We start from the raw sequence: 71068 nt of genomic DNA, 5'->3' as shown, positions 1-71068 counted from the left end.
GAAAAGAAATTGAACCAAAATGAGATGCAAATCACCAAAATGAGATGCAAATCATTTTTTTATTCGCATATAAATATTAAAAATAAAGTTTATATTGATATATTTGTCGAAACTAAACCAACAAAATAATAAAATTTAATTAGATAATAAATAATTTCATTTTATTTTTGCAATATTATATATTTCATATGAAAATAATTAGCCTTTATATTTCTTTTTCGTTTTTGATAATTATTAGTTTTTATATTTATAAGTTTTACTATAACTAAAATATATATATATATATATATACCGCAAAATGATGTAAAAACATAATTCCACCATCAGAGTAATAAAAAATATTATTCCTCAGCATATGCTCATTTCTTTAACTTTGAAAAAAAATTAAAACAGACATATATAAGTTTACTTATGTCTCAAGTTTAATATTCATACTCACGTATTTTACCATCAAATTAATCTTTCTTACTTTTTTTTTTTTTTGCAAAAAACAGGGTACAATGATTAATGGATTGATTTTCTCAAATTTCAATGAAAATATATTTTCGCAAGTTATTGGAAACCAATAAGTGGTATACAATATACAACCCTCTTTTCACATGCATAGACTCCATATATTCAAATGTCAACCCCAAATTTCAGCTGAATTTACAAAAAAAATACCATAGTTTCAGAGCTATCTCGGGTGCTAAAGATGCCACACCTAACATTTAAATTCAAGGGATTTGACGAACTCGTCAATATCATGAATGCAAAAGAAGTTCTGCGTAAATAAATAATTTTTCCAACTGAAAATAGAAGTCATATTTATATTTATAACACCAATGAAATGTGTACAGGTGTGATCGGTATACCAAATAAAGTCATGCCATTAAGCAATTTCGCCAGACTAGATAAAACAGAAGGTCAAATGAGACAAGTTATGCTTCTCAACATGAGGTAAATTTAAATAAAAAAATTCCACATATAAACATGCATATCTTAAAATTTGTAACATATAAAATATTTTGTTTAGAATGGAAACTATTTCTGTCACTACGTGGGACGACTTGGCAATATACGAAGGGCAATTGATGAAGCGCATTGAGTCTGAACATCCTATTGTTGAATTTTCCAATCTGACTATGCAAATCTTTCTCAGTATGTTATAAAACAAACATTCTTTCTTCATTTTCTAAATGTATTTTTTATAACAAAAATGACTAATATGTGGTGTAAATTGAAAAAATGAAACAGATGCACAACATTTACAAACTACGCCTACAACTGCAATGATTCTTAACCCACTATGTTATATCGCCAAAGAAATACAAACATGGTACGTATTTCTGAATTTCTAACTCTTCGTATTTGTGAGTTATACATTTCATTGTATAAATTGTATGAACTTACTTATTTATTCACAAAAATTATTCTAGCATGACAACTTTCTTTTTAAATATATAAAATGATGTTAGAAACTAGATAAAAACAGTGGACATTTTGTTATTTATAATATATGAATGCTTAAAGACTATTATTTATAATAAATTTGTAGGTTGGATGCAGACCAAAAACAAGATAAATTAAAAGAACTTTGGGTTACGAAGACACTCACAGACGCCAAACAAGTGACATTAGATGATGTAACAAAAAAAACGAGCTATGTTGACGGAGGTACTGCATTTACTGTTTATGAATCTTAATAGTTTTAATTACTAAAATGATACAAAACAAAAACCAGATAATTTGCCCATGCTAAATATTAAAAGTTTTAACAACTAACATTCAAACTAAACCAAGATTCGAAATGCTTCTTATTTTTACATAGAACAACTACTATTTGATACGGAGCAAGATAAAGGAAATCGAAAACAAAGCTACTCCATGGTATGAAGCATGTGATCATTGTTTCCAAGATGCTACAAAAACAAACAACAAAGTAAGTTGTGCCAATTGCATCAACTATCCAATTAAGATCATTCCAAGGTAATAAAAAATACCAATACCCAACCCAAGTTTTAGATCACGGTAAAAAAAAAGAGATGATCACTTCTTTACTTTTTTATGTTGCAGGTATAGAATAACAATCACAATTGAAGATGAGAATGAGACGGTAAAAATAACATTATTTGGAAAAGTTGCATCATCTTTTGTTGGATGTTCTATTAAAGATTTCATTCAAATTCATGACCAGGTATAAGAAAAATAAACAAATGATTTTATATCTACATAAATAGAATATTTAGATTTTCAATCTAACAATAAAAATTTTCAATGCAAAATTTACCAAATAACTCATATAAAGATTTGCTAATTAAGTCAACCAAGCTCCACACATTCTTATTCAAGTTGGATAATTCAGTAGAAATACGTGATAACCGATGGGGTGTTAAAGATTGTGGCAAAAGCTATTGAGATACATGACAATTATCCAACAACAAATGTCAATATCAAGAAATGGAGATCTCGGAAGATTATCAAGCAAACTAAACAAAGCAATGTACCGCCAAAGGTAGAAAAGTCAAATGAATTAAGCATCAACAAAAAATAAAGATACATGAAGATGAAGATGAAATAAAGATTCGAGATGACGAACTAATTGCCGCCTACAAAAAAAGAGCTAAGAAGATAAAAATCGATGGGTACAAAAAGATTTCAGGGGTTTTTAAATCAAAGACAAGAAAATGTGATGATTTTATTTGTTATCAAATAACTATTTATTAATCTATTAATAGTTATTCTTATTGCAAAAATAATTCCAACATATTTAAATAAGATTATCATATACAAATTATCTCTATTTCTCTACGTGCAACGCACGTGCATTTCTCTAGTAATAAAAAATAGATGGGATGTTCATCGTAATTATAATTATAAAGTTTAAATCTTGTACCTCATGAAAACCCTTCTGAAATTTTTGCATAAATGGCTTTGTATGTTTGATCAATCGGATTATGTTATGATAAAAAATTTGTCGTTTTATAAAAAACTATAATTGACGAAGATCATAACTAAGATTTTTAGAGATGAGTCGAACTTCAAAAGTTGGATATCGGATTGTGCTGTGGTCAAAAGTTTGTCGTTTTATCAAAAATTATAATTGACGAACATTGTAACTAAGATTTTTAGAGATGAGTCGAAATTCAAAAGTTGAATCTTATTTTAATTAACTTTAGTTTTTTTAAACTAAACCCATGGAATAGAGAAAATTATATCCAATGAAGTAAAACGATGCACTAATCAAACTTCATAAGTTCCACCGATGAACTGTCCACAAGTAATTAGATTAATATAATGCATCAGTTGTTTTAGGGTGAGTATTATATCGATTAAATTAGATTAATCATCAACCAAATTAATTCACAAATTCGGTTTTAATTAAGAAAATATGTTTTAATTTTAGAAATTAAGTATCGGTCCAATATGTTCGGTTTTTGTTTTTTATAGAAAAGAATTCGGTTAACCGAATTATTAAATAATTAAATTTTGAATTTTTTTTATTAGACTTTACATATGATTTATAATATTTGTTGGTACAATGAAATTGGATTAAATTTGTGGGAATTGAAATTACAAATATCATTTTAGGTTATTGATAAAATGAGATTTCAAATTAGATTAGGATTTGATGAGATTTTATAGGATTTCATTTAATTTAGTGAAATCTTTACAAAATCGGTTGGATTTCTTGAGATTTGATTTTTAAAAACAATCATATTATTTTCACTACTAAATTTATATTACTTTTCTATTTTTTTTTTTACCGAATACCATTTATCCAAAATTTTATATATATATATATATATATATATATATATATATATATTGAGAAAATCAAATAAAATAATTTTATATTAAAAAAATTATATAAATTGTTTTTTTATTTAAAAAACTTTATTCTTTTTATACTAAAAACTTAATCGATCAAAATTTATTAACTTTTTTTTAAATTTCATATTCATAAACTTTATATTTTTTCATTTCTTAAAAAAACTATCTAATTATGTTAAAAACAACTTTTTGTTCTTGATAAAAAAATATATGAGTATTTATATAAATATTGTTGATAACAAAAGGAATTTTAAAAAAAAGCAATACAATTTTTTTAATATAAAAATTTTATTTTAAATTTCAAATAAAATTCAAAAGTAATTTTAAATCTTTTCCAAACACCACAATGGAATTCCAATTCCATGGATTTCAAATCCAAATCCAAAACATTTTTTTATATTCACACACATTGTTAATGTTTTACATTTAATATTGTACATAATTTTTGTTATTTTTAATTTTTTTAGGCATACCATGTTTTATTATGTTAAAAATTTCATATTTCAATTATTAATTTTGTATATAAATTTGTTTTTATTTTGTTAAAAAAATGTGCTAAATTCGATTACCGACCGAAATAACGGATTATAATTCAGTTCGTGATCCATCACGAGTCTCAACTATACTCATATATCACTGATGATCATGACCGTAAGTTGATTAAACATTAGTAGTAGCTAGTTGCTGTATACTTAAAAGAGAGGAAACAGGGAAAAAAGGAGGTGACCAGTAAGTCACATATATACACGGATGGTTCCAGGAGTCAACAGCCAAGCTTTTCTTCATTCATTCAAGCACGGAAAACAAGAGGCACAAGTGAGGGAAAAGAAAGGAAGTTTTCAGAGATGAGAGAACCAAAAGATAGATTGTTAGATGAAATCTCATTTGTAAATTCTCCCGTTGGCACATCTTTGTAAACTGACTTGTTCTTTGAATAAAAGGATTGCTGCTCTCTCGTGGATTTAAGCCACTTTGGCTGAACCATGTAAATGACCTGTGTTATTTCTTTGATTTCTGATTATCTTGTTTCTCGATTAGTTAGTGTGAGTGCCATCAAATTGATTGATTAATTCTTCTGAGAAAGGACAAATAGAATCTGCCATAGAACAATCTTGAGTCTCAATACAATCTTGATTCACAGACCTGAGAAAAAGAGATATCACACGTTGAATTCGTAACAGTTTGGTTAATTCGGCTTTAGCTAGAAATTCAGTTCGGTTCGGTTAGCCTAAAAAAATAGGTTAAATCAGTTTTGGTTAATTCGGTTCCGTCTTAGTGGTGCTTCATTTTCATGTCTTGATTCTACAATAATATAGATAGATCACAATTAAAGGAACTGGGGGCATTCTTGAAATGTTATAACGAGCCCGAGATCACTTTGACTGTAAATGGTGTTGGAAAACACCTAAAACTATTCTAAATCAAATATAGTAGTCTTCAACTTCACCAAGGCACCAAATCTTTTTCAGGAAACAGCTGTTAGAACTTCAAGCACTAAAAGATTTAAATGAAGAGATGAGATCAGATAAAGCGTTTAGTGATTGGCCCGAAAAACCGTCTGTTTTGGAGGAAAGATCCATTTTCTTCTTTAAACACACAAGTCTTTCTCTTATATCTTGGCCTTCTCTGTCGAGCATTATTTTTCTGATAGCTGATTCAATCTCATCTCTTTTGAACCCGCATTCCAATTTGATCCCAAGTCTCCAGACGTCGTTAATGTATCAGGAATTCACCATCTGATCTCCTAGGAAAGACGAGCAAATCATGGGAACACCTTCACAAATGCTCTCAAGCACAGAGTTCCATCCGCTGTGAGTCCAAAATCAACCGACGGCAGGATGGGATAGCACTTCTTGCTGAGGTGCCCATTTAACAATATATCCCCTTTTACCAGTAACCTCCAAGAATTCATTTGGCAACAATTCGAGCCACTCCGAGCATTGAACAAGCCCAGGCCTGACCACCAACAAGAATGGCTGCATACTATTGGATAGACCCCAAGCCACTTCTTTTACATTATTTTCATCCATTGCTGCAAGACTCCCGAAGCTAACATAAAGAACAGAATTTGGTTTTTGGGTATCAAGCCAGGAAATACAGCTTCTATCTTGTGCCAACAAACTGCTTGAGGCTGCTGAAAAGAATCTGTGAAACGGTCCGAGTAAAAACGTCGGTGTGCGAATTTGCTCATAAAGATTGGCGAGATTTGGCTCTTCAAGATCTTGGAAGGTGTTGAAAATGAGGCCCGATGCTGTCTTTGTTCCTTCTAACATATTACTTACGATCTTCAGCGTATCATTCAGGTTCTCGATTCGAATTGCTTGGATGTCTTTCACTTTAAGTGGTGGTAGCTCAAGAACTGGATCCTCCCTTCTGTAATCTGATCAAGAGAGGATCAATCTTTTCTCAGACAATCTTCATAGTTTTCAAATAAAGTTAATCAAGCCGAAATACTTCAAAATATACCCGTCATTCTAAAGTACCCCTTGTCTCGAAGAACATGAAGAGTTGCCATGGCTAAAAAGGAGCAAACACTGCTTGTCCTGAGCGTAATCCTGGGTATGCCAAGATCCTCCGCAACAGCTTGCGAGGAATACATCATAGCATCCGTAATTATACATGCAGTATCGTCATGGGTTGACAATAGCTTCCCCAAGCAATCGCGAGTGGGCCTGATACAGTCGGTGTTTAGGAGACGGACAAGACGCAGAGGGTCATCTTTGTCCACCTGATCCTCCGATAATCCACCGGGGATAAGGTGAACGAAAAGTCAAGTGAGGGTACTTGGATGGATCCGGGGAGTTGTATTGATGGTATAGTATGGAGATTGTGAAGCCTCTGGAGTGGAGAATGTTGGCCAGCTGAAGCATCGGGTTCATGTGGCCTTGAAATGGTAGCGGGAAGAGGATCGCTCTGTGTGCCTTTGTGTGTCGTGAGATGGGTTTGCCGGGATTATCCTTCATGGAATCACGATCCGATCTTCGAGCTTTTTTTCACTGAACAAACATTGTTCTGTTACATGGAACAGACAAAGTAGGCAGATGGAATCGTGAATGGTTGTAGAAAGTCAACATAGGAGGATACCTTGGAACCGACAGTAGTCAAGTAAGACCAACAGGAGTAAGGGCTATATTCAAAATAAATATATTTAAGAATCTTCGAGTCGAGAAGATATAAGTTGCGAAAATAATATACAACATAATTCTCTATCTATTTATTAATATTAATATTTAAAATAGATTTATTGTGAAACGATCGCACAAATCTTTATTTGTGAGATAAGTCAACACTGTCGATATTCATAATAAAAAGTTATACTCTTAGCATAAAAAATAATATTTTTTCATGGATAATCCAAATAAGAGATCTGTCTCATGCAAATTTTTGTCTCGTATTTCAGAAATCTGGATCGACAATAAGAATGAAATATGGGCCCGCCCCAAAACCAGGCTGGTTCTGCTCCTGGAAGCTATTTCTCTTAGCAGCTCTCCCGACTAGAAAAGTCTGTTTCAACTCATCGGGCACTTTATGACAACAAGTTGGCCTATACGAAATGGATTGTACAATATGGGCCTAACATAACACGGTTCGGGTTGCTTTCTATATGGGCTTCTTTTGTTTAATAATATTTGGGCTTCCTCGGATTTGCAGTAGTGTAGATAGTTACAGTCGATGAAGAACGCTTCTGCTCGACGAATTGCCTGAGAGAACTTCCATCGAATCGGAGTACTTTGTAGCCCATATCCTTATTGCCTGAATGATTCAGCCATTATCCCATCCCGCATTGTTCAGTGTCCCACACCTCATGATCGGTCCGCATTGCTGTTGCTGTGGCTCCGGACGACGAGTGCGACATACCAAACTTGCTCAGGTATCTATCTATCTGTGTAACTGATATAATTACTTCTCACATTAGGGCTGTGTTAACTTGAGTAAGATCATGTTGCCTCGTCTCATACACATATTTCACGGTGTTACCAGCCTATCTAATAGATCCCTGCTGCGTATGGAATTCAAAACTTTGTACTGTTAAAAGTCAGAACTTCTGAAGGTACTTCAATAATTTATTTTGTGAAATGAAAGATGGCTGGCTCAATCTTGTTTTACTTAATTTCATGTAAAATTTTAAAATTGAATGGCCTAGATGAGCATCTGTTATTTTCAACATATTGTAAATAAGCTGGAACAGATTTTTGCTCGACAAATGAATTTTGTCTCAATCTTCCAGAGAGTAACTTAGCATTCTCGCTTTTTCTTGCCGACAAGCTTTTTGAACTATATTTAAAATCCTCTATTTCAGGGATTATAATTATAATTTAATTTAGTAAGAATTTCCTTATCATAGGTTTTCTGTAAGGGATTTCAATAAATTCAAATTTGTTTCCTAATCACTTATGTAGAAGGTCAAATTTCTGAGTAAAATACAACAAATCATCTTTGTTCCTTTTGGTTGTTCGAAACATGGTGAAATTCATAACCTTAAACTGTGAGTTTTTATGGTTATGGTTTTTTAGCTTACTCTTCCTCTCCAAGGAATTTGACTTTGTTATGTATTTTGTACAGATTCGATACCATTTCTGGTTGAGTTATTTTTTTGCCTTGCCATTGAACATGTATGTGTATTCTGATTTACTTGAGTGGCGGATATAATTGGAATCTTCACTCAGTCTACTGGTATTTAGTATTATGAGAGACGTGGACTGGTGGAATTCTTTGTCCTTCTGCCGTAGAAGAAAATGTTGAAAAGATTGCAGCCTATTCGGCAGTGTACCAGTATCCATACCAACCTTAAAAATAATGTTGCAATCCCTTACTTCAAAAATGAACAGTCATTCAATGATCACATTAGCTCCTTGTGCAAGGAAAAGCTTTTCAAAGATGCCCTTCGAGGCTTTGACATTCTAGAACAAAATGAAAATTACATCATATATCCAAGTACCTATGCACATTTGATCTCTGCATGCGCATCTCTAAGGTCCCTGGAATATGGAAAAAGAATTCATGACCACATCTTGAAGTTCAACTTGCAACCTGATGTAATCCTAGGGAACCATATTCTCAACATGTATGGAAAATGTGGGTCTATGAAGAATGCTAGGAAGGTCTTTGATAATATGCAGGACCGGAATGTCGTGACTTGGACAGCACTTATTACTGGATACTCACTGAATGGTCCAGATATTGAAGCCATAAATTTATATATCCTCATGCAGCAGTTAGGTCATATGCCAGATCATTTCACATTCGGCAGTGTGCTCAAAGCATGTTCAAATGTGAATGATGCTGATTTTGCAGGGCAGCTGCATGCACAGGTAGTTAAATCTGAATTTGGTTCCCACCTTATCACTCAAAATGCTCTCATCACAATGTATGCCAAGTTTGGTCAGATAAATGTTGCACGTGATGTCTTCTCTCGTATCAAATCAAAGGATTTGATTTCATGGAGTTCAATGATAGCCGGGTTTTCAAAATTTGGTTGTGAGTGGGACGCCCTTAGCTGTTTTAAGGATATGCTTATTTGGGGTACTTACCATCCAAACGAATATATTTTTGGCAGTGTTTTTAGTGCTTGTGGCTTTCTTGGACAACCTGACTATGGAAGACAGGTACATGGTATAAGCATAAAATATGGTTTTGCAGGAGATTCTTTCACAGGTTGTTCTTTGACAAATATGTATGCAAAATGTGGTTTCCTGAGTTCAGCAAAAACTGCATTCGATCTTATAGAAGTTCATGATACAGTGTCCTGGAATGCAATGATAGCGGGTTTTGCTAACGGTGGTGATGCGAATGAAGCTATGTTGATTTTTTCTGAGATGAGGCATTTGGGGTTGAAACCAGATGATATCACGGTTCGTTCTTTGTTATGTGCTTTCACAGATACATTTGCACTGTCTCAGGGGATACAGGTGCACTCCTCCATTATAAAGATGGGACTAGATCTCGAGATTTCAGTCTGCAACACGCTGCTTACAATGTATGCTAATTGCTCAAGTTGTGATGATTCGTATAAAATGTTTGAGGAGATTCGAAGCAATGCAGACCTTGTTTCTTGGAACGCTATTATTACAATGTGTATGCATCACAGACAGGTTGAAGAAGTTATATCATTGTTTAAAATGATGTTACTGTTATATGGGAAGTGTGACCATATCACGTTAGCAAATGTAATAGGGGCTTGCAGAAAAGCTGCCTTTTTGGAGATGGGAGGTCAGGTTCACTGCTATGCCGTGAAGTGTGGGATTTATTTTGATAATTTGGTTATGAATACATTGATTGATTTGTATATGAAGTGTGGATCTGTTGAAAGAGGTAGAAAGCTCTTTGATTGCATGGAAAATATTGATGTTGTATCCTGGAGTAGTTTGATTGTTGGGTATGCTCAATTTGGCTATAGTGAAGAATCTCTGAAACTTTTTAAGGAAATGAAGAAGCTAGGTGTAAAGCCAAATGAAGTGACGTTGGTAGGAGTTTTAACGGCTTGTAGTCATGTTGGACTGGTGGAAGAAGGGCTGCAATTGTTCAAATCTATGGAGAAGGAACATGGTGTAGTCCCCACAAGAGAGCATTATTCATGCGTCGTTGACTTGCTTGCTAGAGGTGGTCGCATCCATGATGCAGAAGATTTGATCAATAAAATGCCATTTAAACCAGATATTGTAACATGGAAAACTCTACTCGCTGCCTGTAAAACTCGTAATAATCTTGAGGTTGGAAAACGGGTTACTGAGAATATATTGAAGATTGATCCTTCCAATTCTGCTGCTCATGTGTTACTCTGCAGCTTGTATGCTTCCTCTGGTGATTGGGAAGACTTTGCCACTTCTAGAAGTTTAATGAAAGAAAAGGGTGTGAAGAAAATTCCTGGTCAAAGCTGGATTGAAGTCAAGGACAGATTGCATGCTTTTTTAGCAAATGATGGAATTCATCCAGAGAGGGAAAAAATATATTCAATTTTAGATGAGTTGTGGTCACACATTCTCAATGATGGTTATATTCAAACATGGGAATATCGTTTGCTATTAGGATATGCCCGGTAAATCATACATCAGCATTAAGGGAAAGGCTCTCCATTATTGCACAGTTAAATTTTGGGTACTATTCTGTTACTTATTTTGTTTTTTGTAGTTTTGATCATAGTTTGATATAAAATGATGGTTGTGCTTTTGATTCATGCTTGTATGGGTAAAACTTTCTAGAGTTCGATAGAAAATAAAACCAGTTCTACCTCTAAGTACAATCAAAATAACATTGAAAGACTGATCAAAATTTAAAGGTAACTAATAATCCGAGATATGCCATCAATAAAAAATAAGGATAATGTTGTTGCTCTATGAAACTTCATCTACTAATTGGAAGAGCTATTTTGTTAAATGTACAGTTAATTCCATGTGGCTGTTGTTAGGCTTGTGTAGTTATTCCATTTGATTCATGCCTGTTTGAGGTATTGCATCTTCGTATATAAATTTTTAGGTTTAGGGACACCTATGAATCAAATTTCGTTTGCTCTCTGTTATAAATGATCTTTATTTCCATGTTAAGGTTCTAATTTAATCCATTTACATGTGTATTGATTTATATGTTTTTGCTGCTCTTTATAGGGTTCCTTGGGACTTCTATATTTCTGCTGGAGACCACATATTTCAAAATTTAATGGTGGGTGGAACATGCGGAGTGGCCGTAGGGATGTAATCGAGTCGAGTCGAGCCGAACTTTTGAATGTTTGAGCTTGGTTCGTTTATAATCGAGCCGAGCTCGAGCTTTATTTAACGAATATATACATGGCTCACGAGCTTATTCAAGCCTTTATCGAGCCTAAACAAGCTTAATAAATATGAATTATACATTTAAATTTTCATTAAATTAATTAAAAAGTAAATTATATATTTAAAGAAAAATATATTATTCTTATTAAAATTTGTAAATTTATTATAATAAATAAATTTAATAGCTTTTTCTATATATTTCATAAATAATATGCAAAATCAATAAATCAAATATCAAAACTATTATTTTTTCATCTAAAAGATTACTCATGAACTTACCAATGAACATGTTCACGAGCTAAAGAGCCGAATACTGTAAAGCTTGAGTTTGGTTTGTTTATCTTAACGAGCCTAATTAAACGAGCTTTTATCGAATCGAGCTTCGAATAGCTCACAAACGGTTTGATTGTTTACATCTCTGGGAGTGGGATATGTATTCATCGGTTTTAGAAATTATTAGCATATTATAACTATGATTGGTTCAAGCTAACATTTAGAACCCCTTTGAGTAGGTAAAACATGGGATCTCAGCATTTTATGCCTACATGAATGCTGGGACACTTGATATGGTGGATTTGAGACACCTGAGAAGCGAGCCACCGATGCATTTGGTAGACATACAGTTGTATGCTTGTAGATGAATCAAATAATCTTTGGGTTTGCGAGCCTCGATATGAGAATGAAATGGTACGTTGTGTTTATTGTCATTTTTATTCGATATGAGAATGAAATGGTACGTTGTGTTTATTGTCATTTTTATTGTTCGTATTATACATAATTTCTTCGAAGTTCGTATAAAACAATGAGTTGATGTTTGATCTGATGAAAAAGTTCTCCAGTGCAGCAGTCTATTTTGAAGCAGAAATCTTGGATTCAAACATATGTTCAATAGCTCAGAATTTTCTGCTTATTCAACCTCTCTACTCAAGCAAGGATCAAGACGTGATTTCCTTTAGAATTATGGATCAATGATGATAATGAGGTTTGAAGAGCAATAAAGGAAATCATCTGTGTATCTGAGTCGTGATTGAAAGTTTCACGAGAGTTAAGAGTTATAACCTAAAGTTTGGGATATGTATACTGGGAGTTTTTTGTTTGTTCGTTCCTTTCTATATTTACTCGATTTTGAGCCTCTATATCAATGCATTACCATGTATATGTGTTTATGATGAATCTTTTATTTTCAATTTCCTCTCGAATGTTAGGTCATTGCATTTAATTTGGGGAAGTTATGTGATTATCTACGGAACATTCATGGTATATAAAGTAACTAACTTTTGGTATGGTTCATATACTAACTAACTTTTGATATCTTAGTGAAACGTTTTTATAGTTTCAAAAATATATTAACTTCTCAATTTCATACCAAAAAACACTTTTGGTATGGTGTTTTCTCTTATTCACACGACACGAATTTCCGTAGTTACGAGTACTTTGTACTTTTTGGAGATGATTGATATGTCACATCCTCTCAAACGAAGCATTTGAGCTAGCTGCATCTGCATAATGGCTTGTTATCTAGTAAATATAGCAGACACTGAATCACACAATAGAAGACTAGTAGCATTTTACAAAGATAATAATTCCAACCCAGATAGTGTAATCTCCTCAGGAAACAACAGTTACAAATCTAAAGACCAGCAGATCTAAACGAAGAGATCAAATCAGATAAAGCATTTAGATATTGGCTTGAAAAACCATCTGTTTTCAAGGAAACATCTATTTTCTCCTTCAAACACAAGAGTCTCTCTCTTATTTCCTGGCCTTCTGTGTCAAGCATTATTTTTCGGATTGCTGATTCTATCTCCTCTCTTTTCAACTCATTTTCCAATTTGATCCCAAGTTTCCAGGCGTCATTTACGTATCGAGAATTCACTGTCTGATCTCCGAAAAAGGACGAGCAAATCATCGGAACACCTTCACATATACTCTCAAGAACAGAGTTCCATCCACTGTGAGTCCAAAATCCACCAACGGCAGGATGAGATAGCACTTCTTGCTGAGGTGCCCATTTAACAATGTATCCTCTTTGACTAGTAACCTCCATGAATTCATTAGGCAACCATTCGAGCCATTCCGAACCTTGGACTAATCCAGGCCTGACCACCCACAAGAATGGCTGCTTGCTATTTGCCAGACCCCAGGTCACTTCTCTTGCACTATTTTCATCCATTGCTGCTAGACTCCCGAAGCTAACATAAAGAACAGAATGTGGTTTTTGGGTATCCAGCCAGGAAATGGAGCCTCTGTCCTGTGTCAACAAACTGCTTGACGCTGCTGAAAAGAATTTGTGAAACGGGCCTATTAAAAACGTGGGCATGCGAAAATGGTCATGGAGATTGGCGAGATTTGGCTCTTCAAGATCTTGGAAGGTGTTGAAAATGAGGCCCGATGCCATCTTTGTTCCTTCTACCATATTGCGTATGATCTTCAAGGTATGATTCGGGTCCGGTCCTTGAACTGATGGGATGTCTTTTACTCTAAGTGGTGGTAGCTCAGGAACTGGATCCTCCCTTCTGGAATCTGATCAACAAAGGGTCAATCTCTTCTCGGACAATATTCATAGTCTCAAATACAGTTAAAATAAGCCCAAGAAATTTATAAAACATACCCAGATTATTATTAGAGTAGTATCCTTTTTCCTGAAGAAGAGGAAGAGTGGCAAAGGCTAAAAAGGAACAAATACTACTGGTCCTGAACACAATCCTTGGTATCCCAAGATTCTCCACCACATCTTTCGAGCAATACATCATAGCATCGGTAATTATACAGGCAATATCATCATGGGTTGATAATAACTTCCGCAAGCACTCGCGAGCGGGCCCGATGCAGTCGGTGTTGAGGAGATGGAAGACATGCAGAATATCATGTATGGATGCTTGATCTTCAGATAATCCGTCGGGGATAAGGTGAAACGTGAAGTGAGGATACTTTGATGGATCCGGAGAGTGGAACTGAGTGTGTATGATGGAGATTGTGAAGCCTCTGGAGTGGAGTATGTTGGCTAGCTGAATCATCGGGTTTATGTGGCCTTGAAATGGTAGCGGGAAGAGGATTATTCTGCATACTTTGCTTGGATTCTCCATGGATACACAGTCCTCGAGCTGTTTTACAAGGAAGACAGTAGACAACGGAGTAATGTCAGAAAAAATAATTTGTAATCATCGCTGGAAGAATGTCATTTCGGTCATTCATGTTCGTAAATTTGGTCCCCATTCGTCGCCAATATTATAATATTTCTTCGAACTTTGATTTTTTGTTATTTCTCCACGATAGTGATGTACGCAATAGTATTACTATATAAAAATGAGCTTTAATTGTCAGAAGATTAAAAAATATAAGATTAATATTAAAATTTATCCATACAAATTGATCAAAATGCAAAAGATAAACATAAAAAAAACAAAAAAGATTGATTGTGTGTGTTATTTGCTGACAGATATTTATGGCCTTATATATATATAATATTAGAGTACATGTGCGTATAGTTATACGTAGCTATCGAATGAGAATGTACTATGTATGACTCTAAATTTTATCAGAGTAGATCTTTTGTGAGACGATCTCACGAATCTTTATTTGTGAGACGTGTAAATCTTACCGATATTCACAATTAAAAATAATATTATTAGTATAAAAAGTAATACTTTTTCATGGATGACTCAAATAAAATATCCGTCTCACAAAATATGACCCGTAAAATCGTCTCACACAAGTTTTTGTCATTTTACAGATGAATATAGAAGCATAATTTATTTCACACCTAGTTCAATAGCAAATATTATTCTACAATTTATTTACCATTTTAAACAATCATGATTCGTTCAATCATTTTTTGTTTGGTTTTCACTTTTTTTTTCATCTTTTATGTTGCTGTTCAAGTATTCAGTTCAATTATGCAATTCTTTCATCATTATCTTGTGTGCAGAAGTTTCTTTGTCATCTCACAATTTGATTTTGATTCTTCTTTTGATGCCAAAACCTATTTTTTATTATGTCAGTATATTATATTTTTTGTCTTGTAACTTAAACATGTTCTATTTTGGTTTTATTAACACGTGAATTTACATGTTTAGTCTCATAATTTTCATGTTTGTTTTTGTTTTTGTTTTTGTTTTTTTTTTTCATTTTTGGTATTCTTTTTTACTGAAGTCCGTTGTGTCTGTCGAAAATTACTATTGTGGTGGACTTTGACATTGACACTAATTTTTAGAAGAAAACTTGCATATGTATTGTGTTTTTTGGAATATTATGAGATCTTCTAAAAATTTATTTCAGCATCCGCGGTCATCACATAGGCAATTTATGGTCAAAACATGCTGGACTCGGTATCTAGAAAGAAACAAAACTGGAAAAAAAAAACACAAATTATATGATTAAAAATATAAATTCATTTTTGATAGGACCAAAATTGAAAAAATATAAATTACAAAACCAAAAATATAATTATTTTTTCTTGCATGTGGCCTCTTTATTTTGTCTATTTTAGATAATAATTAACGCTGCAAGTCTTCTTCTTTGTTATTTACTCTTGTTTTTTTAAGAATCATTCGGTTTTTCCATTGATTCCTGACAACATATCATTGTTTTTTTGATAAAACAACTGAGAAGATGCAACAATCTCCTCAAACAATGCCATTCTAGTTGTTTGGTTCTAATTTAAAATTATAATTATAAGCATGTACTTTTAATGAAAGATATTTTTAAATCTGTTTAAATATTTGCTGAAAGATTTTTTTATTAAAAAAATAGAAGGAAACATGGTTATTTTTGTAATATCTTAATATTTTGCTCCTCACAGTTCATGGATTAATGCAACTCAGTCCATCGGTTGTCTTGAATCTTGATAACAACTTCAAAGCAGTTATCGTGTGCTTGGTACTATGGAGACATTTTATTTTCTCGAAGTCGTTTGACCGTTTTTTTCAGCTTTTCTCCTAAGCATGACATTTTTGTCGAGCTTCAAGCTTAAGTACACTTAAACGGAGCTTAAGCGAGTTTTTTAAACACTAAATCTTGATAACAACCTCAAAGCAGTTATCGTGTGCTTGGTACTATGGAGACATTTTATTCTCAATATCTTTAATATTTGCTATTGCATAATAATACTTGCATAGACAGAACTATAAATAGAGTTGTCCATGGGTAGCACAAAGCATATAGAGAAATGGACATGCCAATTAGGGATGTGAATTTTCGACTAGATAAATATTTGATTCGTATTCGAATTTATAGAACTCGAACATGTTCGAACTTTTTTCGAGCCGGACTCGAGCCAAAATTATTTAGTTTGCGAGCCGCTCGCGGACTTTAATATTTTATTGATATAATACAATTATATATTAAATATATATACATTTCGAGTTTTCGAACTTTCATTGTTGAACATTACTATCTGAACAATAGTTTGAATAGCTCGAGAATATGTTCGAAGATTTCGAGCTGAACTCAAACTTTATTTCGAAGTGAACTCGGCCAAAAAATTTAAAATTTTCGAGCTTCGAATCGAGCTCGAACTCGAATATTCTTAAAATTCGAGCCAAATTCTAACAACTGATGCATGTGCAGCCACATCTACCGTTGCAAAGCTAAAGACAAAAATTTTCTGGAATGACAAATCTTAGATACAATAGAATGGCATATCAACAACTTAAAGCATTTTCAACTTGGAGACGGAGACGACGAAGAGTAAGCGACAAATATTTTCTCGAATGAAAAACCTGATATACAATAGAATAATAAACCAATAACATAAGCATTTTCAACTTGGAGATGGAGACCAAAAAGATGAACAATAATTGACAAATGTTCCGATCTATATAATAAATGTGAATTAAGTTACGTTTAGAGATGAAAGAAGAGCAAAGAGTTGTAGTCAAACTCCTGAAAAATTACTTTTAACACCCCCAACCCAAAAGGCATAACATGAGATAATTTGGTTAATAAATTATTAAAGTTCAGACTTTTTAGATGGAAAAAATAAATTATTAGTAATTCAATTTTTTATTATTTAGTGTAAAAACAGGGATATTTAATTAGTCATTCAAATTTTATTATTTAGTGTAAAAAATAGATATTTAAGTAAATTTATATAAAAACAGGGTTTTTTTTTAAAATAAATAGAAATAAAATAGTGTGTAAAAAACATGGAAATTTTCAGATTTTTTAAATCGAAATATTAAATTACTAGTAATTCAAATTTTTAGTATCTAGTGTAAAAACATGGATATTTAATTAGTAATTCAAATTAACTCATATAATAATAATAATAATAATAATATAATACAATTTTAGTGTAAAGACATGGATATTTAATTAGCAACTAGTTACTCTGCACACGCGATACATGTGTATACAGTCTTTTTTATCATTATCGATGGAATAAAGTAAAATTTGTCAAATTGTAGAGTGATTAAATTCATATTTGAATTGTTGAAATAAAAGTGTGTGTTGAAATCTAAACATAAAGCAAAAAACAAAAGTGTAATATTAGTATCATATAAGGCTATGTTTGGTAGCCATGATAAAGGAATGATTATTAAATAATCATTCCTTATCTCATGTTTGGTTCATTTTTAATTTAGCATGGAGGCCCTTGATTATGATTAAAAGCTCTCACTATTTATGTTATTTGTGTGATTAAATATCCCTCCTCAAAGGTGTGATAATGTATAATTCTTGAATAATGATAATGATAAATTAATATAATATTTAAATTTTTATTATATTTTTTATAAATTAATTTCGTATATTTTTATTACTAATCATTTACTTATCACATCACACGTACCAAACAGAGCATAAGGGTTGGAAGAAAAAGTTGGTGTCCTTCCTAAGTGGTTACTATCATGATCTCAACTTTAATAAAATAGAATAGATTCAAATTTTTAGTATTTAGTGTAAAAACGATATTGAAGTAAATTCATTGTAAAAAAATTCAAAATATTATTGTTTAGTGAAAACAATAATATTTAATAGATAATTCAAATTTTTAGTATATGGTGTAAACAAGAGATATTTAAGCAAATTCATGTAAAAACATGATTATTTGAATTTGTTCAGATTCAGACTTTAGATTATATATATATATATATATAGAGTTTTCTTAACCTGAGCAACTAATTTGAGCGCCTATGTGAGCGTCTGTCGTACGTGGGTTGTGAAGTGGGCGATCATCTCCACGTTTGAAATTATAATTTTTTTTTAAACGGGTCATATTTTACACTTTGAAATAGGCTCCAGCTGCCATTTTATTATTATTTTATAAACAAGTTGGCTTCTCAAATAATTTATACATATATTAATTACCGATATTTAATATTTTCCCAAACAGCAGTTGGCTTCTCTCATTTCTTGCGAGAGGAGACCTTCGAAGGTGCGGCAGTAGAAGAGGCCCGATCTGAAGAGACGAAGAAGGGAGCATCAGGAGACAGTTCCATGTAGACGATCCATTCAACGACGTTCCACTGTGCACTCGCGGCAGTGGGCGGCGATGATATAAGTAGTCGGAGGGTTTGGTGAGTCGGGGCTCCTTCGGCGCTGGGTGGCGTCAGTCGGAGCTGGGTGACGTCGGACAAATTAAGCACCCTCCGTCACATCCAGAAATGTGCGGCAGTCAGGGCTCCTTCGACGTTGGGTGGCGTCGGAGATGGGCGGTGTAGCTCAACCTTGATTTCCCCTTGTTGGTTTGGTGAGCGTACGAAGGTGAAGAGAAATAGGGGCTCAAACTTGATTTCCCCCCTGTTGGGTCGCTCAAATTCGTTGCTCAGGTTAAGAAAACTCTATATATTATATACGAATTTGTTACCCGCCTACGTGGCGGTGCATGATTGATCAGCCTTTTTTAAAAAAAACAAAACAAAAATTTTGTGTGGTTGTGGGCGTGCCACGTAGGCAGGCACCCATATATATATAACAGAAGTTCGCGGTTCGCACACAAGATTCTCACTCCCACTGCACGATCAGAAATAAGCCAAAGACGAGAATTCCATGGGTTCTCAAGCAGATAATGTAAAATTTTCTGAATGTTACTGATTGGGTTACTTATTTCTTCTTTCCTCTTTTCTTTTTACCTTTCTTGTTTTGCGTTTACTTGGCATGATTATGTAGCAAAATTCTTGATTATGATGGTTTACTGGGGTTATTATAATTCACTGGTTCCGATTCTATTTGTTGTGATTTCTTGGATCGATTGTAAAGATTGTATTTCTACGTGATTAGATTGGTTTCCTAGTTTTGTAGTAGTTACATAGAGGGTCCGTATGATTTCAAGACTCCATTTGATGATTAATTCGTTGTTTCTCCGGTGATTTAATCTTTACTTTCACCCATGTTTATGTATATGTAAGATTCTCGACATTTTCATTATGATGGGCTAATCTCTCAAATGCATTATGGTGATTGACTTCACTTTCTTTGAAATTTTTTCCTGGTTATGTACAATTTGGGAGTTGATTTCTACCATTGGTTCTTTGTTAACAGAATTATTGATGTAACACTGGGAGAATTTCCAAATATGATTTCTGCAACATATTCTTGTTTGAGATTGTACAATGTGTTATAAGTGGTCGTTGACATCAGTCTTGCCTAGTGCTTTGCGTGCAAAAGTACTGATAATTTATGGAATCTTATAGTTATAGTTGTGAGTTTACCTTTTGAAATCAACTGTTATGTAGAAATTAATATTCACAAAAACGAGGATGAAATTCGAAGAAGACATGATTATCTTGAGCAAATTTGCTTACACTAAGCAAATTTTTGGTTATATGTGGAACTCGAAGAAGATTATTCAAAAGAAACGTGCATGATGAGGCAGGGAATGAAAAATTAGATTGGCCAATGTGGGAGATAGACAAACCTGCACCATTGCCCATGTGAATCTTACCACCCCCTGAGTATTCAGAACCAACGGAGAGGTTTGCAAGGTCATTAGTGACGTGATGAGAGGCACCAGAATCGGGGAACCACCACTCCTCATTTGATGGTTCTGATTTTGTAGTAGTGAGAGCTGCTGCAGGGTAGGATCTATTGGAGCCATTGGATGGGTTGCGGGGAGGCGCGAATGAGTGCTGAGGGGTTGTATAATCTCGATCGAATCGATAGTAGCAGACTTCAGCAACGTGTCCTGTATAACCACAGATTTGGCAAACTGGTTTGTTGTTATTATTATGCCAGTGTCTTCGACCCCCTCGAGAAAATCTTCCACGACCACGACCCCTGTTGGACATTGGATGGGAGTGATAGTCTGGTTTGCGCTCCGGAGTGGCAGTAAGAGTGTTAACTACAGGTGGAGTGACACCATTAAAGGTGTGAGCCTCGATCCTTCCTTCATGAGTCATGAGGAGAGCACCAACTTCCGAGAAACTTAACATATCAGATTTGGAGGTTACGTGAACAACCACAGAATCATATTCCACCCCCACACCACCGAGAATATATAGGATCTGGTCTTCATCTGAAATCGGATGACCACAGGCAGCAAGAGTATCCATGTAGCTCTTCATTTTACCAATGTAATCCTTCATGCTTAGACCCCCTTTCTTAAGCGTCTGAAGTTGAAGCTTATATTGCATAACTCGAGCTTTGGACCGAGTGGCAAAGATGGTGGCAACTCTGTTCCACAACTGGACGGAAGATGCACAGCCGATCATTTGAGCTTGGACGCCCTCACTCATGGACGCCAAAAGAAAAGAGAAAAGAAGTTGGTCTTGTCGGCACCAAACAATGAAATCAGGATTAATAGCTTCACTGGATGTGATGCGAGGAGGTACTGAAGGAGGATCTGAGATGTAACTCTCGAGTCCAAGCCCCCTGATACCTGCCAGAATTTGGAGATTCCACAAGAGGTAATTCTCATCGGTGAGTTTCACAGCGGTGATTTGATTAGCAGGATTGATGAGTAGGAAATTAGGATTAGTTGCAGGAGAATTATCAGCCGAGGTGGTGAAACCAGAATTAGAAGAGGCGTCGGCCATTTTCTCCTAGCTCTGATACCAGAATAGAGAAATCAAGAGGAGATGAATCAATATTTGGATTCCATTCTCATTTATTTACAAGGCTAATCGTATATACTTATACTCAATACAACAAATAATATATTGACACCTAGATTATCTTGTTGTAACTGACAAAACAAAAAATATTCTTCTGTTAACTATAAAACAAATTCGCAGATGTGATATGGGCTTTTGATTGGGCCTGTTCTTCATTCTCTTTAACTCACGTACACTTAATCTTTCATTTTGTTTCAGAAAACATGTGCCATTTGCTTGGAGTCTATGGAATCGGGGCAAGGCCAGACCTTCTTTACAGCTGAGGGTGCTCTTTCCTTCCATTTTAGCTGCGTAAGCAACAGTGTTACATATGGCAATTACCTTTGTCATGTTTGTCGAGCTAAATGGAATGATCTTCCTTTGGCTGTTCCAAACTCTAACACGAACGTTGATAGCATTTTCGCTCCAAATCCGGTCGCTCGTGTTATGCATGAACCAAAACTAATTCTATTTTCTGATGATGAACTGCCACCTTTGGTCACCGCTGATCCTGTGTCTTCTGCTCCACCTGCTGACCCACAAAATATCAGTATCAAGACCATTCCGGAGCGGGTCGCTGTAGCTTCTTCGGAATCTGTTTCAGAATTTTCTGTTCTTGTTCAAATAATAGCACCACCGGAGGAAGACTTAGGTAACACTCCCATCGATCTTGTTGCTGTGCTAGATGTTAGTGGCAGCATGCATGGATCAAAATTGGCACTCCTGAAAAGTGCTGTTGTCTTTGTGATCGATAGGTTGGGTCCTTCTGACCGACTTTCGATCGTGTCATTTTCAACTCGTGCTCAGAGAGTTTTATCCTTGCGCAGAATGACAGAGGATGGGCGCGAAAATGCTAAACAGTGTGTGAATTCACTTTTGGCAAGTGGCTGCACCAATATTTTAGAAGCTTTGGAGATGGGAGTTCAGGTTCTTGAAGAAAGGCGGTACAAGGATCCGGTCGGTAGCATCATATTCTTTTCAGATGGAATGGATACTTGTTACCGTGCCACACATTTTCCACGTCCAGGACAGCCTCCACCATATCTGCATCTATTGCCTGCTTCTATCTATCCCGAAAACCACCGAGGAATGGGAGATCATGACCAACAACCACCATTTCCAGTTTATACATTCGGCTTTGGTGAAGATCATGACCCTCTTTCACTAAAAGCCATATCTGATGTATCAGTTGGCCATTTTTCTATGGTCAACTCTTATGAAGCGGTGGAAGATAATGTTGGTCTCTGTATTGGTTTTCTGCATTATGTTTTAGCTCAGGAGCTTTGTTTAATACTGAGGTCTGCATCACATGGAGTCCAAATTCTATCAATATCTTCAGAAAGATATGCAAGTAGTAAAATCTCTAACAAAGGATCACAAGCTTTAATAAATTTTGGGGATTTTATTTGGGAGGAGGAACAAGATTTTATCGTTAATTTAACGGTCCCTGTATTTTGTAGCGTTGGAGATGCCGAAAATGATTTGATTACTACGTCCCTTTTGGATATTACATGTTCTTACATATCAGTAGTGTCAAACGACATGGTACAAATTGATGGTGACCGAGTCACCATACGGAGACCGATATTTCCAACCCCTCTGGAGACGACAGTAAGTTTGAAAGTTGATGAGAAAAGGAACCGTGTCTTGGCAGAACAAGGCTTCATTGAGGCTCAAGAAATGGCAGAAACAGGTGATTTAACAGGCGCACGTGCTCTTCTATTGAATCGAAGGTCGACCCTTCTTGCTTCTGCTTCTGGGCAAGCAGGTAAGTGTCGGTGGCTCGAAGCCAGAATGGAAGAGATGGGGAAAAGAATGGAAAGTAGGGAGTTGTACGAACGTGATGGCAGACCCTATGCTCTTTCAAATATGCGACGGCATGCCTATCAAAGGGCCATAGCCAGAGGCAGCAGCGTGCACGGAGCAGTGGAATCAGAGGGTTTTCTCTGTGGTTGTGCTGCACCACAAGGTCATGGTGAGCAAATCTCTTCAACTTAGCAAGAAAGGGAGCAGCCCTCCAAGTAAAGAATGAGTCATATCCGTGTTTTGCTCAGTTTTCTCTCCCAAGTTGTGTGCTTGGTAATTGCAGTTTTGATGCAATGTACAGGTTCGGCAATAACTAATTTTGTTCTGTTTTCTTAGATGCTTTTCTTGAAACTGGAAGATGATAGTTTTTAATTCATAGGATTTGTGAAAATAGTACTTCAAAACCTGATGAGTTGCTTGCCTTTGAGAGATTTAGTTTACATAAAAGCTGGTATGACTTGTGAATATAGCCTATCATTTCTTATGTGATATTTTTGTTTACATAATGTGAGTGTTTCTTGGTATCTCATACATCTTCATGTAAGTTGCAAGAACTCTATGGTCATTGGTAAGTGAGTTTTGAGCTTGTGAATTGTATGGCTATCCTTTTGGAGCTTTCGAGATGAATAAGATGTTTGTGTCGTATGGCTGGCTCGAAACCATTGAGGACAGAAAAGTGATGTTGAAGTTCATCGGTTAAGAAGTTTTAACCGAGAGAAGGAGAATCATGCTTTGTCATGGAACCTTTTTAAGTTCTTTATTCTTTATCATTTTAGTTTACCATTAGTTGATTTATTTGTAAATTGTTTGATGGCTTCTGTTATGCAAATTCAAAGTTGTAAACATCGGTTTAGAAAGGCTTACATAGCCAAATAATCTAATTTATCCATCCGTAGTTCTATAGAGAGCAAGAAAATAATCTCTCGTGGTATAATGATACAATAAAAAAAATTATCAATTGATTGTGAGTATTCGTTCCTATTATTTATTTTTACAACATTTGGGGTAGGGTGGAGTTATGTGGATTCACCCAAATGGTACTGGCGGTATTGCTTTTTCAAATAAATTCTTAGCTGACCTCAAGACTATTGCCATGATTGATTTGGAGTCGTATTTTTTTCTCAGGACTAAAGCAAAATTCTGCAATTTTTTCTCCAACCTTGGATTGGGACGGGGATCATGTTTTCGGGTAGCCCGACCTCTAAATATGTGGTACTTTGTCCCAAAATGTGAGAATTGGAAACTTAGGTTCGATACCAATGACTTATGGATTGATTGACAATAAGACTGTAAGTTTAGAACGATATCTCGATTTCGATTCGAACCACTCCGCAGCTTAAAAAACAGAAACCTGGGCTTGGTTAATACTAAAAATGGACTAGTAACCCATATCAATTTTGTTTGTTTGTTTCTATATTTACTCGATTTTGAGCCTCTATATCAATGCATTACCCTGTATATGTGTTTATGATGAATCCTTTATTTTCAATTTCCTCTCGAATGTTAGGTCATTGAATTTAATTTGGGGAAGTTTTGTGATTATTTACGGAACATTCATGGTATATACACTAACTTTTGATATGTTAGTGAAACATTTTTATAGTCCCAAAAATATATTAACTTCTCAATTTCATGTTTTACAAATCTCTTTATATCATATATCTTCTCTATCATCATTTCAATTTTAAAAAAAAATAAGTATAACTTTAATTTTAAAATTTAAAAAAACATTTCTTTTTAGTTTTTACGGATAACATGTATAGCGTGTAGTAAGATGATTAGTATATATATGGCTCGCCAAAATTCATGAGTGGTGTTTTCTCTTATTCACACGACACGAATTTGAGTAGTTACGAGTACTTTGTACTTTTTATGGATGATTGATATTGATATGTCACATCCTCTCCAATGAAGCATTTGAGCTAGCTGCATCTGCATAATGGCTTGTTATCTAGCAAATATAGCAGACACTGAATAACACAATAGAAGACTAGTAGCATTTTACAAAGATAATAATTCCAAACCAGATAGTGTAATCTCCTCAGGAAACAACAGTTACAAATCTAAAGACCAGCAGATCTAAACGAAGAGATCAAATCAGATAAAGCATTTAGATATTGGCTTGAAAAACCATCTGTTTTCAAGGAAACATCTATTTTCTCCTTCAAACACAAGAGTCTTTCTCTTATTTCCTGGCCTTCTCTGTCAAGCATTATTTTTCGGATTGCTGATTCTATCTCCTCTCTTTTCAACTCATTTTCCAATTTGATCCCAAGTTTCCAGGCGTCATTTACGTATCGAGAATTCAGTGTCTGATCTCCGAAAAAGGACGAGCAAATCATCGGAGCACCTTCACATATACTCTCAAGAACAGAGTTCCATCCACTGTGAGTCCAAAATCCACCAACGGCAGGATGAGATAGCACTTCTTGCTGAGGTGCCCATTTAACAATGTATCCTCTTTGACTAGTAACCTCCATGAATTCATTAGGCAACCATTCGAGCCATTCCGAACCTTGGACTAATCCAGGCCTGACCACCCACAAGAATGGCTGCTTGCTATTTGCCAGACCCCAAGTCACTTCTCTTGCACTATTTTCATCCATTGCTGCTAGACTCCCGAAGCTAACATAAAGAACAGAATGTGGTTTTTGGGTATCCAGCCAGGAAATGGAGCCTCTGTCCTGTGTCAACAAACTGCTCGACGCTGCTGAAAAGAATTTGTGAAACGGGCCTATTAAAAACGTGGGCATACGAAAATGGTCATAGAGATTGGCGAGATTTGGCTCTTCAAGATCTTGGAAGGTGTTGAAAATGAGGCCTGACGCCATCTTTGTTCCTTCTACCATATTGCGTATGATCTTCAATGCATGTTTCGGGTCCGGTCTTTGAACTGATGGGATGTCCTTTACTCTAAGTGGTGGTAGCTCAGGAACTGGATCCTCCCTTCTGGAATCTGATCAACAAAGGGTCAATCTTTTCTCGGACAATATTCATAGTCTCAAATACAGTTAAAATAAGCCCAAGAAATTTATAAAACATACCCAGATTATTATTAGAGTAGTATCCTTTTTCCTGAAGAAGAGGAAGAGTGGCAAAGGCTAAAAAGGAACAAATACTACTGGTCCTGAACACAATCCTTGGTATCCCAAGATTCTCCACCACATCTTTCGAGCAATACATCATAGCATCGGTAATTATACAGGCAATATCATCATGGGTTGATAATAGCTTCCGCAAGCACTCGCGAGCGGGCCCGATGCAGTCGGTGTTGAGGAGATGGAGGACACGCAGAATTTCATGTATGGATGCTTGATCTTCAGATAATCCGTCGGGGATAAGGTGAAACGTGAAGTGAGGATACTTTGATGGATCCGGAGAGTGGAACTGAGTGTGTATGATGGAGATTGTGAAGCCTCTCGAGTGGAGTATGTTGGCTAGCTGTATCATCGGGTTTATGTGGCCTTGCAATGGTAGCGGGAAGAGGATTATTCTGCATGCTTTGCTTGGATTCTCCATGGATACACAGTCCTCGAGCTTTTTTACAAGGAAGACAGTAGACAACGGAGTAATGTTAGAATAAATAATTTGTAATCATCGCTGGAAGAATGTCATTTCGTTCATCCATGTTCGTAAATTTGCTCCCATTCGTCGCCTATATTATAATATTTCTTCAAACTTTGATTTTTTGTTATTTCTACACGATAGTGATGTATGCAATAGTATTACTATATAAAAATGAGCTTTAATTGTCAGAAGATTAAAAAAATATAAGATTAATATTAAAATTTATCCATACAAATTGATCAAAATGCAAAAGATAAACATACAAAACAAAAAAGATTGATTGTGTGAGTCTTATTTGCTGAAAGATATTTATGACCTTATATATATAATATTAGAGTACATGTGCGTTATACGTGTGTAACGAACGAGCATGTAATATGTATGACTCTAAATTTTACAATGAATATAGAAGCATAATTTATTTCACATCTAATTCAATAGCAAATATTATTCTATAATTTATCTACCATTTTAAACAATCATGATTCGTGCAATCATTTTTTGTTTAGTTTTCACTTCTTTTTTTCATCTTTTTTTGTTCTTGTTCTCTTATTTAGTTAAATTATGCAATTCTTTCATCATATCTGGTGTGCAGAAGTTTTTTTGTCATATTGAATTTGATGTTGATTCTTCTTTTGATACCGGGACCTATTTTTTATTTTGTTAGAATAATTATATTTTTTGTCCTATAACTTGCACATGTTCTGTTTTGGTCATGTCAACTCTGAATTTACATGTTTAGTTTTATAACATGCATGTTTTTTTTCCTTTTATGGTATTTTTTTATTGAAGTACATCGTGTCTATCGAAAAGTACTCATGTGGTGGACTTTGACATTGAAATTGATTTTTAGAAGAAAACTTGCATATATATCGTGTTTTTTAGAATATTATGCGGCCCTTACAAAAATTTATTTCACCATCCGCGGTCACCACATAGGCAATTTATGGTCAAAACATGTTGGACTCGAATCCAAAAAGAACCAAAAATGAAAAAAAAATTAAAAATTATATGACTAAAAATATAAATTGATTGTTAATAAGACCAAAAGTGGAAAAATATAAATTACAAAACCAAAAATATAATTATTTTTTCTTGCATGTGATCTCTTTATTTTGTCTATTTAAATAATATTAATGCTTCAGGTCTTCCTTTTTATTATTTACTCTTATTTATGTAAGAATCATTCGGTTTTTTCCATTGATTCCTGACAACATATCATTGTTTTTTTGATAAAACAACTGATAAAAGATGCAACAATCTCTTCAAACAATGCCATTCGAGTTGTTTGGTTCTAATCTAAAATTATAATTATAAGCATGTACTTGTAATGAAAGATATTTTTAAATCTGTTTAATATTTGCTAAAAGATTTTTTTATTGAAAAAAAAATTGAAACATGGTTATATTTTATTCTCAATCTCTTTAACATGTGCTATTGTATAGTACGTAATAATTGTTTTATATGAATCCAATAATTATTGTTTTAAAATCAAAATATCATTGTTTATTTCAGTTCTAAACAATAAATGAAATTTTAAAATCAGATATGTGATAGCAAATGATGGTAGTTAACTATAAATAAACACATCTACCAAAGTGCAAAATATCGAATGATAAATTTATCAACAAATTTAAGTAAAATCCAAAACTTTGAAACAAAAATATTAGACTCGATTGTGATATATTAAGTTATCAGATCATCTAGTACACATTTGAACGAAACGAGTCTATCATGAAATTTAACCCCGCAATAAAAAAAATAGTTGTACAATTTTATCTATATAATAAATTTATGATCTATATAATAAATGTGAATAAGTTGCGTTTAGAGATAAAAGAGTAATAGTAGGTCTCTTGTGAGACGGTCTCACGAATCTTTATCTGTGAGATAGGTCAACCCTACCGATATTCACAATAAAAAATAATAATCTTAGCATAAAAAGTAACACTTTTTCATGGATGACCCAAATAAGATATATGTCTCACAAAATATGACCCGTGAGACCGTCTCACACAAGTTTTTGTCAAAGAGCAAAGAGTTGTAGTCAAACTCCTGAGAAATTATTTTTAACACCCCAACCCAAAAGGCATAACATGGGGAGTATGTCTCTTGTGAGACGGTCTCACAAATCTTTATTTGTGAGACGGGTCAATCCTACTGATATTCACAATAAAAAGTAATACTCTTAGTGATAAGTGTTAGGGGGAGGGTTACCTCGATATCCGCCGAATCCTCCAAAATTTCTGTTGCTGATATACCGAGCTTCTTCAGGAAGAGATTGTTCTTCAGCAACAATCGATGGACTCTCAGTTCTTATGTGCTCACCTTATTCATAGCTGCAATTTGAGTGGTCAATGCGGATACCTGAGCAGTGAGTGACGTAATAGGATCCACAGCAAAAACTCCAGCTGTCCTTTTTACTCATGCCCTTTCAGACGGCCACTGGTAGCTATTTATCGTCATCTGTTCAAGCAAGTCATAAGCTTGCTCGGGAGATTTAGCAAAGATCGTGCCACCAGCTGCAGCATCCATTGTTCCTCTTGTTTGCCCATTTAGACCGTTGTAGAATAATTCAATCTGCACCCAGTCTTCGAAGCCATGGTTCGGGCACTTTCTCAACAACTCCTTGTATCTTTCCCATGCCTCGTACAATTGCTCAAATCCAGTCTGCCTGAAAGTGCTAATCTCAATCTTCAATTGTGCAGACTTTGCAGGGGGAAAGTATTTTGCCAGAAATTTAGTCGCTAACTCCTGCCATGTCGTGATACTCCCCAAGGGAAGTGATTGGAGCCATCCTCTTGCTTGATCCCTGAGAGAAAACGGAAACAAACACAGTCTAATAATATCATCAAGAATATTATTAATTTTTACTGTATCCGTTATCTCCAGGAATGGCCTCAAATGAACGTGAGTATCAGAAATGGCAGTTCCAGCAAACTGGTTTTGCTGAACCATGTTGATCAGAGCAGGCTTCAACTCGAAATTATTGGCATTGATGGTCCCTCTCGCAATACCAGGGTAGTGATTGTTAATCACTGGTCTGAAGTGATCTCTGATAGGTATAGCCTCTGGCGGATTTTGTCTTTCATTTTCTCTGTGTTCAGCCATTGCTTGGATCTCTCCCCTTCTTGCTTTTCTTAATCTTCTCGCAGTTCTTTCGATCTCCGGGTAAAAAATCAGCAAGTATGAATTTTGCGATCTTAGCATACACTGTCAAACAGGAAAAAATGAACAACCCAATAAATATAAAAATAAAAATAAAATAAATCTCTAAATTAAAATCTAGACTAGTTGGTAACAATACTGATATAAATTTAAATTTTGACACTCCTCGGCAACGGCGCCAAAAACTTGTTGCGTTTTTTCTTGATTGCTCGCAAGCGCACGACGTCAAGTTATAGTAAATTGTATTTTTGAGTGCAAGTGTCGATCCCACGAGGAGTGTAAATAAAATATATATCAATGCTTGTAATTACAATAGTCAAGACTTTATCTAGAAAAATCAATATCCAGATTGGTTTGTTTGAACGAATTAATTGAAAACAATGAATTAATTTGATCACCGACTGGAGAAATAACTATGAGAGAGAATATCTAGAGGAATGATTTCACTAAGTTTCTACGATAATTCTTCTGGTTGTATTTAACTTCATGAATTCCTATTATTTAATGGCTAAGAACACTTACGTGTTTTATTCCCCCTTTCCCAAGTGACGAATAAATTGTATCAATCAAACTTCGATTTAATTATTCTTAATACAAATCTAAGTTTAATTGATAAATGCAAACAATGTTCTTACCCAAGCCTCGCTAAAGTTGTATGCCTTCCGAACGATAAAAACATTCAACGATGTATCTCTAATGATCTATAATCCTAGTCCATCTCCCGAGTTGTAGAATTAATCAAACAACACACAATTTATGGCCAGTAAATTGCAGTACAATTAAACACAAAGAACACAATTAAACAAAAACGAAATTCAATCAAATAAACAACTGCGTCAAATTATCGTATCAACAAAGTTACGTCATTCTCTAGACTAGAAAATTAGTTCATGACAAATTCTAAATAAAAACAACACATGTTCGAAGGTTTAGACATCGAGATAAAGGAAAATATAAAAGCGAGAGAATAGATGACAAATCCGAAGTGTCGTCTCCGTCCCCAGATCCTTCGTTCTTCGTATTTGTGATGGTTCTTCGCACTCTAGATCTTCGTCTCCTGTCCGTAGGCTTGTCAAATTGGGTCAGGTCCGTCGGGTCGAGTCGGCCCGTCCCGCCATAAAAATTGAGCGGGTTGAGTTGATAAAATAGCAGCCCGTTTGGAGGTGGGCCAAACGGGTTGAGACCGTTTGGGTTGCGGGCTGGCCCGTCAAATTAGGGTAGAATTTTATATTTTTAAGTTTTATATAAAAATTCCTATTTCTTTCTTATTTTTTCTCATGTTCCTAACTTCAATCACTCTGGTAAAATCTCTATGCTTCTATTTTTTTTGAAGATGTTATACTCTCCAGTCTCCTCTCTTTTTTTAATGTTTAACTCGAACTAATCCAGAATTATCGAAATAATATAGTAAATAAAGTAATTATGTGTGTTGAACACATAATATTTTTTTGAAATTTACAACCGTCTGTTTCCTCGACTTTCTGTTATCTTCCAATGTTTGTCACTTTTTAAGAAAATGTGGATGGTAAGAGCTAGGTGCCTTGTGCGGACAAACTCTTAATATCATTAATTTTTGTTTTTTTTGAGGACAAATCCTTAAGAAACTGGAGAAAGTGTATACTAAAAAAGATTTGAAGTCACATTTAAAGGTTTCATTGTATTTACGGTTGGTGATATTACATGAGTTAATTTTTAGTACATATGTACGATGAAATCTTGTGTGAATTAGAATACGCACTTTATTTTTTTATGGATTATGTTGATTGTTGTATGATTTCAATGTCTTATTTCAATGTTTTTAAGTTTTTTATGAAACTATTTGGCTGAAATATATTTTTCTTCTATGTTTATTTTAATACTCTTTAGTATTTTTTTTTTAAAAATATAAGCATGTTGGCCCGCATAACCCGCGGTCCAAGGTGGGTTGGGCTGGGTTGACCATTTAGAGACCCGCCAAAATGGCGGACTGGCCCCCGCCCCCGCCTAATGGCGAGTTGCGACGGGTTGCGGGCCCGGCCCGCCCCGTTATCCCGTTTTGACATGTATACCTGTCCGTGCCTCTATCCAGTGTGTTTTTCTCTCCGAAACTAGTGTTTTTCTCCTGTGTTTCTTTCCCACGGCGAATGCCCCTTCTTTCTGACCTAACTCGCGCAATTTATAAGATTCTCGACGCACGGCGCGCGCGGTTGCGCATGATCTCGCGCGGATGCGCGTGCCATTCTGCCTTGTGGCTTGATGCTGCGAGTGCGCGGCTGCGCGTGAAGTGGCGCGATGGCGCGCACCTCTCGGGTCTTCATGTTGTATCTGTGCGCGCGATCGCGCGAGAAGTGGCGCTTTGCGCGCGCCTCTCGGGTAGATGACTTGCGTGTATGTGCGCGCGGCCGCGCCACGCGTGAAGTGGCGTGGCCGCGCGCGCACCTCTTCTTTGGGTGTGCTCTCGGCTGCGCACTACTCTGTTTTCTTAGTCCACTTGGTTTCGTGCCCACTATTTTCTCCATTTCTGAAATGACAACAAAAACAAAACAAAAAACGCATAATTACTGTTCGAAACAAGCATAATTAAAAATTGATTCTAATATAAATTAAGTGCAAATCTTGCACTTATCACTTAGCATAAAAAGTAATATTTTTTCATAGATGACCCAAATAAGATATCTGTCTCACAAAATACGATCCGTGAGACCGTCTCACACAAGTTTTTGTCTAACATAGGATAATATGGTAATAAATTATTAAAGTTCAGACTTTTCAGATGAAAAAATAAATTATTAGTAATTCAATTTTTATTTATTTAGTGTAAAAACAGGGATATTTAATTACTAATTGAAATTTTTATTATTTAGTGTAAAATAGAGATATTTAAAAGATAGAAATAAAATAGTGTGTAAAAAACATGGAAATTTTCAGATTTTTTAAATCGAAATATTAAATTACTAGTAATTCAATTTTTTAGTATCTAGTGTAAAAAAATGAATATTTAATTAGTTATTCAAATTAGCTCATATATTAATAATAATAATAATAATAATAATAATAATAATAATAATAATAATAATATTTAGTGTAAAGACATGGATATTTAATTAGCAATTCAAATTTTTAGTGGTTAGTGTAAAAACGATATTTAAGTAATTCAAAGTAAAAAAAAAAAGAATTCAAAATATTAGTATTTAGTGTAAAAACAAGAATATTTAATAGATAGTTCACATTTTTAGTATTTTGTGTAAACAAGGGATATTTAAGTAAATTCATGTAAAAACATGGTTATTTGAATTTTTTTAGATTTACAGTGTGTTTAGCAACCAGGATTTGGGAGGATTTCATGGGATTTGGAATTGAATTTGGAATAGGATTTGGAAATTCAAGTATCTGAAATTCCATTTGGTGTTTGGTTTAAAATTTAAAAATAGTATTTAGATATCCGTTTCTTGTTTGGAGAAAAAAAGATTCGATTTTAGAATTTTAAAATTTTAGTAAGCTACCCGTAGAAATCATATAAACATAAATAACCCAAAGAATTTTAGAAATTAATAATTCTTCTCTATTATTTGTGTTTATAAATTCAAAAATTAATTATTATTTATTAGTCATAGTGCACATAAAATAATAATTAAAAAATCATCAAACAACTTCAAACTTTAACATGAAATTAATTATTTAACGTAAAAAGAGACTTTGGTAATCACTATAATTTTTATTATATTAATAAGTAAATAACACATGAAACTTATAAAATTTAAACGAAATCTTTCAACTTCTAAAAAAAGTTAAAAGGAAAAAAAAGTCTAACCATTTAGAAATTTTTGGTGGAGAAAGTTGACCGATGAGAATGATGTGTTGATGAGAATGATGCGTTGGATAAAAAAGTAATTGTTTGTTTTTAAAATCCAAATCCCACCAAAAATCTTATCAAATTTGATGGAATTTGAATATACTCATTGAAATCCTATGTAATCCCATAAAATTCTAAACAAATCCGAATCTTTTTTTGAAGTCACCTTGTCAAACAATAAAAATAGGATTTTGAAATCCAAATCCCATGAAATCCTCCCAAATTTTGGTTGCCAAACACTCTGTTAGACTTTAGATTACAAACATTTTAGATTTAGATTTTAGATTAGATGGAAATAAGGGATATTTAAGTAAATTAACCGATTGGATATATATATATATATATATCTAACATACATATAAATATATGACTTTTAATTGTGAATTTTCTAATATATCCTTATTCATTTAAGTTAGTAAATTTAATTAATGGTTTTTTTATGGGTTCTTTTGGTAATTCACTATACATTTTAAATGACTTTGGACATTAATGTATATTGAATTCACAATTTACCAATTGTTTTTTTTTGTTGCTACTAAAATTGGTTGCTAAAATGAGTTGATTTTTTCATGATTGCTAATGAATATTTAATGTTTTTATCTTATCTTTTTCTTTTATTTTATATATAAATATATCACTTTTATAATAAGTTGATTTTTAAATGTGAATTAAGAAGCATAATATTTTTTTATTTAAACATGTCATTTTGTTTTTCTGACACTATTTTTTCCTTATATATATTTTTTAATGTTTGCGGGTGTTTTTGTGCTTATTATTTTTATTTAACATTGTTTGAAATATTATATGCATATAAAATTTAAATCATAATGTGTTTACATTATTGTGTCTACACGCAGTTTGCAAATTTAGGATCAATGTTCATAGTGTGTTTTCCGTGAAATGTGTCAACTATACCTGTATTTACAATAATAATTAATATTTTTGTCATAAAAAATAATATTTTTTCATTATTGAATCAAATAGAATATTCGTCTCACGAAATGATTCGTGAGCCGTCTCACAAAATTTTGTGAGTTATCTTATTTATATATGTATTTCATTTAGCAAAATCACAATTGATATTTAATTTAATAAATGTTTAGTGGTTTTATTTTAACATTATTATGATAATTTAGTTAATTAAGAGAATTTTATTTGACAAAATTTTGTTTATGTTTACTCAATTTAAGTACATCGTGATTTTGATCTGATAAAATTCACTATTATGTTATTTTTATTATTTTTTCTATTGTGAATTATATTTGGATGAAAGATATATTTTCAAATTTGAGAAAGCTGTCATTATGTTATAATCACGCGGATTGAAAGTGTCATATGAATCAGTGAATATATATGACTTATTATCATAATATATTTTCATTTTTTGTGTTTTATATATATTTAGATTGATAAATACTCATAAACAATATGTTATTCGATTTTAAATATTATCTAAATCTCATTATTATATATTTCATTCTTAGTTATCAGAAATAAGCCAAAGACGAGAACTCCATGGGTTCTCAAGCAGATAATGTAAAATTTTCTGAATGTTACTGATTGGGTTACTTATTTCTTCTTTTCTATTTTCTTTTTACCTTTCTTGTTTTGCGTTTACTTGTCATGATTATGTAGCAAAATTCTTGATTATGATGGTTTACTGGGGTTTATAATTCACTGGTTCCGATTCTATTTGTTGTGATTTCCTGGATCGATTGTAAAGATTGTATCTCTACGTGATTAGATTGGTTTTCTAGTTTTGTAGTAGTTACATAGAGGGTCCGTATGATTTCAAGACTCCATTTGATGATTAATTCGTTGTTTCTCCGGTGATTTAATCTTTACTTTCACCCATGTTTATGTATTTGTAAGATTCTCGACATTTTCATTATGATGGGCTAATCTCTCAAATGCATTATGGTGATTGACTTCACTTTCTTTGAAATTTTTTCCTGGTTATGTACAATTTGGGAGTTGATTTCTACCATTGGTTCTTTCTTAACATAATTATTCATGTGACACTGGGAGAATTTCCAAATATGATTTCTGCAATATATTCTTGTTTGAGATTGTACAATGTGTTATAAATGGTGGTTGACAGGCAGTTTTGCATATTGCTTTGCGTGCAAAAATGCTGATAATTCATGGAATCTCATAGTTATAGTTGTGAGTTTACCTTTTGAAATCAATTGTTATGTAGAAATTAATATTCACATAAACTTAATTTTTCGTTTTGTTTCAGAAAACATGTGCCATTTGCTTGGAGTCTATGGAATCGGGGCAAGGCCAAACCTTCTTTACTGCTGAGGGTGCTCTTTCCTTCCATTTTAGCTGCGTAAGAAACAGTGTTACATATGGCAATTACCTTTGTCCTGTTTGTCGAGCTAAATAGAATGATCTTCCTTTGGATGTTCCAAACTCTAACATGAATGTTGATAGCAGTTTCGCTCCAAATCCGGTCGATCGAGTTCCTGAACCCCAGGTCCCATTTCGTTCTCGTGTTATGCATGAGCCAAAACTGATTCTATTTTCTGATGATGAACTGCCGCCTTTGGTCACTGCTGATCCTGTGTCTTCTGCTCCACCTGCTGACGCACAAAATATCAGTATCAGGACCATTCCAGAGAGGGTCGCTGTAGCTTCTTCGGAATCTGTTTCAGAATTTTCTGTTCTTGTTCAAATAATGGCACCACCAGTGGGAGACTTAGGTAACACTCCTATGGATCTTGTTGCTGTGCTAGATGTCAGTGGCAGCATGCATGGATCAAAATTGGCGCTCCTGAAAAGTGCTGTTGTCTTTGTGATCGATAGGTTGGGTCCTTCTGACCGACTTTCGATCGTGTCATTTTCAACTCGTGCTCAGAGAGTTTTATCCTTGCGCAGAATGACAGAGGATGGGCGCGAAAATGCTAAACAGTGTGTGAATTCACTTTTGGCAAGTGGCTGCACCAATATTTTAGAAGCTTTGGAGATGGGAGTTCAGGTTCTTGAAGAAAGGCGGTACAAGGATCCGGTCGGTAAGCATCATATTCTTTTCAGATGGAATGGATACTTGTTACCGTGCCACACATTTTCCACGTCCAGGACAGCCTCCACCATATCTGCATCTATTGCCTGCTTCTATCTATCCCGAAAACCACCGAGGAATGGGAGATCATGACCAACAACCACCATTTCCAGTTTATACATTCGGCTTTGGTGAAGATCATGACCCTCTTTCACTAAAAGCCATATCTGATGTATCAGTTGGTCATTTTTCTTTTGTCAACTCTTATGAAGCGGTGGAAGATAATGTTGGTCTCTGTATTGGTTTTCTGCCTTATGTTTTAGCTCAGGAGCTTTGTTTAATAGTGAGGTCTGCATCACACGGAGTCCAAATTCTATCAATATCTTCAGAAAGATATGCAAGTAGTAAAATCTCTAACAATGGATCACAAGCTTTAATAGATTTTGGAGATTTTTTTTTTGAGGAGGGACAAGATTTTATCGTTAACTTAACGGTCCCTGCATTTTGTAGCGTCGGAGACGATGAAAATGATTTGAATACTACGTCCCTTTTGGATATTACATGTTCTTACATATCAGTAGTGTCAAACGACATGGTACAAATTGACGGAGACCGAGTCACCATACGGAGACCGATATCTCCAACCCCTCTGGAGACAACAGTAAGTTTGGAAGTTGATAAGGAAAGGAACCGTGTCTTGGCAGAACAAGGCTTCATTGAGGCTCAAGAAATGGCAGAAACAGGTGATTTAACGGGCGCACGTGTTCTTCTATTGAATCGAATGTCGACCCTTCTTGCATCTGCTTCTGGGCAAGCAGGTAAGTGTAGGTCGCTCGAAGCCAGAATGGAAGAGATGGGGAAAAGAATGGAAAGTAGGGAGTCGTACGAACGTGATGGCAGACCCTATGCTCTTTCAAATATGGGACGGCATGCCTATCAAAGGGCCATAGCCAGAGGCAGCAGCGTGCACGGAGCAGTGGAGTCAGAGGGTTTTCTCTGTGGTTGTGCTGCACCACAAGGTCATGGTGAACAAATCTCTTCAACTTAGCAAGAAAGGGAGCAGCCCTCCAAGTAAAGAATGAGTCATGTTCGCGTTTTGCTCAGTTTTCTCTCCCAAGTTGTTTGCTAGGTATTGCAGTTTTGATGCAATGTACAGGTTCGTCAATAACTAATTTTGTTCTGTTTTCTTAGATGCATTTCTTGAAACTGGAAGATGATAGTTTTTAATTCATAGAATTTGTGAAAATAGTACTTCAAAACCTGATGAGTTGCTTGCCTTTGAGAGATTTAGTTTACATAAAAGCTGGTATGACTTGTGAATATAGCCTGTCATTTCTTTTGTGATATTTTTGTTTACATAATGAGAGTGTTTCTTGGAATCTCATACATCTTCATGTAAGTTGCAAGAACTCTATGGTCATTGGTAAGTGAGTTTTGAGCTTGTGAATTGTATGGCTATCCTTTTGGAGCTTTCGAGATGAATAAGATGTTTGTGTCGTATGGCTGGCTCGAAACCATTGAGGACAGAAAAGTGATGTTGATGTTCATCAATTAAGAAGTTTTAACCGGGAGAAGGAGAATCATGCTTTGTCATTGAACCTTTTTAAGTTCTTTATTCTTTATCATTTTAGTTTACCATTAGTTGATTTATTTTTAAATTGTTTGATGGCTTCTGTCATGCAAATTCAAAGTTGTAAACATCGGTTTAGAAAGGCTTATTTACATAGCCAAATAATCTAATTTATCCATCCGTAGTTCTATAGAGAGCAAGAAAATAATCTCTCGTGGTATTATGGTACAGTAAAAAAAATTATCAATCGGTTATGAGTGTTCGGTTTTTACAACATTTGGGTAGGGTGGAATTTTGTGGATTCACCCAAATGGTAGTGACGGTATTGCTTTTTCAAATAACTAATTTTTTAAGTTCGAATCAAGTTTAGAACATCTTAAATTTCATACAAATTCATTTTTCAGTTTAACTTCTAACAATATCAATATTATTATCTTCTTCCTTGGCCTGGAATACTTGGATTTGGACAGATCCCTCGTAGGAAAATTCGTAGCTGACCTCAGGACTATTCCCTAATTGATTTGGGGTCGTGTTTTTTTCTCAGGACTGAAGCAAAATTCTACATTTTTTTCTCCAACCTTGGATTTGGATGGGGATCATGTTTTCGGGTAGTCCTGACTCCTAAATATGTGCTCCTTTGACATTGACATTGATTTTTCGTAATTTTTTTTAAAGTCCATAGCGTCTCTCGAAAATTAATCATGTGGTGGACTTTGACATTGACATTGATTTTTAAAAGAAAACTTGCATGTGTATCGTGTTTTTTTAGAATATTATGTGGCTTTTCAAAAATTTATTTCAACATTCTAGGTCAACGCACAGACAATTTCTGGTCAAAACATGCTGGACTCGGAATCTAGAAAGAACCAAACTTGGAAAAAAAAATACAAATTATATGACTAAAAATATAAATCTCTCGTTGAAATGACCAAAAATGGAAAAATATAAATTACAAAACCAAAAATAAAAGTATTCTTTTTTTTTCATGTGGTCTCTTTATTTTGTCTATTTAAATAATTAACGCTTCAGGTCTTCCTTTTTATTACTTACTCTTGTTTCTTTAAGAATCATCCGGTTTTTTCATTGATTCCTGAAAACATATCATTGCTTTTTTTTTTATTTATTATTATTAAACAACTGATAAAAGATGCAACGATCTCCTCAAACAATGCCATTCGAGTTGTTTGGTTCTAATCTAAAATTATAATTATAAGCAGATATTTTTAAATCTGTTTAATATTTGCTAAAAGATTAGGAATTGATGATCTTTTAACAATACCCTCGAAGAGATGGTTAGTTCAAGATGCTGAACAACAAAGTTTGATTTTGGAAACCGAGAGATCCATGAATGAAAAATAGATGGAAACATGGTTATTTTTGTAATATCTTAATATTTTGCTCCACACAACTCATGGGTTCATGCAAACTCTTGAATCTTGATAACAACTTCAAAGCTGTTATTGTGTGCTTAATTAGTACTATGGAGACATTTTATTCTCAATATCTTTAATATGTGCTATTGTATAGTATATGAATACAAGAATTATTGTTTTGAAATCAACATATCATTGTTTATTTCAGTTTTAAACACTAAACGAAATTTTAAAATCAGATATAAGTGATAGCAAATTATGGTAGTTAACTATAAACATATCTACTAAAGTGCAAAACATCGAATGATAAATTTCTCAACGAATCAAAGTAAAATAAAAAATACTAGACTCGATCGTGATATATTAAGTTATCGGATCATCTAGTACACATTTGAATGAAACGAGTCTCTCATGAAATTTAACCCCGAAAGAAAAAAAATATAGTTGTACAATTTTATCTATATAATAAATGTGAATGAGTTACGTTTAGAGATAAATGAGCAAAGAGTTGTAGTCAAACTCCTGAAAAATTACTTTTAACAACCCCAACACAAAAGGCATAACATGGGATAATTTGGTTAATAAATTATTAAAATTCAGACTTTTTAGATGGATAAAATAAATTATTAGTAATTCAATTTTTTATTATTTAGTGTAAAAAAAAAAAGAAATATTTAAAAGATAGAAATAAAATAGTTTGTAAAAACATGGAAATTTTCAGATTTTTTAAATCGAAATATTAAATTACTAGTAATTCAATTTTTTATTATCTAGTGTAAAAACATGAATATTTAATTAGTTATTCAAATTAACTCATATTTATAATAATAATAATAATACAATATTTAGTGTAAAGACATTGATATTTAATTACAATTCAAATTTTTTGTAGTTTGTGTAAAAACGATATTTAAGTAAATTCATAGAAAAAAAGAATTCAAAATATTAGTATTTAGTGTAAAAACAAGAATACTTAATAAATAGTTCAAATTTTTAGTATTTTGTGTAAACAAGGGATATTTAAGTAAAATCATGTAAAAACATGGTAATTTGAATTTTTTTAGATTTAGACTTTAGATTACAAACATTTTAGATTTTGATGGAAATAAGAGATATTTAAGTAAATTTCATATTTAGATATTAGATTAGATGAAAATAAGGGATATTTAAGTAAATTAACCGATTGGAAATATATATATAAATAAATAAATATATATAACAGAAGTTCGCGGTTCGCACACAAGATTTTCACTCCCGCTGCACGATCAGAAACAAGCCAAAGACGAGAATTCCATGGGTTCTCAAGCAGATAATGTAAACTTTTCTGAATGTTACTGATTGGGTTACTTATTTCTTCTTTCCTCTTTTCTTTTTACCTTTCTTGTTTTGCGTTTACTTGACATGATCATGTAGCAAAATTCTTGATTATGATGGTTTACTTGGGTTTATAATTCACTGCTTCCGATTCTATTTGTTGTGATTTCCTGGATGGATCGTAAAGATTGTATTTCTACGTGATTAGATTGGTTTTCTAGTTTTGTAGTAGTTACATAAAGGGTCCGTATGATTTCAAGATTCTATTTGATGATTAATTCATTGTTTCTCCGGTGATTTAATCTTTACTTTCACCCATGTTCATGTATTTGTAAGATTATCGACATTTTCATTATGATGGGCTAATCTCTCAAATGCATTATGGTGATTGACCTAACTTTATTTGAAATTTTTTCCTGGTTATGTACAATTTGGGAGTTGATTTCTACCATTGGTTCTTTCTTAACATAATTATTCATGTGACACTGGGAGAATTTCCAAATATGATTTCTGCAACATATTCTTGTTTGAGATTGTACAATGTGTTATAAGTGGTCGTTGACAGTCAGTTTTGCCTAGTACTTTGCGTGCAAAAGTACTGATAATTTATGGTTGTGAGTTTACCTTTTGAAATCAACTGTTATGTAGAAATTAATATTCACGTACACTTAATCTTTCATTTTGTTTCAGAAAACATGTGCCATTTGCTTGGAGTCTATGGAATCGGGGCAAGGCCAGACCTTCTTTACTGCTGAGGGTGCTCTTTCCTTCCATTTTAGCTGCGTAAGCAACAGTGTGACATTTGGAAATTACCTTTGTCCTGTTTGTCGAGCTAAATGTAACGATCTTCCTTTGGCTGTTCCAAACTCTAACACGAACGTTGATAGCATTTTCGCTCCAAATCCGGTCGCTCGTGTTATGCATGAGCCAAAACTGATTCTATTTTCTGATGATGAACTGCCACCTTTGGTCACCGCTGATCCTGTGTCTTCTGCTCCACCTGCTGACCCACAAAATATCAGTATCAAGACCATTCTGGAGCGGGTCGCTGTAGCTTCTTCGGAATCTGTTTCAGAATTTTCTATTCTTGTTCAAATAATAGCACCACCGGAGGAAGACTTAGGTAACACTCCCATCGATCTTGTTGCTGTGCTAGATGTTAGTGGCAGCATGCATGGATCAAAATTGGCACTCCTGAAAAGTGCTGTTGTCTTTGTGATCGATAGGTTGGGTCCTTCTGACCGACTTTCGATCGTGTCATTTTCAACTCGTGCTCAGAGAGTTTTATCCTTGCGCAGAATGACAGAGGATGGGCGCGAAAATGCTAAACAGTGTGTGAATTCACTTTTGGCAAGTGGCTGCACCAATATTTTAGAAGCTTTGGAGATGGGAGTTCAGGTTCTTGAAGAAAGGCGGTACAAGGATCCGGTCGGTAGCATCATATTCTTTTCAGATGGAATGGATACTTGTTACCGTGCCACACATTTTCCACGTCCAGGACAGCCTCCACCTTATCTGCATCTATTGCCTGCTTCTATCTATCCCGAAAACCACCGAGGAATGGGAGATCATGACCAAAAACCACCATTTCCAGTTTACACATTCGGTTTTGGTGCAGATCATGACCCTCTTTCACTAAAAGCCATATCTGATGTATCAGTTGGCCATTTTTCTATTGTCAACTCTTATGAAGCGGTGGAAGATAATGTTGGTCTCTGTATTGGTTTTCTGCATTATGTTTTAGCTCAGGAGCTTTGTTTAATAGTGAGGTCTGCATCACATGGAGTCCAAATTCTATCAATATCTTCAGAAAGATATGCAAGTAGTAAAATCTCTAACAAAGGATCACAAGCTTTAATAAATTTTGGGGATTTTATTTGGGAGGAGGAACAAGATTTTATCGTTAACTTAACGGTCCCTGTATTTTGTAGCGTTGGAGACGCCGAAAATGAATTGATTACTACGTCCCTTTTGGATATTACATGTTCTTACATATCAGTAGTGTCAAACGACATGGTACAAATTGATGGTGGCCAAGTTACCATACGGAGACCGATATTTCCAACCCCTCTGGAGACGGCAGTAAGTTTGGAAGTTGATAAGGAAAGGAACCGTGTCTTGGCAGAGCAAGGCTTCACTGAGGCTCAAGAAATGGCAGAAACAGGTGATTTAACAGGCGCACGTGCTCTTCTATTGAATCGAAGGTCGACCCTTCTTGCTTCTGCTTCTGGGCAAGCAGGTAATTGTTGGTCGCTCGAAGCCAGAATGGAAGAGATGGGGAAAAGAATGGAAAGTAGGGAGTTGTACGAACGTGATGGCAGACCCTATGCTCTTTCAATAATGGGATGGCGTGCTTATCAAAAGGCCATAGCCAGAGGCAGCAGCGTGCACGGAGCAGTGGAATCAGAGGGTTTTCTCTGTGGTTGTGCTGCACCACAAGGTCATGGTGAGCAAATCTCTTCAACTTAGCAAGAAAGGGAGCAGCCCTCCAAGTAAAGAATGAGTCATATCCGTGTTTTGCTCAGTTTTCTCTCCCAAGTTGTGTGCTTGGTAATTGCAGTTTTGATGCAATGTACAGGTTCGGCAATAACTAATTTTGTTCTGTTTTCTTAGATGCTTTTCTTGAAACTGGAAGATGATAGTTTTTAATTCCTAGGATTTGTGAAAATAGTACTTCAAAACCTGATGAGTTGCTTGCCTTTGAGAGATTTAGTTTACATAAAAGCTGGTATGACTTGTGAATATAGCCTATCATTTCTTATGTGATATTTTTGTTTACATAATGTGAGTGTTTCTTGGTATCTCATACATCTTCATGTAAGTTGCAAGAACTCTATGGTCATTGGTAAGTGAGTTTTGAGCTTGTGAATTGTATGGCTATCCTTTTGGAGCTTTCGAGATGAATAAGATGTTTGTGTCGTATGGCTGGCTCGAAACCATTGAGGACAGAAAAGTGATGTTGAAGTTCATCGGTTAAGAAGTTTTAACCGAGAGAAGGAGAATCATGCTTTGTCATGGAACCTTTTTAAGTTCTTTATTCTTTATCATTTTAGTTTACCATTAGTTGATTTATTTGTAAATTGTTTGATGGCTTCTGTTATGCAAATTCAAAGTTGTAAACATCGGTTTAGAAAGGCTTACAAAGCCAAATAATCTAATTTATCCATCCGTAGTTCTATAGAGAGCAAGAAAATAATCTCTCGTGGTATAATGATACAATAAAAAAAATTATCAATGGATTGTGAGTATTCGTTCCTATTATTTATTTTTACAACATTTGGGGTAGGGTGGAGTTATGTGGATTCACCCAAATGGTACTGGCGGTATTGCTTTTTCAAATAACTATTTTTTTAAGTTTGAATCAAGTCTAGAACATCTTAAAACCAAGAAAATTTTGTTTTCAAGGAAAATTTGGAAACTGAAAATGAGAACTTCGATGAAGAAAACCAATCTTCAAACCAGGTTGACGAGACTCCAGAAAGTCCAAATTGTTAGGTCGATAAATCAGATGATATAATTATTGATTTTGTGCTTCAGTAATATCAATTAATTTGAGAGTGATCATGGTGTTGAGGATTTGTTGTAGAAGAATTTTTGAGCTGGTTCAAAAGCTATGTAAGATTATAAGTTCCAAAAATATATTAACTTCTCAATTTCATGTTTTACAAATCTCTTTATATCATATATCTTCTCTATCATCTTTCAAGAAAAAAAAAAGTATAACTTTAATTTTAAAATTTAAAAAAAACATTTTCTTTTTAGTTTTTACGGATAACATGTATAGCGTGTAGTAAGATTATTAGTATATATATGGCTCGCAAAGATAACATGTTTTCTCTTATTCACACGACACTAATTTCCGTAGTTCGAAGTACTTTGTACTTTTTGTGGATGACTAGCATAAAAGCACGTGCATCCGCACGTGAACCCATGTTCTAAATAACTAAGAAATAAATTAATAATAAAAATATTTTTAATCTTTGCATAACGTGATCCAATCAATCAAATAACATTTCGTTCGGAAAAAAATAGATCATAACAAATTATAAGAATTTGGAATAATGATTTATCAGATTAAGTAATATATTGTGAAACATCTACTCATTTAAAATGCGGAAATAATTTTTTTTTAAAAGAAACATTTAAATAAATCCCATGCAAACAATCCTTCTTAAAATCGTCATTTGAAAATAAGCATCAACATTTACCAATAAAATGAAGCGGAGTAAAAACGAGTAAAATCCTAACATCCACCGTAAAATAAAACAGAGTGAAAAATAATCATATCCTCTCAAAAACCATAAATCTTGATGTGCGGAAAAATCATAGGTCCTCGGGTCGTGTCGTCCACCAGTCCCGCTTACTCAAAGTCCAGCACCTCCAGTCTCCTCGACATCGAACTCACCTGCATCACACACGCCTAGTGAGCCTAGAGACTCAACACACCTGCACTGTTAATAGCAAATACATATACATAGCACACAGCAGTGAAAAATATCATACTCAACATACCTTTCATAAACTTTAAAAACGTAACATAAACGTGTCGTGTAAAATCATGACGTGTCAAAACAGCTCATCATTAATCATCTTTATCATTCATCATTCATCGTTCATCATTCACCGTTTATCATTTATCATTTTCTTTGGTGAATTCAGTTCATTAGAGGTGACTATCGTACATCATCATTTACGATGGATCCATCATACATAGAACCGCGGTACCGGGCGGCTGTCGGACATCAGTGACAGGATTACCTATCCACTGTGCCTAGGCCTCATCATCATCATCATTTACATATACATCTTAAAAATTTACATATACTTCGATAGCCACAACTAATTCTCGTCATTTCACATTAACATTTTCATCACTTATAAAAATCATTCATCAATGCAATTTTTCTTAAATCCAAACATGCGACGTTTATCTTCATAAAATCTTAAAAATCGTAATCATCATGCATGAACATTTAAAATATCATAAATTTGTGCTCAGGGCCCTGCCAGAACCAAAATCTCACCTCGAGTGCAAAATGACCATTTTGCCCCTAGAAACCCAAAAAGTACCTTTTCAACCCTGGACCTCTAAAATTGACCCGAAGCTTACCAAACTCCTTAAAATGTCCCAAAACATTATTAAAAGTATTACTAGACATAAACCCGAGAAAAATCAGAACTTAACCAATTCGTTTTAAAACTTGAACCGGAGTCCCGGTTTTAACCTGAATCGACCCGAAACTTATCCAAACTTTCCCAGCTTTTTACCATATATTACAAACACTAAAATATCCAAAAATAATAATATGGGACCTAAAATTTCTCGGCGGAAAATTTCAGCAAGCAACTAAATCCTCGGCCTTTTCCTAAACCTCTCCTTGAACACTCATTTATTTTTATTTTTTTTTTCAAAACTCACGCCACTTCCCACATTTGTTCACTCTTAAGCACTCATTACAGCCCTTAAATCCTTCACATTAAACTCCTAATCCTCAGCCAACCTACTGTCCCAACAATAATCGGCCACTCCCACTTGCACCATTATCTATCCAACACATGGCTCCACCCCTTCATTCCTTCGGTCCACCCTTCTACCACCAAATGTCATCCTCTATGAATCACCAAGGACCTCCATGAACATTCTAAACCAAGCCTAAATGAAGGACAAAGCTGCTGTGCGACCAAACGCAGCGATAGTGCGAGCCTCTCCAAGGACACTATCCCAAAACGAGAAAACCCTTCCATCCTCTACACCTCTCGGCCCATTCTGTCCAAACCTTACGCAAGCTTCTCAACCTCGCTCTGCCCTCTTGTCCGTTCCCTTAACATTCACAAACAGCAACCCCTTGCACTAAAAACCGGAAAGCATGAGTATCAAACAAAGGATAGTAAGAACACTTGAAAACCGAATGTATAAATCATGTACAGTGCTGGATCGAAAGTTTTGCGTGCATAAATACATGTACATCAGTAATATAGCGTGAATGATGCGAGAAGGATGTTACAAAGCGTGCCTTATGATGTTGATGATCAAAAACGTGAAGATGAAAGCTTCCTTTGCAAGAACAAGAGACCACCGAAGATTTTCCTCAAAGAAAAGCTCTGAACTCGAGGGATGAATGCTGCTGCGTAGGAGGGTGTCGGCTGAACACTCTTAGGTTTAAGTTAAACAATACTTAGTAGCTTAATTATATAGATAATATTAGTTTATGGGCCATAATTTGCATTTTAAAAGTTTTAAAAGAGTTTTAAGCCCAAAAAGCTTAAAAGTAGGCCCACTAAATCCAAACGTACTCCCGAAAAATATTTCGTGTTGGAAAGATTTTGAAAATATTAGTCGAACCCTCAAAAAGTCTCCCGATTCGATAAAGTTTACGTACCGTTAAAAATAAAATCATGCGGGTAAAAAAATACCCAATAAAATCTCATTTTTGAAAAATATCCTTAAAAACACCTTTTATTAATTAATAAAAATTAATCCTGTAGTAAAATAATTTTCCTGAAAATTCTCCGGTCACCATTACTCATTCGAGTGCGAAATGCAACTTAAAAATCTATAATGCATGAACCTTTAAAATTTCATGAATTAAATCCTATCATGTATGAATTATGCATAAAATGCATAAAAATAATTAAACATAAATTAATGAAAGAAACATGCATTTAATGCTTTAAAACAACTTAGTAAAATACCAAAGAAATTTAATAACTTGCATGCATGTGGTTCACGTGGACTTTTAAATTTTCGGGACGTTACATATTGAACTAACATAACAATACAAATACAATGATATGAAACGATTTGAATTGATTAAGCAATATAAGAGCGTAAATAGAATTATATGAATATATTTTATTTAGTTAAGCAATATAAGAGTTGAAGAAAACATTTTAGTATATGATGTTGATATTTATCTATTCATTACATCAATTAATTGATAAATATATTCCTAAAATGTAAAAATACATCTTGAAAATCTAAAATAGTACTTACTTATAATTTTGGAATAATCAAGAACATGTGACAACAAGTTTTCATTTTAAGTTATATTCTAAACTATAATTACGTAAATTCGAAATCTTTCAAAAACCTACATTTTGTTAGTCAATAAATTATATAAAAAATAATAAAACATTACATTAGCTAAAGAAAGCCTATGTGCACAAATTGTATTTTGAGGAAAAAATTAATATATTTAAACACAAGAATTGAAAATAAAGTAAATAAATATTTCATTCACCCCTTCTAAGGATGACAATGGGGCGGGGCGGGGCGGGGCGGGTTCGGAGATGAGTATAGTAAGCTCATATCCGGCCCAAACTACTTCGAAGATTTTAAAAAATACCTGATCCCGAACCCCAATCCGAACAAATCGGGGATCTCATCCCCGTTTCGGGTTTTCCCCACAGGGTCCCAAACCCGTGGGGAAAGTTGTCATCTCTAACCCCTTCTATGCCCTAGATATATTTGCTTAAAGCAGTGAACTAAGAAAACTTCATTTCCAAAAATTTTATTAAATTGAGATTTATTTTCTTAAATTAATAATTGAAATATCATTATTCTATCTCAGAAAAGAGAAAAAAAAACCATCACTATAAATCAATCTTCAGTGTCATTTATCATCATAATCATTATCCTCTCATTTTTTTAGAATTACATTTGCTAAGATTCGAAGCTATTAACAGAAAATTTGAATTCATTTTCACTATATATTTATATTTTAATATGTTTCTTGCTATCGTTTGAAAAGTAAAATCATGTACACTACTAATGAATTCTATATATATATTGGACATTAAAAAGTTAATAAATTTAAATCAGAATAAATTATAATTACTTAAGTATAATATTATTTTTTAATTCAATTGATTATTATTAGAAGGTTATCAATAAATTAGATTAACATCGTACCTAAATTTTTCCTCTTTTTTTGTTAATTAAAAACAATAAAATTTAACATCACAAAATAGTGATGCATGAGATAATAAATAAAAATGAGATATTAATAACAATGGATAATCAATTCTTATTAATTATTAATCGGGATGGTCAAATTACGACTCATGATAATAAGAAATATTTTAGAGGTGTCAAATGAATGATGATAATGTCATATTTATCTTTTATTTTCATATTTTAAAATTTATTATATCATATTAATTTTAAGTGATATAATTGTCATATATTAATTATTTTACAATTGTAAATATATAAAATTATCTATTCCTCTATACAAATTCAAAGGCATCACATTAGAATTTTAACATAAAATATAGAAAATTAATTATAGACTATTTTCTCCATCTCATTTAAATTGTAATTTGTATATATTATTTGCACAACTGGTGATTCTCATTACACCAACCACAAAAACTCTTGTGAGACGGTCTCACAGATCAATTTAGTGAGTCGAATATCTTATTTGGGTTATCTATGAAAAATTATTACTTTTTATGCTAAGAATATTACTCACTACAACAATAAATGCTTATTATGACATTCATAAATGTCATCATATTTAATATTTAGTGATATTTAAGTTTTAGTGACACCTCCAACAAATGTCGTCTATTTCAATGTCGTCTTAAACTTCCTGACATTTTTTAATGTCATTAGAAGATGTTAATGATAACTTCATACATGTTACTAATTATTCATATAATGACAATTTTAAATGTCAGGAAAACTCATGTTTTAAAGACATTTATACATGCCTTGTTATTATAGCAATAATGACAAATTTGTATGTCAGTTAACATAATTTATAATGACAACTAAAAGTGTCGTGTACATTATTTATAGTGACAATAAAAAATGTCACTAATGATATGTTATAAGGTTAATTTAAAATGTCTCATTATGTAATCTGTAATGACACTTACAAATGTCTTCTATACTATTATATAAAACATTGAAAATTGACATTAATAGTTATTTATAATGACTTTTTGAAATGTCTTCATATGAGTTTTACAATTACATTTTTTATGTACATGATTTAATCTTCTATTATGACATAAAAATGTCATATTTTTTGAAATGTCATCGATTTTCAATATTTTCATGATATAATATTCAAGGATATAACAAATTAACATAAATACAAATACAAAATTTTAAAATAGAAATTAAATTACTAATCAATAATTGTCATTAATTTTGCAATCATTAATGTATAAGACTGACAAATTTGTTACCTCGAAAAACATCAATACCCCAACAAATGTACCAAATGTACTAAACGTATTTAGTTTAAGAACTAGCAAACAATTAAGTCTTGTAAAGCAAAACATAAGCAAACTTGTGACGCGCGCATCTTCATTCTTCAACCATCTCATCTTAATCAAAATCCAATATTCTTGTCACCTACAATAAAAATTCATATATTTATATGAATGAAATAAAATTAAAGAAGCACAAAATAAAGACATTAAAATTTAATTCAAACTAGTGAATATCATACCAAATGATAAACTGAAAAATTATTATTTATCCAAATGCACCTAGTAGAAATCTTCCTCGTTAACTGTCAACTGCAAATATAATTGATATTGGTTTAAAAAGATATTAACATGACAGACATAACAATAAATACTAGTTAATTGAAAAGTTGAATATCATACCAAATGACAAGGCCAAACTATCATTCCTCCAAGTGTATCCCCAACCTTTTGTAAAGATTATATGGCCTAATCAAACTCTCTTCCCGTTATTGGACAACTAGAATTGTATTTCACACCAATTTGGTCCCAACGTCTGTCTTCCTACTTCGGTATTTGGATCCATGCTACGAACAACTTCTTTTGCCACAATTTTCGTCGAATCAAATAGACTTATTGAGACAGAACATTCAATCTACGTGAAAGTGCAAAAGAGAAGGTTTTGATAAAAACAATTATAAAGTACAATCTACAACAATCATTATGCTAATGAGTATGTCCAGCTAGCCAGAAAACAAAAAAGCATAAAGAAACATCATTCAAATTAGTTAACTCATTACAGCAAAAGCAAGAGATTTTACTTAACAGTACAAACATCAGATAGAAAATTTCATTTAGAAAAATTAGTCAACATTTCCAAGTCTTTGAAACAGTAAAACACAGCCCAACATTAATCAAGAATGCTTCTAACATATACTGCTTGGCAAAACAAAAACCATGGTTATGAGTTCCACAGACATGAACCCAAAGAAGAACAAACAGATCCACATAATAAAACATATCACATTGCACTTGTTTGACCATCTTTAGTTTTGTTGTATAAATATTGGAGGAGAGAAAGTAGTTGATATCTGGAATGTAGACTTGTCCCTCATACTTAGCAGAAGTACGAACAACTTTTACTCTTGGAAAACAACTTAGGCTGAGGGACTGGGAAATGATAGAAAATGCTCCGGATATCATAGCTTGACTGGCGATAATTGCTGCAGCATTAGCCACAACAAAAGTTGGCCAATATTGTGGACCTGTATCATATCTAGATATAGATCATGTTCAAATTTTGAATGGAAAATTAGATGAGATTTAGATTTAGAATTGTGTTTTTAATATAAGAACTTGTAGGAGAGAAATAATTAACCTGGTATGGAGTCATAAAATATGTGCTTTACATGATCAGGGAATTTGGAAAGATATGCAGCTTGTCCACTATATGCAATTAGGAGAGCAAGAAAAACCATTCCCGTGAAACTAATCTGAAGAGACACAAAAAGGAAAAATATATATGTTTGGTTTTGGGACGAAAAAGAGTAGATATAACTTCAAATAGCAGAATGCATATTTTGTATTTAACTTGTCATTCCTCAAATTCAAGGATCCGTGAAAACATTATGCATTACAACAATAATCAACCCAAGTTACTAAACACATCCACTCCCGATATTATTAAACAAACAATATAATTCAATTTGGATAATTCTAATGTAGTGCACAATATGCATGCAAGATAATTATAATGTAATGCACAATAATAACAATACTTACTTGCACGGCTGTTACGTTGAAATGGCCTAAGTCAGCAAACATGGCCTCAGAATCATGTTGTCTAACATTCGATCCAGAATCATCGATCTATGCGTGAACAGGTGACAACCCTGTCAATTAAGAACTCATGCCTAATCACATGTGCATGTATAATCAATCAAAAGAAACAGCAAGAAAACCAAATCATAGACTATTTTACAGCCACGTATCCCAGTTTTAGGCAGGATGCTTTATTCCTTCTTATCATAAACCCAAATATAAGCAAATGCAATAAAACAAGATTTTTCTCGCCCACAAGAATTCAGTGTCTTCTTCACCGACAAAGACTAGCGAGAAACAATCAAAATTTGTGGGGCTTGGCTGAGTCATAACAAAAGAAATCCACACAAAGATGATCAAATGGGCTGGCTGACTCTTCGATTAATTATATTCACCCCTTTAAGTGGATTAGATAGATTATATCAAAAATTGAGAGGAAAAAATACAACCTACTGTAAATAGGCTTCAAAATTCTTATCACTGTAAATGCACAAAATCTGATTATGTAAACTTGTCACTGTAAATGCAAAAACTTCTTGTAGATATTACCGCAGAAATCTCACCTTAGATGTTGAAAATGTTGCCGGAGAAGTCACCAAAATCTCATCGGAAGCAAGCTAAAGTGGCTGGAAAAGTGGGGAAACACATAGGCTTCAAATACTTACTGAATACAACACAAACAACCAAGAATCAAAGAAAAATCAAACCGGAATCGAAGAAGAACTTGTGCACACAGTGAACTTTGAACAGGGTTGGATCCACTCGATTTCTTCTAGATTCAGTGTAGAAAAGAGGTGCAGGGGCTTGGGGAAGAACATACTGACCTCGACGCTTCTTGTTTGGTGGTCTGGGCGGCGTCGGCGGCAGCTGGGGTCGTGAGGGAGAGAGCCAACGGCAGTAGCTTTCGTTCATTAATCGAGAATGATAATTGGGCGTGGGATGGTTCTCTCCAGCTTTTCTCGATTTTTCATTTAATCAAGTTTTTTTTAAAATTGGAGAGTAGGGTGAAGATTTTCGGTAGAAAAATAGATAAAATAAAGGTGAGAATATTTGGGTTGAATAAATATTGAAGGATAGAAAATAATTGTTTCTCATGACATCAATTAAAAATGTCAGAATAACTAATCTAATATGTTTTTTTATTTTACACATTATTAATTTTTTATAAGCGTCATTATTAAGTATTTGTAACAACATTTAATTAAAAGTGTCTACAAAAAAAGTGTCACAATAGCCATTTATTGTTGTAGTGACTTTTTATTGTGAATATCGGTAGGGTTGAACTGTCTCACAGATAAAATTCGTGACACTGTCTCACAAGAGACTTATTCTACACCAACATAACTTCCAATTTAGTTATGATAACGTTATAATAAGAATTATTTGTAGAAATATTTTGCTCTTACTCTTTTTTGACTCATTTGTGTCATTTTTTAAAACAATTTCAGAATAATTTTATCTATGTACCATTTGATTCTATTTTTTTTCTTCATATAATATATGTCGTCATTGATTTTTAGAGAAATAAGTTGAAAAAGTATCAATTGTGATAACATATGTGAATAAGCTCAAAATATTTTTTTTGTTCAAATTAAGTGTATCAATTTTTTTATTTAATGTTTGATTATCTTTTTATCAATATATTTGTCATTATATACTTGTATGTAAATAACTCTATAAATACAAATAAAATGTCATGGCGTTATTGTTATGATTGAGTAATATTTGATAATATATAAATATGAGGAGACTTAAATAAAATAGAATCTATGAGAGTAATTAAAACAATCAATCATTTCAAAATTAGTGGGAAAAAAACTAATGAAAATATTGTTTGATTTTCTACATATTTCTTTCTCATTTAGCAGCTGTACAACAATATTTTTCTAGTATCATATCATCCGATGTATTTGGATGAACGATTCATTTGTCCACATTTTTATAGTTACTTCTGATTCAAATTTATTAATTTTTTTATTAATATTATTTAAATTCACAATTAAATTTAGGTTTATTTATTATATTTGTTCACGCATTTAGAAATTAATAGTTTGACAAAATAAATTTAAAATTTTGATTAAATATAATTTTATTTTCAATTCAAATAGTTTTATTTAATTTAAAAGTAATAATGATTATTTTCATTTTTTATTTTTTCATTTGTCAATATTTAATTTAGAATTTATTTGAATGACTCTTCATTCAAAGCACTCAGATACTTTATCATGGGTCCTTCATATATGTAATTTTTTGAAGTGTTTTTTAAAAAAATCTAATTACATTAAAATTTATTTTTAATAATTCATTGAATGTATTCAAATGATAGTGAAATAGCACAATAAATAACATAATTAATTTAAGTTAGAATTTAAATGAAAGTCCAATAAAATTATTAAAATGAAAAAAATAATTAATATTAATATTAAGTAAATTTAATATTATTTTTTAAAAAAAAATTAGCTCAAACATTTAAGAACATGGAGAAGAAAGTCAAAACTACAAAATCATAACCATAAAATGTGGTTTATTAGTATTAATTATTAATTAATAGACTAAATGTGAAATTACCACATATGTTACCTAATAATGAAAATAAGTAAACATGTGAAGGGTAATAATGTCCGTTCACAATAAGAAAATTTTTCTACTATCCACACTTTTATATATAATAGAAAAAGACACGTGCAACGCACGTGGAAACACATTTCTATTGTTGATAAATGTTGTTAAAGAAATGAGTTAAAGAAGAGATTATAAGTTTGCAAATAATTAATGATTTTCATCTATTTTATTTAGTCAAACAGTAAAATTCAATGTAATATAATTTAACAAAAGTATTAAAATAAATATGAGATAAAGAAAAAATATAATATATAGTGTTGATCACATTATTTTACTACTATTTATTTAATTCAAGAAAAATAAAAATATAACGTAGATAATGCATTCTAAAACTTAAATCAAAAAATTGTGTCAACATTTTCTTCTTTTATATTTTGGAATTTTCTATCTTTCACGAGTTTTTCCTTTTTCATTCGCCCTTTCTTCTTCATGAAAGAAGCAATATTATCATCATCTTCAATAACTATTCTTGTGGTGTTATCGCCATCAATCATTTGCATTTTCATATCTTTATTCTTTGATGATTTTTTTCTTGGACGACCTCTTTTTTTTGTATTTTTTTATGCTGAAAATCTTTCCTTGCAGGAGAAGCTATAATTTCATCATCCTTAATCTCCGTATTTGTATTGTTGTGGTCTTCTATTATTTGTATGCCAATATCGTTAATGATATTTGTTGGAGATCCTCTTTTCTTTTTAATATCTTCTTGTTCGAAATCTATAGATCTCTTTTTGCTTGCAACGTTTTTGTTGTTGAAAATTGTGCTTGGATTTTGAATGCCTTCAATTACAAATGCTAATGTTCCGTCTTTTATTTCAACCGACTTGTCCATTTTGAGAAGAAATGTATATTCTTCTCTATTTGGTGTCTCTAAATGCTTGTAGTATATTGAAGTGTTGTCATCCTGTAGAAAAAGAATATTATTATTAGTAAATGGTAATTATATATATTCTTTGGGAAAAAAAAATCATTATTTGTATACCTTAGTGATGGAATCGATATAATCTTCAACGCTGCAGCCAATAAAAACATTTGCGACATTTCCGAACAATGTAACACTTGCAGTGGCAGTGCCATAATTTACGCTCATCGTTATTCTATATCTACAATAACAATTTAATGTAAGACATTATTATCAACTCATGTAAACTTATAAATATAATGTTTAAATGTAATTTTACCTTGACACAATACTGATATTGAAGTCTATGCAGTTATTACAACTCCGGGTTTTCATTGTTTTGTTGACTGATTTTGAGCAATTACTACATGCTTCGTACCATGGATTCGCCTTATTTTCTACCTCATATATGTATGCCTTGAAGCAATAGAATTTGTTCTGTATTTGTCAATAAATGAGATACATAACGTCAAATTAAATATCAATTTTTTATTCCCTATCTAATTTTTTTATTAAAATGTCATTAATAAAATATTTGCTCCATTGAATAAATATTCGAAAAAATAATTGTGAAGTAATAAAAATAAGTTGAATAATAAATTATACGTAACCTTTGGTAGAATATTAATCTGATCGAGAATTTGCCTCAAAGTAATTTCTTCAGCATCTTTAATTTGATGTGTCATCCATAATTCTTCTAGACTTCTTTCTTTGAAGTTGTTACCTAACCTGTAGTAGAATGATTAACATAAAGATATTTACAAACTTGAATAGTAAAAAGAAATAATATCAATATTATAGTTTTGTTAAAAACAATCGAAAATAATAATACCATATATTTATTGTTTCTTTTTCTATGCAAGATGGATTTGTGAACATTGTTGTTGTTGTTGTTGATTTGAACTGAAACTTTCCTATTATCAGTCATAAGAATAAGTAGTGAGTAATGCTAATGAATAATTTTTGTAAATATTGATTATAAAATTTTTAAAAAATTTACCTTCAAATATATGTCTTTTCAAGTTACAAAAAGCTATAACCGGTTTATCCATCTCTATCTCTTGTAAAAATAGTCCTTTGTTAATAGCAAGATCATCCCATAAAGTAATTGTCATAGTATCTAGCCTTTAAGAAGAGGGAAAAATAGTTAAAATCAATAAAAATATATTTATCCAATCATATATCGTCAAATTTTAATACTAAAATAAGGCTTTGAAAAATATTAGTTTGCTTTTTCTTTTTTATGAAGACATAAAGATAGAATAAATAGTCACGAAGGATTTATAAGTACTATCTCTCTTCTATATCCGATGATGTTCATATACTTTTTGTGAAATTTATTAAGCTGTCGAACTTCCTTCAGAACACCAATTATATCTGCAAAATTTTTACAACATGTGATAATTTCATTACATAAATCTAGAAAGTTTTTATTGTTCGCATAAATCGATACCTATATCTTCATTAGTATGTGATTCTCTGCTTGCATCATCGAACATTGTAAATTCAGAAGTCACATTGGAACAAGTGAATTGAGTTTGTAGTTCGTCAATTGTCGTCTTCGTTTGGAAAATCAATTCTATCCGTTTGTTGACATTTGGATAGTTGTTGTTGACTTCTTGAATAATTGGATCGGAGATGATGTAAGTTTTGTTTATCTTCAACTGATCTTGAAAAAAATCTATTGTGTTCGAAAACATTATTCCATGTATTTTTGTTCCCTTCAATGAAAACGGAATATGTTTATTTAATTATTATAACAACAATTTAAATATAGATGAATATGGATAAGAAGAAAGTACCTCTTCGTCCACAAAGATCAGTTTTCTTATAGGCTTCGAATTTGATTTGGCGGGTATTTGGCTTCCCTGTCGTATTACTTTAACCTTTATGGAAGCATTGTTTTGACTTGGTTGCAACGAGATGACCTAACATATGTGCAAGGTGTCCATTCGAACTATATGATTTTGTACTCTTTAATTGGCACGACACAAAAAATTTTGAGAATGAAATATATTAAACAAAAATAATTTAAATAAATAATAAGTATATTGAAAATAATAGAAATTGATAGATACTGGTCTTACCACATTGTGATTGAAATATAATTGGAATAATGTTTTCGAACACAATAGATTTTTTTCAAGATCAGTTGAAGATAAACAAAACTTACATCATCTCCGATCCAATTATTTAAGAAGTCAACAACAACTATCCAAATGTCAACAAACGGATAGAATTGATTTTCCAAACGAAGCCGACAATTGACGAACTACAAACTCAATTCACTTGTTCCAATGTGACTTCTGAATTTACAATGTTCGATGATGCAAGCAGAGAATCACATACTAATGAAGATAGGTATCGATTTATGCGAACAATAAAAACTTTCTAGATTTATGTAATGAAATTATCACATGTTGTAAAAATTTTGCAGATATAATTGGTGTTCTGAAGGAAGTTCGACAACTTAATAAATTTCACAAAAAAGATATGAACATCATCGGATATAGAAGAGAGATAGTACTTATAAATCCTTCGTGAGTATTTATTCTATCTTTATGTCTTCATAAAAAAGAAAAAGCAAACTAATATTTTTCGAAGCCTTATTTTAGTATTAAAATTTTACGATATATGATTGAATAAATATATTTTTACTGATTTTAACTATTATTCCCTCTTCTTAAAGGCTAGATACTATAACAATTACTTTATGGGATGATCTTGCTATTAACGAAGGACTATTTTTACTAGAGATAGAGATGGATAAACCGGTTATAGCTTTCTGTAACTTGAAAAGACATATATTTGAAGGTAAATTTTTAAAAAAATTTATAATCAATATTTACAAAAATTATTCATTAGCATTACTCACTACTTCTTCTTATGACTGATAATAGGAAAGTTTCAGTTCAAATCAACAACAACAACAACAATGTTCGCAAATCCATCTTGCATAGAAAAAGAAACAATAAATATATGGTATTATTATTTTCGATTGTTTTTAACAAAACTATAATATTGATATTATTTCTTTTTACTATTCAAGTTTGTAAATATCTTTATGTTAATCATCCTACTATAGGTTATGTAACAACTTCAAAGAAAGAAGTCTTGAAGAATTATGGATGACACATCAAATTAAAGATGCTGAAGAAATTACTTTGAGGCAAATTCTCGATTAGATTAATATTCTACCAAAGGTTACGTATCATTTATTATTCAATTTATTTTTATTACTTCACAATTATTTTTTCGAATATTTATTCAATGGAGCAAATATTTTATTAATGACATTTAAAAAAAATATTAGATAGGGAATCAAAAATTGATATTTAATTTGACGTTATGTATCTCACTTATTAACAAATACAGAACAAATTCTATTGCTTCAAGGCATACATATATGAGGTAGAAAATAAGGTGAATCCATGGTACGAAGCATGTAGTAATTGCTCAAAATCAGTCAACAAAACAATGAAAACCCGGAGCTGTAATAACTGCATAGACTTCAATATCAGTATTGTGTCAATGTAAAATTACATTTAATTTTTGCGATCAATAAAATATTGAATGTATAAATTATTTTTCATCAGTATTATGGCATAGATTAGTATGATAAAAATAAAATATTTGGGTTTAGGTAGAAAAAAAAAATCCAATTATATATATACATACCATGATGAAAAAATATATTATTCCATATGCAAAATGATCAAAGAAAATTTTAAAGTGTGAAACTTTAGATAGCTTTTGAAAAATTGCACAAACTTTGTACTGCACAACATTTCTACCCCAAATTGTATGATTTTTTTCTCCTCCACAGAAAAACAGAGAAAAATTCAACTGTCGGTCTTTCCAGGAATTTTTGCACAGAAACAGGGTGACTAACATCAAGAAAATCGAAATAACCCCCTCAACAATTGGTACCAAAAGTCGAGCTAAATTGAGAGGTTAAAAACTCACTCACCGGCAGCCTATGAAACTCGAGCTAGGGCAAGATTTCGAACTCCAAATGCCTTGAAAAGTCAAGTCCAAGCAACGGCGGAGGCCCGGTCCGGTGGATGACGGCGGAAGAACGATCGGCAGAAGAACAGTCGTCGACAAAGTTGCGAAATACCCCTCAATATCGGTATCAATAGAACGATTATGATGAGATTTTTTCGAATATGTATTTTTTTCTAAATTTTGACGACATACGGCGACAAACCGGCGACTGGCGGCAAAGGATTTAGAATTGTATGGAGAGAAGATTTTAACGGGGAGGAAAGTTTTATCGGAGAGAGAGTGAAGATAATAATAAGAGAGATAAATGATTTTTTTAAAATTACAAAAACATTTATTCAATCAAATTTAATTTTTTATTTTCAACAAATACGTTGATATCTGTGGGAATAATTATTTTCATTTTATCTATAACCAAATAATAAATATAATAATAATAATAATCAAAGTATTTTGGCATTTTTAGAAAAAAATATGTTAACTTTAGGTTTAATAATAAAAATAAAAATATTTTAATTAATATTTCAATCAAGCTTGTTTTTTTTATTTTCAACAAACATGTAGATTTTCGTCGGAAAAAATACGTTCACTTTATCTATAACTAAATAAAAAATTTATAATAATAAAAATCAAAGTATTCATAGAAAAAAATATGTTCTCAAATTTGATGTTTATCCAACAAACACGTATTTTTACAATTTTGACCTTATCATTATAATTGATTTTACTAAAACATCCTTATTAAATTACTCAAGTGTGTACAAAACAAGGACAAAGTTGACAATACACAATGAAAAACTTTGACCATGGTTCACATTTTTATAATATGTATATATATATATATATATTATATATATAAATATAAATATATAAAGAAAGAAGATTGATATTGATATGTCACATACTCTCAAACGAAGCATTTGAGCTAGGTGCATCTGCATAATGGCTTGTTATCCAACAAATATAGCAGTTAAAAATCTAAAGACCAGCAGATCTAAACGAAGAGATCAAATCAGATAAAGCATTTAGATATTGGCTTGAAAAACCATCTGTTTTCAAGGAAACATCTATTTTCTCCTTCAAACACAAGAGTCTCTCTCTTATTTCCTGGCCTTCTGTGTCAAGCATTATTTTTCGGATTGCTGATTCTATCTCCTCTCTTTTCAACTCATTTTCCAATTTGATCCCAAGTTTCCAGGCGTCATTTACGTATCGAGAATTCACTGTCTGATCTCCGAAAAAGGACGAGCAAATCATCGGAACACCTTCACATATACTCTCAAGAACAGAGTTCCATCCACTGTGAGTCCAAAATCCACCAACGGCAGGATGAGATAGCACTTCTTGCTGAGGTGCCCATTTAACAATGTATCCTCTTTGACTAGTAACCTCCATGAATTCATTAGGCAACCATTCGAGCCATTCCGAACCTTGGACTAATCCAGGCCTGACCACCCACAAGAATGGCTGCTTGCTATTTGCCAGACCCCAGGTCACTTCTCTTGCACTATTTTCATCCATTGCTGCTAGACTCCCGAAGCTAACATAAAGAACAGAATGTGGTTTTTGGGTATCCAGCCAGGAAATGGAGCCTCTGTCCTGTGTCAACAAACTGCTTGACGCTGCCGAAAAGAATTTGTGAAACGGGCCTATTAAAAACGTGGGCATGCGAAAATGGTCGTGGAGATTGGCGAGATTTGGCTCTTCAAGATCTTGGAAGGTGTTGAAAATGAGGCCCGATGCCATCTTTGTTCCTTCTACCATATTGCGTATGATCTTCAATGCATGATTCGGGTCCGGTCTTTGAACTGATGGGATGTCTTTTACTCTAAGCGGTGGTAGCTCAGGAACTGGATCCTCCCTTCTGGAATCTGATCAACAAAGGGTCAATCTTTTCTCGGACAATATTCATACTCTCAAATTCAGTTAAAATAAGCCCAAGAAATTTATAAAACATACCAAGATTGTTATTAGAGTAGTATCCTTTTTCCTGAAGAAGAGGAAGGGTGGCAAAGGCTAAAAAGGAACAAATACTACTGGTCCTGAACACAATCCTTGGTATCCCAAGATTCTCCACCACATCTTTGGAGCAATACATCATAGCATCGGTAATTATACATGCAATATCATTATGGGTTGATAATAACTTCCGCAAGCACTCGCGAGCGGGCCCGATGCAGTCGGTGTTGAGGAGATGGAGGACATGCAGAATTTCATGTACGGATGCTTGATCTTCCGTTAATCCGTCGGGGATAAGGTGAAACGTGAAGTGAGGATACTTTAATGGATCCGGAGAGTGGAACTGAGTGTGTATGATGGAGATTGTGAAGCCTCTGGAGTGGAGTATGTTGGCTAGCTGTATCATCGGGTTTATGTGGCCTTGAAATGGTAGCGGGAAGAGGATTATTCTGCATGCTTTGCTTGGATTCTCCATGGAAACACAGTCCTCGAGCTTTTTTTACACGGAAGACAGTAGACAACGGAGTAATGTTAGAAAAAATAATTTGTAATCATCGCTGGAAGAATGTCATTTCGGTCATTCATGTTCGTAAATTTGGTCCCCATTCGTCGCCAATATTATAATATTTCTTCGAACTTTGATTTTTTGTTATTTCTCCACGATAGTGATGTATGCAATAGTATTACAATATAAAAATGAGCTTTAATTGTCAGAAGATTAAAAAATATAAGATTAATATTAAAATATATCCATACAAATTGATCAAAATGCAAAAGATAAACACACAAAACAAAAAAATTGATTGTGTGTTATTTGCTGAAAGATGTTTATGGCCTTATATATATAATACTAGAAAAATGTACGTGCAACGTACGTAAAAATCTAAACTGTTGAAAATATATGTACGAAATTTTGATAATATTTAAATGAATTAAAACATGGTTAATAACATTTATCAACTGAAACAAACTAAGCCATAAAAAATAAAAAATCATGACCATAGACGGTATATGAATCAGATAAATTATCTTATCCACTTGACACACTTTTCAATATGCTTCTTAGTTGATTTTGACAACTCAACAACTCTTTGTCGTAGTTTGTTATAATATGCATATAACTATTTTGGTATGTTCAGCAAGTATCTGATCGTCTTTAACATCTATTATGTTATTTACAATCTTTATCGGGGATCTGACATGCTCGTAGTTTGCTTCTTTATCACGCCATTTTTTCTGTTTTCTACATTGTTTTTATCTGATAATCTTATTTTCCCGACTATTTTTTTATTGTTAAATGATTTTTCCGCTTTTGACAATCATCAGCTATAACTCTTAAAAAAAATTGCTTTTTCTCGTGATAAGTTTTCGCTTGTGACTAAAAATATGTATAACATATATATTCTTCAACAACATAACCAATGAATGATGTTGCACCTTCTTCAAATATTGTGATATTTGTGATATCATTTTTATATATTTAGTATCAATATTATCAACATATAGCTATAAGGTTAATAAAATTTTAACAACTATTTCTCAATCACTGTGAGAAAAATACTTGAAATCTCTTCAAATGACTATATCTTAGAATTGTGTCCTCATTTAATTTGACGCAATTGAAGAAAGTCATCTTGATCGTCATTTTTTGGAAGCTTTGAAATAATGATTGTGTGCATCATGTCATGAGGATGATATAGTTTCAATCTCATTTGTTGCGTTTAGAACATAATATTATATTATTCATTGAAACTAAACAAATTTTCTTCTATCGAGTTTATATTTTGTTTTATAATATTTTATATCTTGTGGAACGATATATAAAATTAATTATTGTATTTTAAAAATCTTGAGAAGAGATACGAATAATGTAATTAAGATATGCATATGAGATATCATTCAAATATATGTCAAAGTATTTGTCTCATTCAATATCTCATGATTCTCATCTAATAATATAACCATTTAGATTTCATGAGCATTTTATGATAGTCAAAATTAATTTGATGAAATATTGTAGAATTTTATTTGAATTTCAATATTTGGCTAAGTGAATTTATTTGACGAGGGGTTTTCTATGCTACCATCATATATGTTATGAATTAGCTGGTTAGACACTTTGACTAAAAAAAGAGACAAAAACAATCTTGTTGTCACCTCGAAATATATCGAGATAATATTGGAGGAAGTCACACAATTTTTCTTAAACCATAGAAAAATATTAGGCATGTGTTAACTTGTGATATAATAAAAATTTAGAATCATGCATAATCATTGAATTAGAACAAAATCGCATGACAAAAATCTACTGGATATTATATATTTTAATAATTTATCTATATTTGTCGTTCACCTAGAGGACTCTTAGACCTACCAAATTTTGTAGTTCACATATTATTTTCATAATAAATAATATTACAAAAATAATATAAGCAAATACATAAAAACTCAAACTAAAATGCCTTCTATCAATCTAAATAATAAAAATTGATTAGAGAATATAATAATGTCGTAAAAATTTTAAATATTGATTTATAGACAGAAGTTTGGAAATACATTTGCCCCAATAAATAAAAAATATTATCTCTTGATATTCTGAGACATAAGGTAAAAACGAAGAAATATTTCAAATTTTTTAATATTTTCTAAGTCACTTCAAACCAGGTAATCTAAGCAAACAGAAAACATGCATTATGTGTTTAAAAATTAACAAAATATCTCAACAATAAAAAATTGAAAAATAACCATTTTTGTTGGATATTTGATTTTGTTTTCTCTTTTCTTTGTGCAAACAAACAAATCACATAAACAATCCAAACACAATTACATGATTAATACAAATGACATATAACAATCAAACATGTTAATGCTAGGGTAAAAAAACTCCTCTAATTGCAATTGCCCCAATAAATAAAAAATATTATCTCTTGATATTCTGATACATAAGATAAAAACGAAGAAATATTTCAATTTTTTTAATATTTTCTAAGTCACTTCAAACCAAGTAATCTAAGCAAACGGAAAACATGCATTATGTGTTTAAAAATTAACAAAATATCTCAACAATAAAAAATTGAAAAATAACCATTTTTGTTGGATATTTGATTTTGTTCTCTCTTTTCTTTGTGCAAACAAACAAATCACATAAACAATCCAAACACAATTACATGATCAATACAAATGACATATAACAATCAAACATGTTAACGCTAGGGTAAAAAAACTCATCTCATTGCAAGAATACAAAATGGTCAAATGGAGCATATTATTTAGTAATATTTATTTAGCATCATTTATAAAAAAATTGACTAAATATTTATTAATAATTTATTTTTATTCAATCCGACTCATCTCCCTTTGTCTTCCTATTATTATTTGACGGCAATGTATAAATTTAAGTAATTAAAATTAAATTTAAAAGTAAATTAAAATAATAATTAGTTTGATTGAGTTAAATACACTATTAATGATCTTATTAAACTAAGATAAAAAATGACTTAAGTAACACCATTAACATGACAAATTGTAAAACAAAAAAAATAATATAATAGTAAGCTCACAAATGAAAGTCATATATTTAATAGATTAATAGATAATGTATTATTTAGTAATATGTATTTAGCATCATATATTGAAAATTAATTAAATAACTTAAATGTTTGCAATGAAATCACTTACATACAAATATTTTTTATCAATCACGTATTTTTGTTGATACATAAGTAATCTAAATATATCTACATTCTAAATGGGAAAAAAAATGTGTTATATGACCTTAATATTTATTAATAATTTAATTTTATTTAATCACACTCATCTCTATTCGTCTTCTCATTATTACCTTAATGTTCGTAATACTAACAATTTATAACATTATGATAGTGATTTTCTGTGAATTTGATCTCGAATGTGAATTGTAGATATATTTAGATTCACAATTCACATTCATATATTTATGTAGATATAGATTATTATTAAAAATATATATGAAAAAGAAAACATGTATTAATTTATGTAAATTTTAAATTTAAAAATAAAAATGTATTAATGATTATTATTAAAAGAATATATGAAAAAGAAAACATGTATTAATGATTATTATTAAATGAAGGTAAGGATAATAGAGATATAGATATAGAATATTATTAAAAGAATATATGAAAAAGGTAAATTTTAAATTTAAAAATAAAAATGTATTAATGATTATTATTAAAAGAATATATGAAAAAAAATAAAAATGTATTAATTATTATTAAAAGAATATATGAAAAAGAAAATATGTATTAATTATTATTATTAAATGAAGGTAACGATATTTATGTAAATTCACAATTCACATTCATATATTTATATAGATATAGATTTAAATTTAAAAATAAAAATGTATTAATGATTATTATTAAAAGAATATGTGAAAAAAAACATGTATTAATGATTATTATTAAATGAAGGTAAGGATAATAGAGATATAGATATAGAATATTATTAAAAGAATATATAAAAAAGGTAAATTTTAAATTTAAAAATAAAAATGTATTAATGATTATTATTAAAAGAATATATGGAAAAAAATAAAAATGTATTAATGATTATTATTAAAAGAATATATGAAAAAGAAAACATGTATTAATGATTATTATTAAATGAAGGTAATGATATTTATGTAAATTCACAATTCACATTCATATATTTATATAGATATAGATATAGATAGATTATAGTACATGTGCGTTATACGTGAGTAACGAACGAGGATGTACTATGTAATATGTATGACTCTAAATTATACAATGAATATAGAACTATAATTTATTTCACACCTAGTTCAATAGCAAATATTATTCTATAATTTATCTATTATTTTAAACAACCATGATTTGTTCAATCATTTTTTGTTTGGTTTTCACTTTTTTTTTCATCTTTTGTTGTTGTTGTTCCTTATCCAGTTAAATTATGCAATTCTTTCATCATATCTGGTGTGCAGAAGTTTTTTTGTCTTCTTGAATTTGATGTTGTGTGAGAACCCCAAATTTTGGGAGTGCGATTTTGAAATATAAACATGTATAAGAATTTATTTTCGAGTTATAATAAATTCGAAAATATTATAATACATGGTATTGAAAATTCCAAGTCAATAAATACATGAAATTCAATATTCAGTACAAATCGTGTATTAATTTCGAAATAAGGCTGGATATCAATCAATTTGGAAGGAAATATTATACACAAGGTAGATTTTCTCAACAAGGTATCATCCTAATATTTAAGGAAGGAGTATCTCGATAATTATGGAGTAATTATCGCGAAATTAAGGAAGACATATCAATCGAATTATGGTAGGATTTTTACATCACCCTTATAAATAGGAGGACCCTCTCATTCAGAATTTACATGAAATTTTCGAATTCCTCCCCAAATTTTCGAAATTTTGCTCCTAAAATTCTGAACGAGTTATCAAAATTCTGTTTAAGTTCAGAAATTCGTTTATCTCACTTGGGTGCTCGGAATCTGATCTCCACCGTTCAGAATATTCTTTGATATGTTTCGAATAACATATCCAAATTTCGGAAAAATCCAACGGTTAGTTTTTTGTTTATAGCATTTGCAAGAAAACTGCCCAGATTTTAGGTGAGATTTCAGCATACCTATGGTTTTTGTTCATAAGCAGGTCAAAAAGATTTCCAAACCCGATCTTCACCGTTCATAATTTATATAACGTACTTGTGAACGTACTGTAAAAGTTTGAGCCCGATCCAACAGTTCAATAAGGTACAAAGAATTTTACAAGACGGATGATTTTTCGGTAGATGTGTTGTTACAGTTTCGAAACATGATTCTTCTATGGTTTCTGAGTTCTTCACGTGTTCTTCCAGTATAAGGTAAGTGGGCTTGTTTTAAAATATGTTGCGTATGAATTATTTCGTTTTCGAAAGTTTCGGTTGAGCACCTTCATTCTGTTTTTACGTCTTTTTGTGAAATTTTGGTACGTTTACGTGTTGGCACTGTGACGATTCACTGAAAATGGGTGGGAATCCCAACATATGGCCCTTAACGGTGGGATAGAACCGTTTTATGGCTTCGCCCCCTTAGAGGATTAAAAATTAGGGACTGATATCAGTAAACCATAGAAGGTGAAAGAACCGCAGTGCTGTTATGATATGAATATGATGATATGTTATGGAAAAGTATGATATGTTTATGTGTCATTTTCGAAAATTGTGTAAATATTTTATGTTGTGCTCAAACGGCCCCCACTTGCTGAGTGACGACCATATCACTCACCCCTTACTCTACCCTCCCCAGATAAATCAGAAGAAGAAATAGAGAAAGAAGAATCGGACACCAGTTCTTGGACTGATAGTGGACGCATGAAGAATTTTAATTAAGAATATGTTATTGTGAGTTTCTAATCCAAGATATAAACGCTTCCGCAGATTTTTATCGTTTTCAGAGGTACTATTGTAAAGACGATTCCATTTTTATGGTATTTATGATATATAAACTGGTTTTGGTTTATACTGTACTACGAGGCTTGTTGTTTAGCAATTATTTGATTGTTGAATAACGCCGGTATCAACTAACCCCGGTCTCGGGGCGTGACATTTAAGTGGTATCAGAGCCGCATGTTCATAATCTAGTTGGGAAGAAAAATTTGTCAGATTATGCAAAAGGCTGATGCAGTCCTCTTCGGAACGACCAACGAGTAATGTTCACAACTTTGTCGTGAGGCGTGGTCCGAAAACAAGAAATTCCTTCGTTTAGACATTCGAAATCGTGTTTTTGCTATTTTAGGAAAGTTTCGTAGAACTTATGGATTTTCGTAGGAAATTCATAATTTAATTCCGTCGACTGTTCTGGAATCCTCTCGACGTATTCTTTCTATACATGGGTCAATGTCCAGAATTTCTATTTTTGGAAAAATTTTGGAAAATTCACGTTCAACGCGTTTTTGGGATTACTTGTAGAATTCTTATGGAATTGTATTATGGGGACAATTAGTATTTGTCTATATTGTTAGGAATATACCTATCAGAGATAAGTTGACTTAAGCTTTTGAATTAAGAAGAAACATTTGACTCGAGGATGATAGGTTATTTACGAAAACTAATATAAGAAAAGTTGATATAAGAATTATATTATAAGTTTTGGGTATTCCAATAGAGAAGTTGATTCTGTGTTAATAGTTTACTGTGCGAGCATTAAGTTTGGGCTATTAAGAATGTTAAGTGCTAACTTTAAATATTTAGTACATTGGAATATCTTGTGAGACAATATTATCAGGTTAATGAATTTATAATATTTTGGGATAACAAGTAGGCTACGACCTTACGTAAAAAAAATAAGTTATGAGATATTGATGGATATCAAAGAAAGTATTGTACGATAAGTTTTGACTTTTATGGTACTAAGAATGATTCAAATAGAATGACATTCAATGAACTCCTTTGTTTTAGAGCGTGATAGGCTCGTGATCTTGATGAAAGTAAGATTTAGTAAAAGAATAATTATTTGAGGTAACAACTAGGTTATAATTTTCGAGATTTAAGTCAATAAGCTATAGATCAATACTGAGTTAAGTTTCAATATTCTATATGGGTTTTAAGTTTTGAGATAATAATTGGGTTAATTTCAAGATAAGATAAAATTAGTATCAATTCGCATATATTCAGTGCCGACTTAATTCAACTCACTTAGGTAGATTTCGACGCCATCCTGATGATGAACTGATTAGCTAAGAGCCGTGCAATAGTAGATGGCCAGAGTAAAAATGTCAAACTCTGAACCCCAAACCAAGAAGAAATCAGATACCATGGCGATGCCAAGGAACAGAAATGCATTTTTTTCTGTTACCCAGAATTGGGAAGCCATAATATCGGGAGAAGTTGTTTACCTAGCAATGGTGAACAAAGTGCAAGAAAGAGATAAGCTGAAATTGGAAGATATTCAAGTAATATGAAAAATTTCAGACGTTTTTTCCAGAAAGTCTTCTTGGAATGTTCTCGGACTAAGAAGTAGAGTTCGAGATAAATTTGGTACCAGTGATGCATTAATCTCCAATAAACTGTACCGAATGGCTCCAGATCAAGTCAAGGAGCTAAAATAATAACTCCAATAGTTGTTAGACAAAAAAAATGGATTAGGCCAAATGCATCTCTATGGGGAGCCCCGGTCCTATTTGTAAAGAAGCATTATTAAAGTATGAGATTGTGTATAGATTATAGAGAACTCTATAAGATCACAATCAAGATAAATATACTCTTCCAATAATAAACGGTCTTTTCGATCAACTTAAATGAGCTACAGTCTTCTCCAAACTCGACCTGAGGTCAAGCTATAATCAGCTAAAGGTCAGAGCAGAAGACACCCCAATGTCAGCATTCAAAATAAGGTCATCAGTGGAACTAAGAAAGTAGAGGCAATTCTAGATTATCCGAAACATAAGAATGCAACCAGAAATTAGAAGCTTCTTTGGATTACCAGGCTATTAGCGGAAATTCATCGAGGGCTTCTTTTCAATAGTCGTATCACTGACGAGACTCGTACAAAAGAACTATGTTCAACTGAAGAGAAAGATGTGAAAGAGCTTTCAAACATTAAAGGAGCAGCTAGCATCTACACTAATGTTGGTATTATCTACTGAGGACAAAGATTTTACCATCTACAGTAAAGCATCAAAGGAATATATCAGATGCGTACTCATGCGAGACAGACAAGTCAACTGAAGCCGCATGAGCAAACCTACGCTACTCACGATCTCGAGTTGGCAGCAATGATCTTTGCTTTAAAAATTTGGAGACGCTATCTCTACGATGCCAAGTGTGAAATATTCATAGACCACCAAGCCTCGAGTATTTGTTCATGCAAAAAGAATTTAAAATGAGGTAAAGAAGGTGGATAGAGTTACTCAAGGACTATGACTTGACAATAAGCTATCACCCCAGCAAGACAAATAAGGTTTTCGATGCTTTAAGTCGAAAAAACATGGGTAAGATAACCCTAGCATCACTCTCCGTGCAACCATGCCTTCAGAAAGCAGTCAAGTTAAAATAGAGTAGAGACACGACACTAGAGAAGTTCAAAGGACAAGTCATGGAAATAAAGTTGTCAGATTTTCATCTTGACCTAGACAAAATCCTTGGGATGAGAGGACGATTATGTGTGCCAGACATCAACAATCTTCGATAAGAAGTGATGTAAGAGGCTCATAAGTCAACATTCCCAATCCATCCATGCAGTACAAAGATGTATAGGGACTTGAAAGAAAGTTTCTGGCGAAGCAGAAGTAAATAGAGGTCGCCGAGTTTATATCTA

At 32.6% G+C, this 71068-nt stretch overlaps 9 protein-coding genes and 1 pseudogene across 23 annotated transcripts; 4 read left to right on the top strand and 6 right to left on the bottom strand.

The window, feature by feature from the left end:
• Positions 1-5255: 5255 nt before the first annotated feature.
• LOC142525615 (UDP-glycosyltransferase 76B1-like) lies at positions 5256-6934 on the bottom strand (annotated as a pseudogene).
• Positions 6935-7397: 463 nt separating this feature from the next.
• LOC142524398 (pentatricopeptide repeat-containing protein At3g53360, mitochondrial) lies at positions 7398-12798 on the top strand. Of its 12 annotated transcripts, none has more exons than XM_075628368.1 (6): positions 7401-7684; positions 7795-7864; positions 8496-10908; positions 11415-11469; positions 12092-12266; positions 12424-12797. In XM_075628368.1, exon 3 carries the CDS (start codon positions 8550-8552, stop codon positions 10851-10853), a length of 2304 nt encoding a protein of 767 aa, XP_075484483.1. In that variant the 5' UTR covers positions 7401-7684; positions 7795-7864; positions 8496-8549; the 3' UTR covers positions 10854-10908; positions 11415-11469; positions 12092-12266; positions 12424-12797. The 12 variants fall into 12 exon arrangements, with proteins under 12 accessions (XP_075484481.1, XP_075484483.1, XP_075484487.1 ...); XM_075628369.1 differs by having other exon boundaries at positions 7402-7684; positions 8481-10908; XM_075628361.1 differs by having other exon boundaries at positions 7403-7684; positions 8377-10908; positions 12424-12796.
• Positions 12799-13117: 319 nt separating this feature from the next.
• Positions 13118-14781, bottom strand: LOC142525596 (UDP-glycosyltransferase 76B1-like). The gene is made up of 2 exons (XM_075629918.1): positions 14191-14781; positions 13118-14102 (listed from the first exon to the last, which is right to left on the bottom strand). Exons 1-2 carry the CDS (start codon positions 14663-14665, stop codon positions 13210-13212), a joined length of 1368 nt encoding a protein of 455 aa, XP_075486033.1. The 5' UTR covers positions 14666-14781; the 3' UTR covers positions 13118-13209.
• Positions 14782-19515: 4734 nt separating this feature from the next.
• LOC142525534 (E3 ubiquitin-protein ligase WAV3-like) lies at positions 19516-24430 on the top strand. Of its 2 annotated transcripts, XM_075629851.1 has the most exons (3): positions 19516-19589; positions 21830-22365; positions 22438-24430. In XM_075629851.1, the coding sequence occupies exons 1-3, from the start codon at positions 19569-19571 to the stop codon at positions 23606-23608; spliced, it is 1728 nt and encodes a 575-aa protein (XP_075485966.1). In that variant the 5' UTR covers positions 19516-19568; the 3' UTR covers positions 23609-24430. The 2 variants fall into 2 exon arrangements, with proteins under 2 accessions (XP_075485966.1, XP_075485965.1); XM_075629850.1 differs by having other exon boundaries at positions 21830-24429.
• A 957-nt stretch (positions 24431-25387) lies between these two features.
• Positions 25388-27252, bottom strand: LOC142525608 (UDP-glycosyltransferase 76B1-like). Its single transcript, XM_075629932.1, has 2 exons — positions 26461-27252; positions 25388-26372 (listed from the first exon to the last, which is right to left on the bottom strand). The coding sequence occupies exons 1-2, from the start codon at positions 26933-26935 to the stop codon at positions 25480-25482; spliced, it is 1368 nt and encodes a 455-aa protein (XP_075486047.1). The 5' UTR covers positions 26936-27252; the 3' UTR covers positions 25388-25479.
• A 2155-nt stretch (positions 27253-29407) lies between these two features.
• On the bottom strand, positions 29408-30094 carry LOC142524976 (uncharacterized). Its single transcript, XM_075629140.1, has 2 exons — positions 29858-30094; positions 29408-29737 (listed from the first exon to the last, which is right to left on the bottom strand). Exons 1-2 carry the CDS (start codon positions 30092-30094, stop codon positions 29408-29410), a joined length of 567 nt encoding a protein of 188 aa, XP_075485255.1.
• Positions 30095-35475: 5381 nt separating this feature from the next.
• On the top strand, positions 35476-38685 carry LOC142523625 (E3 ubiquitin-protein ligase WAVH1-like). Its single transcript, XM_075627327.1, has 3 exons — positions 35476-35519; positions 36226-36318; positions 36426-38685. The coding sequence occupies exon 3, from the start codon at positions 36487-36489 to the stop codon at positions 37141-37143; it is 657 nt and encodes a 218-aa protein (XP_075483442.1). The 5' UTR covers positions 35476-35519; positions 36226-36318; positions 36426-36486; the 3' UTR covers positions 37144-38685.
• Positions 38686-41157: 2472 nt separating this feature from the next.
• LOC142524868 (putative E3 ubiquitin-protein ligase WAVH2) lies at positions 41158-44333 on the top strand. Its single transcript, XM_075629008.1, has 2 exons — positions 41158-41247; positions 41938-44333. The coding sequence occupies exons 1-2, from the start codon at positions 41227-41229 to the stop codon at positions 43714-43716; spliced, it is 1800 nt and encodes a 599-aa protein (XP_075485123.1). The 5' UTR covers positions 41158-41226; the 3' UTR covers positions 43717-44333.
• A 6048-nt stretch (positions 44334-50381) lies between these two features.
• Positions 50382-53255, bottom strand: LOC142525654 (potassium transporter 5-like). 3 transcript variants are annotated; one of them, XR_012815118.1, is made up of 7 exons: positions 53094-53233; positions 52833-52933; positions 52231-52340; positions 51827-51941; positions 50872-51724; positions 50712-50781; positions 50382-50614 (listed from the first exon to the last, which is right to left on the bottom strand). XR_012815118.1 is itself a non-coding variant. In XM_075630002.1 (7 exons), the coding sequence occupies exons 3-5, from the start codon at positions 52270-52272 to the stop codon at positions 51316-51318; spliced, it is 555 nt and encodes a 184-aa protein (XP_075486117.1). In that variant the 5' UTR covers positions 52273-52340; positions 52833-52895; positions 53094-53255; the 3' UTR covers positions 50382-50614; positions 50712-50781; positions 50872-51315. The 3 variants fall into 3 exon arrangements, 2 of the variants coding, with proteins under 2 accessions (XP_075486117.1, XP_075486118.1); XM_075630002.1 differs by having other exon boundaries at positions 50872-51713; positions 52833-52895; positions 53094-53255; XM_075630003.1 differs by lacking the exons at positions 52833-52933; positions 53094-53233 and having other exon boundaries at positions 50872-51103; positions 51566-51713.
• A 7461-nt stretch (positions 53256-60716) lies between these two features.
• On the bottom strand, positions 60717-62315 carry LOC142524595 (UDP-glycosyltransferase 76B1-like). The gene is made up of 2 exons (XM_075628628.1): positions 61757-62315; positions 60717-61668 (listed from the first exon to the last, which is right to left on the bottom strand). Exons 1-2 carry the CDS (start codon positions 62229-62231, stop codon positions 60776-60778), a joined length of 1368 nt encoding a protein of 455 aa, XP_075484743.1. The 5' UTR covers positions 62232-62315; the 3' UTR covers positions 60717-60775.
• Positions 62316-71068: the final 8753 nt, after the last annotated feature.

Source organism: Primulina tabacum, chromosome 14, assembly GCF_025594145.1.
Source record: "Primulina tabacum isolate GXHZ01 chromosome 14, ASM2559414v2, whole genome shotgun sequence".
In the NCBI taxonomy this organism is placed as follows: Eukaryota; Viridiplantae; Streptophyta; class Magnoliopsida; order Lamiales; family Gesneriaceae; genus Primulina; species Primulina tabacum.
This window is presented reverse-complemented; position numbering and strand designations above follow the sequence as displayed.

Excerpts from the sequence above, each read along its gene's own strand:
- LOC142524595 (XM_075628628.1), bottom strand. The coding sequence starts at position 62,231 with ATGGAGAATCCAAGCAAAGCATGCAGAATAATCCTCTTCCCGCTACCA. Across the intron at positions 61,669-61,756 it reads CTACTCTAATAACAATCTTG|ATTCCAGAAGGGAGGATCCA; the intron begins GTATGTTTTATA and ends TTTGTTGATCAG.
- LOC142525608 (XM_075629932.1), bottom strand. The coding sequence starts at position 26,935 with ATGGAGAATCCAAGCAAAGCATGCAGAATAATCCTCTTCCCGCTACCA. Across the intron at positions 26,373-26,460 it reads CTACTCTAATAATAATCTGG|ATTCCAGAAGGGAGGATCCA; the intron begins GTATGTTTTATA and ends TTTGTTGATCAG.
- LOC142523625 (XM_075627327.1), top strand. The coding sequence starts at position 36,487 with ATGCATGAGCCAAAACTGATTCTATTTTCTGATGATGAACTGCCGCCT.
- LOC142524398 (XM_075628364.1), top strand. The coding sequence starts at position 8,550 with ATGTTGAAAAGATTGCAGCCTATTCGGCAGTGTACCAGTATCCATACC.
- LOC142525534 (XM_075629850.1), top strand. The coding sequence starts at position 19,569 with ATGGGTTCTCAAGCAGATAAT. Across the intron at positions 19,590-21,829 it reads TGGGTTCTCAAGCAGATAAT|AAAACATGTGCCATTTGCTT; the intron begins GTAAAATTTTCT and ends ATTTTGTTTCAG.
- LOC142524976 (XM_075629140.1), bottom strand. The coding sequence starts at position 30,094 with ATGGCTGAACACAGAGAAAATGAAAGACAAAATCCGCCAGAGGCTATA. Across the intron at positions 29,738-29,857 it reads TCCTGGAGATAACGGATACA|GAGTTAGCGACTAAATTTCT; the intron begins GTAAAAATTAAT and ends ACGACATGGCAG.
- LOC142525654 (XM_075630002.1), bottom strand. The coding sequence starts at position 52,272 with ATGTTTGCTGACTTAGGCCATTTCAACGTAACAGCCGTGCAA. Across the intron at positions 51,942-52,230 it reads TCAACGTAACAGCCGTGCAA|ATTAGTTTCACGGGAATGGT; the intron begins GTAAGTATTGTT and ends GTGTCTCTTCAG. Across the intron at positions 51,714-51,826 it reads ATTTTATGACTCCATACCAG|GTCCACAATATTGGCCAACT; the intron begins GTTAATTATTTC and ends GATATGATACAG.
- LOC142524868 (XM_075629008.1), top strand. The coding sequence starts at position 41,227 with ATGGGTTCTCAAGCAGATAAT. Across the intron at positions 41,248-41,937 it reads TGGGTTCTCAAGCAGATAAT|AAAACATGTGCCATTTGCTT; the intron begins GTAAACTTTTCT and ends ATTTTGTTTCAG.
- LOC142525596 (XM_075629918.1), bottom strand. The coding sequence starts at position 14,665 with ATGGAGAATCCAAGCAAAGTATGCAGAATAATCCTCTTCCCGCTACCA. Across the intron at positions 14,103-14,190 it reads CTACTCTAATAATAATCTGG|ATTCCAGAAGGGAGGATCCA; the intron begins GTATGTTTTATA and ends TTTGTTGATCAG.